General features: G+C 42.3%; 2 protein-coding genes across 2 annotated transcripts; both read right to left on the reverse strand.

The window, feature by feature from the left end:
* Positions 1 to 23,518: 23,518 nt before the first annotated feature.
* On the reverse strand, positions 23,519 to 38,281 carry LOC102794410 (muscle M-line assembly protein unc-89-like). Its single transcript, XM_006809011.3, has 10 exons — positions 38,139 to 38,281; positions 33,052 to 33,414; positions 32,851 to 32,973; positions 30,493 to 30,837; positions 29,701 to 30,045; positions 29,139 to 29,480; positions 27,733 to 28,014; positions 27,157 to 27,501; positions 26,032 to 26,098; positions 23,519 to 24,023 (listed from the first exon to the last, which is right to left on the reverse strand). Exons 1-10 carry the CDS (start codon positions 38,170 to 38,172, stop codon positions 23,975 to 23,977), a joined length of 2,295 nt encoding a protein of 764 aa, XP_006809074.2. The 5' UTR covers positions 38,173 to 38,281; the 3' UTR covers positions 23,519 to 23,974.
* Positions 38,282 to 42,205: 3,924 nt separating this feature from the next.
* Positions 42,206 to 66,878, reverse strand: LOC102794878 (uncharacterized). Its single transcript, XM_087838684.1, has 10 exons — positions 66,800 to 66,878; positions 48,101 to 48,142; positions 47,725 to 47,982; positions 47,414 to 47,650; positions 47,082 to 47,318; positions 46,284 to 46,361; positions 46,068 to 46,124; positions 44,565 to 44,630; positions 42,528 to 42,572; positions 42,206 to 42,449 (listed from the first exon to the last, which is right to left on the reverse strand). Exons 1-10 carry the CDS (start codon positions 66,852 to 66,854, stop codon positions 42,442 to 42,444), a joined length of 1,083 nt encoding a protein of 360 aa, XP_087694810.1. The 5' UTR covers positions 66,855 to 66,878; the 3' UTR covers positions 42,206 to 42,441.
* Between the last annotated feature and the right edge of the window lie 4,093 nt (positions 66,879 to 70,971).

Consider the following 70,971-nt stretch of genomic DNA (forward strand, 5'->3'; position numbering starts at 1 on the left):
ACAACTCGAAACGAAACGAATTTCAAAGCTGTTCTAACAGTCCAACACTGGTCATATTGGCTCTTCAGCTCGAGTCTCCATCAGTGGGAACATTTCCTGATTCAACTTTTCTTCTGTTCAAATCAAACTCCATGAGAATCAAAGTGTGAATCAGAGTCCTGATGATCAGATTCTATAGAAACATGGAGACTGTAGAGGATTTACACTCAATATGTTCATTTGTTCCCTTCAAAAATCAATCATTCATCAAATTAAATCAGTCGTTGATCAGTTTGATTGACAGGACAGATGATCAGAGGTGCAGAGTTTTTACCTCCATCATTAGGATTGGGACAGAAGTACGGGTGGAGTTTGTGAGTGAAGGAGCAGCCAGTAAAGGAGTAGATCAGAGCTGCAGCACCTACATCATAAAAGGAGACCAGACCCTCCTCATAATCCACAAACACCCCCACCTTCTCAGGACCAGGATGAAGACAGAGGGGGACTAGAGGGGAAGCACCAGCTATGTACTCATTTCCATTTATCAGCCCTACAGTCCAGAAACCATCCTGAGGACTCACTGTGATTATTCCCTTCCTGTTGATCGACTCTGTGGCCACTCCTAAAGTCCACTCAGTCTTTCCTTTAACCTGTCTATGTGTGTGTGTGTCTGGAAGTAAGTTGATTTTACAGCACAATACGCCGCTGAACTACTTCCATTTTATGTTTTCTTTGCAAAGGCTCACGTACTGGTGACAAAGGAGAACGGTTGAGTTTCATCTCATAAAACTGATACCGCTTCACTTTTAGAGTGAAGTCGAAGGCCGAATCAGTAAACCACTCTGAAGTCAAGCGTGCCAGTGACTGCCCAGCAAAATCTTTGAAAATGGGGAATAAACAAGTAAAATTAACACCTGATGAAGAATGGTTAGAAAAACAACAAACTGGAGCAGGTAAAATAAGTGCAAATAGGTGGAGAAATCCACGAAAAGCAAAAAACCGCAGCTGGGAAGGGAAATGCAGTCCCTCAGCTGTCACCCAGCTGAGAGCTGGCCTGAAACAAGAAATTACATTAACAAAAGACCCAAAGAAGAAATTAAAACGTAAGGAAGAGTATAGGCTTTTCCAAGTATGAGAAAATGAAACTGAAAAGAGAACTGAAAACAAAAAAAAGAAAGAGGAAAAGAAAAAAACAATTAGCAGCAGCTTTAATAACCCCTGATGATGAAACTATAAATCAGGCACGTGCTGAACAAAGGCCTCCACTGACAGACCCACATAACTCTCCTTTAAACCCCCCCGTTAAACCTTCCACACTAGCTGCAGAAAACACAACCAGAATTACACCAAAATCTCGTTTTAACCGATCTCCCATATGGAGAAGTGCAATGAAAATTAAATTTGACAATGCATATGAGGATGCACAAACAATGTTAGCCAAGCATGAAACAGATTTTCATCCAGGAAGATCTGATTATGGCTCTGAAGAAGAGTGCGACGGTCGTGGTTCACACCCAAACCAACCACCACCGCCATCTACACTAGCATGTCCATTAGTTGAAGTAGCAAACCCCAGATATGGCACACTTTTAGGTGATGGTCAGGGAGGAGGCAGGGACAACAGACCCACAATTCTTGTGTACCGCCCATGGACACATAAAGACAGACAAAATGTAATAAAAGGCATTCCATCAATACAAGAAGGGTGCGAACCATGGCAAGCTGCCATGCGTGAAGTAATCACCCAGTGGCATCTAAACGGTCACGAGGTACTGCAGTTATTCCAGGACTGCCTAAGCCTCTCCTGGGGAAGAATTAGGGGAGACTTTACCTGCTCCCTACCTGATGGTAGAGCGTTTCCCCCAGGTCATGCTGATCTCCAAGCAGCGTTAATAACTGTGTTTGATACTACCACGCATTAGGTCTCATGTAGAAAAATGTTGGGTAACACATGATACAGGCACAGTAGATGAGGCGCTTCAATACGCTAATCATGCACAAACAGTAGTGAAAAACAAAGAGAAAGCCTCAATTTTTGCCCTAGACACAGACACTGCTCTCACAGCTTTTAGTGGGAGTGGAGGCTACAGGGGAGTTTTCAGAGGTCAAAGGAGAGGGAGAGGAATGTATAGAGGAGGAGCAAGAGGCAGAGGGAGACAGAGACACACATACACCGCAGACGGTGACTCCAGTACTGCATGCTGGAAGTGTGGGAAAGAAGGTCACTTTGCACGCCATTGTAAGACACAGAGAACACTTGACACAGAATGACCAGCTGCAACCACTGTGGCTGCAACCACCCAGACAGCTGACATGGAGAGCCACATAGATGAAAAAGAAGTAAAAGCTTTAACAAACGAAGAAAACAATTTAGAACAGGATGAAGCTGAAGTATATAACGTTCATCAGCTAGTAAGTTTACTGGATGGAACACTTACGGTCTATGTAAATGGCAAAAAGTTGCAAGTGTTGTGTGACACAGGAGCTTGTAAAACAGTACTTAAGGCAGAGCCCCTACACGCAACCTTTTATAGAGAAGTAGTAATGGTGAAAACAGCGTCAGGGCATGTAAAAACCCAGCCACTAACAATGCCATTGACATTTTTGCACAAACCCAGTCAACGCTCCTGTTACATGCCATTTATAATAGACCCAACCTGCCCAGTAAACTTACTAGGAAGAGATGCAATGACAAAATTAGGGATAGGAGTCATCCCCACAGAAACAGGCATGACAGCGGAAATAATGTTAGCAGAGGGAGACCCCTATCAGAGGGAAGGAAAAGGAGAGCCAAACTACCACTGGTCATTAGATTTGCCACCGCTTATACAGCTCAAAGAAGCAGCTGAAAAACATCTCCCTGCAAGTACCGAAAAAATGAAGCCAACTGAGTATCACAACACCCTGCGCTATAAACAAACCCCAGGCCCAGACCCTCTGTATGATAAACAGGTGCACAGCCTAAAAAGCCCATATCTGACTCTGCAACACTTATATATTACAAAAAGTGGAAATGCAGTATGCTCAGTGATCCAACCAGACCCATTAAAAAAACTAAACAGGATCACAAAACCCCATGTGTCAGTTGCAAAAACAGCAGGTATACAATGGTAGCAATTAGGTGACATCCTGCAAAAGGTAGAAAATGATAAATATACACCTACAGAGGAAGAGAGTTGGGCACAGGTTAAAAGAAGAGGGTGCATGAGATATACACTGGGCTGGGTGATGAGAACTACACCCAACACTCATCTGCATGACGGCACACAAGAATGAGAAATTCTCTCGCTGGAAGAAGAGCCAGCACTTAAAAGTTTACCTTCTACACTGTGGTCGGATGGACCAACTGATGTGGGATTAATAAAAAACGCAGACACAGTAACAGTACAGACTGTTTCATCCCACAGGCCCATTAAACCACAATACCCCTTATCTAAGGAAGCAACAGAAGGGATTAAGCCAGTGATAAAAGATATGGAAAAAGCAGGAATTCTAATAAAAACTAATTCTGCTACTGCAATACTCCAATCTTCCCAGTTAAGAAAGCTAATACTGGAAAGTATCGTTTTGAACATGATCTGCGAGCAATAAATAAAATTACTGAAATGATACCACCAGTAGTAGCAAAGCCTCACACTATACTGAATCAAGTCACTCCAAAAGAACAATGGTTCTCAGTGATAGATTTATCAAACGCCTTTTTCTCAGTGCCTTTACATCCTAACTCACAATATCTGTTCAGCTTCACATTTGAGGGACAGAGATACACCTATACTAGGTTACCTCAGGGATTTCAAAACAGCCCCACTCTCTATGCTGAAGCTTTAAAGAAATCAATGATGTCCTGCCTCCTGCCAGCAGGAGGACAGTTTCTACTTTACATAGATGATATTTTAGTGACTGGCCACACAGAGGAAGGGTGTAAACAGAATACTATGGCTGTGTTACATTACCTGGCTGAGCAAGGCCACAAAGTGTCTCTGAATAAACTCCAATTATGGAGACCTGAAGTAACATACTTAGGCCACACCCTCTCAGGTGAAGGAAGAAAACTACTAAACAAAAGAAAAGAAGCCATACAAAATGCACCACAGCCACAAACTAAGCAACTGGTTTTCTTGGCTTTACACTGGCTCCTGGCTACAGGTGCTAAAAAGACCACTCATTGGAGTTGGGATATTTTTACTTTTATTTTGTGTCTTTGTAACATGTATACTGCCATGTCTAAAACTCATGATTAACCGCATAATATTGTCCACTGTTGCTGCATACATAGCCGTGACAAATGATGATGACTCCAACCTGTTGGAACATGAAGACTTTGTGTGATTAATGACGATGTGACAGAAAATGTACAACAAGATGTTACATACTGATATCTCACTAAAAGTTATACGTGACAATTTGTTTGTCCAAATCAAAGATTGATGTTAGTAGAGAAGAAGCCACCATGATAGAGCCTGTGTGTGAAAACGAGATCAGTGGATTTGATCAAAATCACATTTAAGGAGGAATTCTGTCCTCCAGTTTGTTTAAATAAGCTTTGGCATTGAACACCATCATCTATGTTTGTGTCTGATGTTTGATCCAGTTCAGCTTGAATATCACAGCTGATGTGTGGAACTCTGACATGTTTAACCCTTTAAGACCTACCATAGAACCAAGTCCGCCAGAGCTTATATTATATTTCTACATGCTGTGGAGCCATTTTTGGGAGCATTTCAAGTTGCTATACATCAATACAACCATTATAGCCCAGATTTTAATAATATGTCTGTATTAAGTGCATAGTAATTACATAAATTGCAAAAAAGTGCAATAAACTACAAAAAAATTGAAAATCGTTTTTGTTTTTTTAACATATATTTCTAGTTAGAGAAATTTAAGAGGCTTATCCCTCAAAACTGTAAATACAAAAAAGTTGCACAAAATAGTTTCCCACCACAGGAAATTTATTTTGAGTGTCTTCATAGTTTTATTTTTGAGATACACCAATTTTTATATACTGCAGGAAAAACGAAAATAAATATTATAATGCAAATTTGCAAAAAAGCAGCATATGCATCAAAATAAACTATTTCCAGCAGTGCAATATGAGTCCTAAGCATCCCAGAAACCACACAGAAAGTCATAAAGTCAAAGATAACTTTTAAAAACACCAGTATAGGCTCATTGAGGCCGGGACGATAAAAAACTACATTTCCGCGAAAATGACGTCACTTCCGGTTTCTGGCAGGTCATGGCGGACATGCGATAGTTCGCGCTGACGTCTATTCCAATGTAGGAAGTGTTACAAACAGCTGATCGGATCGGCAAAGCGTGTTTCTGGAATATTATGTTTTTGTTGCTGCAAGCGCTTTTTATGCAGTTTTTGCAAAGTTATATGTGGAAGGAAACTGTGACCGAGGACAAGCTGATGGCATAAGATGTAACTACAACTCCTCCGGTTTCATATGCAAAAAAAATTATTGCGCTAGCTCACGTGGTTGCAGAGCTACCGGGATTTAAAAATAGTTACGCAAAACAGAGCATGCTGCTCCGACCGGCTTTAAAGGGTTAAAGCCTGATTATCAGGATGATTTAAACATCTGTTTAAATAATGAGATTCATGTTTCCACACAAAGTTATAAAGTGCAGCATCGACTGTTTTCTGAATGATTTAGGAACATCTGTGACTCTTACAGGATACACTAAGTCAGATAATCTTTGTAAAATGTGTGAATGACTTTTTGAAGTACTGACCAAAATCTGCTGGTTTACAGTATCAAAGGCTTTATATCAATAAAGAATACATAGGTGTTTTCATGTCTGTAGTCCTTATGATCAATCAGATCCAGAATCAATCTAATAGGAACAGGAAGTGATGAATAACCAGGAAGTGTGGAGTCAGTCTGAAGTCCAGAGCACAGACTGAGTCCACAGTCCTGAGCAGAGCCACAGTGAGACTGAAGCAGCAGCTCGATGTTCCTACAGTGGATCTGTGGTTACATGAGCAGATTTCTATGGATCCAGTGTGACGGTGATGAGTCCTGATGAAGTGAAGAGAGTGAAGATTTGTGTAGAAACAGGAAGTGTGATCAGCTGCACTCACCACTGTTGCTGAGAGAAACCTGATGGACTCCAGTGAATCTTCTTTTAGAGACAAATAGGACTTATTATTTTATTATCATGTTGATGCAGCACATGGTTCAGTTAGCTTTGTATAAACACATGTGTTAGAAATGTTCTTCAATCAGCTCTTTTTACTCTCATTTCACAGCCAGGACTTTTTTACTTTTACTTGAGTAAAGAAGTTGAAACAGTACTTGGAGTATTTTTAACAGTAGTACTTCTACTTCAGTACACACTGTGTGTACTTTTACCACCTGTGTCTGAGACCTCCTTCAGGGTCCACCTGAAGCTCTCAGTCTGCTGTGGAAAAAGGAAATCCAGGTGAGTTTCTCCTGATCACCTGAGGCCGTCATTACTGTGTGAACCCACACACCACTCCTCACTCCTCCCACCCGCTGCACACAGTCACTGAGTACAGACCGGCTGATTCCTGTAAAGGGAGAGGCAGCAAAACCAGACAAACAGCTGCAGGAAGAGGCGGAGCAACAGCTGAAAAACAAGAAGCTCAACGTCATTTTGCAGAAGTGAAAGTGTGAGAGAGCAGCAGCAGAGCTGCGTGTGTTCCTTTCAGGAATCATATGACACACCTGGGGGGGATCTGGAGAGCCCCTGGGGTCTGAGTACCTCTCGCTAACAATCATGATCTAAAAACATTTTTCTGTAAAAAAGGATCTAATGGTGTCAATGTGGTTGTTTCCTAAAAAGTTGTGGGTTTACGATTGACATCACTGTGGGACTCAGTAGTTAGTGAAGTAAGAGTAATTTTCTAGCCTTTTGGGTCGTTAATGGAAAAATGGGTAGCTAAGACTCATATCTGGATATTGGGTGAGCAAAGCTGGGCTATACAGACTTCCTGGAATGTTGGTCCCAATACACACTCATTGATGTTAAAGACAACGAAGGGAATGATGGGCTTTGCATTCCATAACTCAGTATAACCATTATAAAAAGCTCAATATATCCATAGGTCTCCCTGAGCTTTTCAACACAGTCCTCTTTGGTGACATCTGGTGGACAAACATATGAAGAGCAGCAGCTTGAATCTACAACTTATAATGAAGGGCTTCATTATGATTGGCCGCTCTACAGAGCTGAGCTTCTGTTTCATGCTGATATGGTGCTTGTGCTTGTTTTTTGGGGGATGTTATATCTATTTTAATAATAAATCTTTTAGAGGAATAAACCTTCCTTGTTTAAACGTGGGCCATGGTGTGTTCTCCTTTTGCTGGTGACTTCTTGATGTTTTTACTAATTAGAAAAACACACTATATATGTATATGTACAACACAGTCATGTAATAGGTTGGCAGTATGCTTGTGCTGTGAGGTCTAACTCTATGTATAGTGTATTTATTATGTACATTTTTAGACAGCGTGTCCTTATACACAGTGTACACTGAAAGTGCGGGACCCGCCCTGCATGGAGGCCTCGGGGGAGGAGCTTCACATGAACGAGCTCGATGACAGAATAATGAACGTGAGCGCTTTTAACAGCAGACGACGGTTTGACTAACCCGCTACTTAGTCTGTATGAAGCCACACCCATCTCTGTTTGAGTGTGTGTTTGTGAGAGAGCACTTCGCTCTCGCTCTGCAGGCCTACTTGTTGTTCCTAGAGTATTTAAAAGTAGAATGGGAGGGAGAGCCTTCAGTTTTCAGGCCCCTCTTCTGTGGAACCAGCTTCCAGTTTGGATTCGGGAGACAGACACTATCTCTACTTTCAAGATTAGGCTTAAAACTTTCCTTTTTGCTAAAGCATATAGTTAGGGCTGGACCAGGTGACCCTGAATCCTCCCTTAGTTATGCTGCAATAGACGTAGGCTGCTGGGGGATTCCCATGATGCATTGAGCTTTTCCTTTCCAGTCACCTTTCTCACTCACTATGTATTAACAGACCTCTCTGCACTGAATCATATCTGTTATTAATCTCTGTCTCTCTTCCACAGCATGTCTTTATCCTGTCTTCCTTCTCTCACCCCAACCAATCACAGCAGATGGCCCCGCCCCTCCCTGAGCCTGGTTCTGCTGGAGGTTTCTTCCTGTTAAAAGGGAGTTTTTCCTTCCCACTGTCACCAAAGTGCTGCTCATAGGGGGTCATATGATTGTTGGGTTTTTCTCTGTATCTATGAAGCGCCTTGAGGCGACATTTGTTGTGATTTGGCGCTATATAAATAAAATTGAATTGAATTGAATTGAATTGAGTGTGAGTGTGTTTCTTACCGATGAAGAGGAGCATGATCTTCATCATCCTCTTCATCCTCTGTAACAGTCCCGTTGATCCTCACTGACAGCTGAAATCACCGACCACTCTCAGAAACAGATCCGTTACTCTGCGCACAAAAAATAAAGACTTTTTCCTCCCTGGGTCTTTCACGATAAAAGCTCTTTGCAGTGTTGAAATCAAGATAAAGATAGACATATAAATGTATATATTTATAAAGGGAAACATGGAAGCAACACAGAAAGAATAAGGTGGAGGTAAGAACAGGGGACAGGTACTCCTGTCCAAATAACATGATATAACCACACAGCCATAAAGTGAACCAAGTCATTTATTTAAATACAGCATGGGAGCCAAATCAACGAACCAGCCACTAGTTCCCACACTGACACTGAGTGTTGATTGTACTGAGCCTGTATCGACAGTTATAACGCACAAAGCTACCTGAGGCGTTGCATTCAACTCTTGTTTCTGTCTTCATGATTCCTCCTGACTGGTCTCAGCTCAGATGTTCTGCTTTGTCCTTTACATAAAAGCAGCTCATGTTGCTTATTTTTATATTTTATTTTTATTTTATATCTTATTTGTTTTATATTTTTATTAATTCGTTTTTTAGGTTTTTATTTCATTGTTCCATAGTTTATTTATATTTCTGGTTTTATTGTGATTTTTATCTGTGAAAAGTGCGACATAAACACATTATTCTTACTTACTTATGATAAACAGCTAGATGGAGCCACATGGCTGTTGTAACTCGACTGAGCCTTTACAGGACAGCCCACAGAGCCGAAACTCACAGTTAAAATAAGGACAGCTGTCCTCACATCAGCAGGAAACCACAGGAAGTGATGCAGAGGCTAAACATACTGCAGGGTTGATAAAGAGGAAGCTGATGAGGGTGTCGTAGCAGATCACTCCTGTCACCAGCATGAATGTTAATGCTAGTCGGCCTCATGTTTATTGCACCTTCACAGTGGACCTGTTGTAGAGTTAAAGACATCCTGTTCAAGGGAGGTGACTGGTGGTTGTAGCTTTTCTTAGTGTGGGAGGGGGTCAAAGATGAGCTGGACTAAAGGTGTAGGGATGTATGACGTGCTGTGAAATGTGTTTTGTTTGAGAGTGGGTATACGTGAGGGCGGTGGCCAGAGATCAGCCTGGTGTTTATAATAATAATAATAATAATAATAATAATAATAATAATAATAATAATAATACATTTTATTTGAGGGCGCCTTTCAGAAACCCAAGGTCACCTTACAAAAAACACAATTAATAAAAGGAACAATAGTCATAAAATACATCAAATAAGTTAAAATTACCAAACAGAGCGTGACAACAGATAAAATCAGCATTAAAGCGAATAAGCCAGTTTAAACAGGTGTGTTTTGAGCTGTGTCTTAAATACGGAGAGGGAGTCAATATTTCTTAGTGCAGGAGGAAGAGAGTTCCAGAGCCGAGGAGCAGAGCGACTGAAAGCTCTGCTCCCCACAGTGATGAGACTGAACAGTAAGATGAATAGCAGATGATGATCTGAGAGGGAAACAGTGGTGATATGGAGCAGGTCACACAGATATGAAGGAGCAGATTTATGGACACACTTGCATGTAAGAAGTAAGATTTTAAAGTTTATCCTGGTTTCTACGGGCAACCAGTGAAGCTGCTGAAGAACTGTTGTAATATGAGCTCTTAACAGAGTAGAGTTATGACCCAAGCTGCAGAGTTTTGGAGAAGTTGGAGTTTATGAAGGGACCTTTTAGGGAGACCAAATAGGAGGGAATTACAGTAATCAATACGGGACGTAGTAAGACTATGGATAAGGATGGCAGCAGCATGGGGAGGAAGGGGCGGAGTCAGTTAATATTACGTAAATGGAAGTAAGCAGACCGGGTTATGTAATTAATGTGAGACTGGAATGAGAGAGTATTTGGAGTTTGGAGTGTTTCTCTCCACATTGCAGTGTGTTCATTAAACCTACTTCAATCATGCTCACCGAGGTGTCTGCAGGTTATTTTAAATCTTCCACAACAAGGCTGACAAATGTTCTTAGAGACGTTTTCCACTGCAAACATCAGCTTTCTGACTCTCAGTGGAAACATGACCGTGCGTAGATCAGTGATCAGGTTCATGGTTGGACTCAGTCGGAGTGTTTAAAGAAGAAGCCGAAGATAACGAGTAAACATTTCTCCCTTACACTTTGTCACCTCTGAGTCAAAGGCAGAGGCTGAAATCTGAATATCAAGCTACAAATACACCATCATCACACAGATGTAGTCATTTATACCCACTGTTAGCATCCTACGTCATAGAATACAGCACAACCTGTCAGGTTATAAGAATTAAGAAGAGCACTTGAGCTTCAGCAAAGATTTAATAAATATTTATTTATATTTCCTATCATTTTATGTCTATTCCATCTCAAAGACAAGTATCTTAAACACATAACATCCTTATAGAATATGATGTAACACTATAGATCAACTTAGCTCAGAATATATAAAGCATATTAACAATTACAGCAATATGATGCAACAAACACAGCAGTGCTACTGATCCAAAACACTCAAAGCTTCATAGAACTGAAACAAACATTTATTTTAGCTCCATTCAGCTGCTGATACATACTTTAGGTTTCTGAATATTAAACTTGTTGCTGCCTTTCATAGTGTGTTCATATTTGAACATTACCTAATAAGACTGATTCAGAGCAGGATTCAAACACAAGTGCTGCCAGATAAATCCAAGCTGTCAAGCTATCTAGCCCGGTCACCTTCTCCCGGCCAATCAGCATTCATGCTGTGTCCCTCTTTGCATGTGTCACTGTCCTCTGAAGATGCCTTCGATCACGGTCTGAGCTGGCAGACCATGGGGAGAGAGAGCGGACCCAAATGCAGACACACAGGGGTGAGGTCAATGTTTAACCAAAGGTGAGCCTTTATTTGAATGTGAATATAAACAAGGCAGGAAGGAAATGAACAAAATATAAACACAGGAAAAGAAATGCAGGGGGAGATACTCAGGGGACAATGAAACACAGAGAATGATGATCAGTGACAATGGAGCAGAGGGAAACACACACTTGATATACACAAGCAGCACAATGAGAGGAACAGGTCAGACATGACGAGGCCAGCAGGAAGAACAACAGAATACAAGGACTTGGGACACAGACGGTCAAAGTAAAACAGGAAATACAAGAACTTAGCGATGACAAGAGGTAACAGAAACACCTAAACACTACAAATCATAACCAATGACCAGAACTTAACTAAGGCGATGAATATTAAATAATCACAAACACAAACAGAGTCACTAGACTCCGGACCATGATGCCTTTGTGCAATCGTGTTCTTGAATATAAAACTTTAGTTCCATCTCTCTGCCTTATCTTTCCTGCTTTGCTCTCATGTCCTTGTCTAGTCTCATCTACTTTCTCCTTTTACCCTGGATGAGTCTCACAGTCCGTTGTCTAAATCCAAAAAGAGGAATTATGGATTTGACCAATTAGCCTGTGATACTTGACCAACAGGCAGACACTTCCACATTGTCATCTCAATAGTGTTTTTATTTTATTTGCCCTGGATGCAGCCACTCCATCACTCCCCACATTGCTGGATTTCAGTTTAAAGACAGTTTAAATGAGGTGACAGCTGCAGGTTATTTTCGTCCTTTCAGTTTAAGACAGTAAGACGTCTTGTTCCTGTTTTTCTCTGTGGTCACTTCTCAGAGTTGAAGAGATAAAAATGTGCAAACAATGAATTTATTGACACTAAAGATAAGAAACGTGTTGTGAAGGACAGTTTGACACCTCAGCTGTGAGTGAGCTGTTTCCACATTATAAGCAGAAGTGAAGATAAGATCAGCTCAGTGTTTGTGATGTTTGTATTTATTCTGTTTGTTCCTGTTTCCATCACAGCTTATTGGTGCTTACACTCTAAGGCTGTGGCTGAGCTCAGACTGCTGTCAGCACTCTCAGGCTAACCTCATCAGCACAGAATAAACCATAATAAATAAATGATTCTCTCATCAGCCATAGTTCACACTCCTGGATCATTTCAATCCTGTTTCTGTGTCACTGATTCTCTGTGTCACTGAAGTATCTGCTGTTTTATTAAAGCATCACAGAATCAGAGGAGTCAGTTCTTACTCAGAGACTGTTTGATCCAATCACTGAGCAGTTCAGCTTTTCATTCCCACTCTCACAAAGTGCCTGGTCACACTGGGTTCTGCTGACGCTGATAGGCTTCAGGATTCAACACAGTGGCTCCTGCAGGGCCTGAACACCTCCACACGGATCCTGGACTTTCTGATGGAGACACCTCAGACAGTCCAGATACAGCAGGTGGTGAGAACAGCTGAGAAGATCATTGGAGCCTCCGATCCACAGAGATGAATCCACAGACTCACTGCTTTAACGTGAACATTAGAATATTGATTTTTCTATCTCGGCTGGAGGAAGCTGGGTTTCTGCACCATCCAATCAGAAACCAGCGTCCACCCTGAGACCCGGGTCTGTGACAGGAAGTCCATAAACAGGCAGACCCTCAGCAGCAGGCTGACCTCTGACCTCTGAGACAGAGGGAGGAGTTTGTGTCACCCGGGGGCGCTGCAGCATCGCCTGAGAGCTGTAAGAACAAGACCAATAAACAGGAAGTGAAAGTTACACTTCTGTTGGTGTGTGTAGCAGACCTCCACCCTCTGCAGGAAGCTGAGATAAGAAGCAGCCAATCACAGAGCAGAGAGCATGTGACTTCCTGTTTTGGGACAGAGAGCAGCTTTCTAAAGCAGAAAGAAACACTTGGTCCCTCCGTTGAGGGAAGATGCTGTGAATGTGCAGGTGTCATGTGACCCACCTGATCTACTGATTTAAGACTGTAAGAACAATAATAACAACATGTTTAATACATGCAGGTGCTGCTGCATCCACACAGATCCACGTGAAACACAGCTGGATCATGTTTGCTCTGCTGGAAACAGAAAAACTGATTTAAATGAACCTGAAACACTTCATGTATAAAGGCTCATGTAGCCACTGAGCCCTGCTCTCAGATTTAACTCTGTGAGGCTTTAACAAACAACAGTTTAAAATCATGTTCAGTATGGAGGGTCACACACTTTCCCGAATGTTTGAACCCTGAACTACTGGCTGTTCCATGTCAGCCTGGATATAAATACAGACCTGCCAGCTGTGATAGACCCCAGCCTCTATGGATCTTGTACTCAGAGCTTGTTCTTGTGCTGCCATGATTAGTGCCTCTGTGCTGTCTTTCAGTCCAGCTTTGTCCAGCCACTGGTAGGATTTCTGGATATCAGCCACCTCCTCTATCTGCCGGTGGTACATACCGTGCAGGGGCCTGTCCTTCCATGATGGTTCCTCGTCTCCCTCCTCTTTCTTGGGTTTCTGCTGCCTGAGGTATTCACTGAGCACGCTGTCAGTTGGGGCCATCTTCGTGATGTATTCTTGGATGTTGGTTGTCTCATCCTGGACTGTGGTGGTGACACTCACCAGTCCCCGGCCTCCCTCCTTCTCCTTTGCGTACAGCCTCAGGGTGCTGGACTTGGGGTGAAACCCTCCATGCATTCCTGGTCTTGACATCAGTGGCTTCTACCTCCTCCTTAGGCCAGCTTATTATCCCAGCAGGGTACCTGATCACAGGCAGGGTGTAGGTGTTGGTAGCCCGAATCTTGTTGTTACCGTTCAGTGGGCTCTTCTGTAGCTGGATGGGGCCGGTCCCCTCTGGTCCTGGGATCAGGACCAGCTTCAGTTAGCCATTCCAGGAGCTATCCAACACCAGGTGCTGTCATCAACCGAACATCAACCAAACTGTCAGCAGTGATTTAATGACTTTCTGATCTCTGTGAAAATGATTTCCACATCATGTATATATCTACTGCTGTATGTGTCACAGCATTCAGGGCCTTTATAAGCACAGTGTATACAGACAGTACTAAACTGAACAATTTCAGGTTCTGTTTTCCATCATGTGTCATTTATTAATATGGAAGCACTGAGAATGGATGGATGGTTATTTCATTAATAATTATATTTCATTCTCTGTATCTTCACCACACATGTGACTTGGGTACTGTAAATGCAGTGAATGCTTACATTGTACTCACTGCAACATATTCATAGTACAGACACAGTACACTGTGTTAGAGGCTGGGATGAGGTGAGCCTGGTCCATCATTTATGTCCAGTTGAGAACGACTGTGTGCACTCACATATTAAATGAACTGAAATCAGTGTGATCTCCAGTCAGAGCAGAGGCCAGTGATAAAAGAATTGGGGCTTTAATCAGCCTGTCTCAGTTGTTTTAACTCTCAGTATCACAAAGTAATGTGGTAACATCTGGACTGACGAGTTTACTGTCAGCATTTTAATGGATAGTTTAAAGGCTGTAGGCTGCAGCCGTTGCTCTAACACTGTCTAAATGTAACAGGCCTCAGTGCTGGTTCTAACAGTCTGAGCTGCTTCAGACTTTATTTGTGAAGAGCACAGCAGCTTACAGACACGCAGCTGGGCCTGGACCGCCCCAAAGGAGTGTTTGTTAAAGCCTGCAGTAAATCCACCAGCAGAATGATGGAAATGCAACACAGAAATGATGAAGATGAGCAGAGATAAAGCCAAATCAAGTCCAGTTCATACAGTTAGGTCCATAAATCAAATAAGGGAAAATAAAATGTTGGTTAGCTGCATCTGTCTGCACCCTTAAAATGCTCTGTGGTCGCTATGGTAACGCGTAAACATCAAAATAAGACACACGACTATATGTAACATATGTGTTAAATACTTTTGAATTTTACACAAAACACCTTTTTTTAATTAAATATGTCATTTTGCATCTCAATCTCCTACCTGTGTAATCTGAGTCTGTGTGTGTTCGTGTGTGTGTGTGCTGCGTGGTGAGGTAGGTGCGTACATGCAGTGTTGCCAACTTAGCGACTTTGTCGCTATATTTAGCAAGTTTTCAGACCCCCTAGCGACTTTTTTTCCAAGAAAAGTCGCTAAAAAAAAGACGTGAAAGCGCGTATCACTTTTACTCTCAACAAGCAGCGGGTGCTGTAACGCAGTCAGTTCTTCTTTTACTCTTATGCTGTTTTGTGGATCAGGTTTAAAACTACTTATAAACACACACACACACAGTAACTCCACCAGAGTGCCTATTTCGGGTCACTTTTGCCGGTCCAAGCCCGGATAAAGGAGCAGGGTTGGAATTGTGACATTAAAAAAACAACAATTGCTAAAATAAATTTAATTTGTAGTTCTAAATAAACTCTAAATGCATTTAGGACGTTTTTTACTCACTTTATGTCTCTTCCACGATGTTATTTCTCTCTCCAACAACATAGATTACAATTACATTAGCATGACCAATTATGCAAATTAGGTGATGACGTCATTTAGCGACTTCTAGCGACTTTTAGGACAGCCAATAGCGATTTTCCTTACTGAGGAGTTGGCAACACTGCGTACATGTGTGCCCGGTCACAGCTCCTTTCAGCATGGCCGGAGGTAAGTCACTGCTACGTTGCTCTCTGCTAATTAAAGTTTGTTCAGAGCCCAAGCTGCAATGTGAATACATCTGAACCGCCGTGTTTTTGTTTGTCATTAAGAGACTCATTCGGGATAAGTTTTGTGGAGGACGGAGTTCGCTAATGATGAGTTTTAGCCGAGAACGCAGCTGAAATGCTAGCATGCTAAGTTAGCCTGATCGCTAGCGGCTTGTGAGCGTATTCGCTGCAGTTCTTTTAACAGCGTGCACTCTTTTTTTCCTTCATCAGGAGAGGTGTACTGGCAGTTGCGTGACACACACAGAACAGACCCTTATTTCTGTGTTGCAGATGTGCAGTAAAGAGCCAAAGACCCAGTATTGTCTCCTGCCTCTTACTTTCACGCCAGAACAAAACGCAAGGATGGGCGTAACACATGAACGGGTTACATATAACACCGATAAAGACCCAGGGAAACAGAGTTAACGATAAAAACTCTGAAAACCATAAATTTCCCAGATAGCAAGGAAACATTGAAACAACGTTGAGTCAATATCAGGCGACGTCATTGAATCAACGTTGAAGTGTGACGTTGACCTAACGTCACTCTTGCACCCTTTTTTAATGTTGAAACAACGTCAGGTTTTGATGTTGAATCAATGTTGAAACCTGACATTGAAACAATGTCAGATTCTGATATTGAAACACTGTTGAGCTATGGTGTTGATTTTCCACCTCTTTCGCACAGTTGCTTTTTATTAAAACAACAGTTAAATCATGACTGGAAATCTACCTTTCTTTATAGGTATTTTAACCAATACTAAACTACTGCATGTTTCCATCAATACTTAAACCACCTAAACACATAATTGTACTTATTCCTCAAATTGGACACCCTTTATAAAAAAAAAAACAACAACAAATGTCTCACAATGTATCATGTCAATATTAATATCCTAAAATAAGAAAGCATTGCATGTGATGTAACAGAGAAAAAAAATAAACAAAAAAAGGTCAATAGGCATGTTTCGTTTGCTAAATACTTTATTAAAAGACAGTTTCCTATTTACATTTATATGTTTCACAGAAGTTTGTAATTTTTTACTCTGGGATGGGGATCATGATGTGCGTCCTGCACCACCCATACCCATACAATCTGGGGCGTATCGGAGCCATTTCTGCACTGCTTGTGCAAAGACAAACTTGGACATAGAGTTTGCCCCTAACTGCTGCGTCAGGCCATCTAGGAAAAAAATACACACACACAAACAAAAAAAGTGAATTAGAGCACATGAATAAGCTCTTGTTAACTGTCTTCAGCGGGGAGAAAGTATGTAAACTCCTAGGCTGATAAACATGAAAGTCACCAGGCGTGATAAGTGATAAGTCTTAGCATGGTGTGCCGTGTATCCTTTAAAACAAAATAAACATGGGGTCCTCGGGCTGTACAACTACAACTCGAGGACTAAACAAGCCAAAGACCAAAGACTCCATCTCCAGATTAACCGGACATGAAAGTCTTGTTATTAAGAAAGACAAAGTAATATAGCAAAAAAACTGTAAAACTTACCACCATATATGCATTTGCAGAGCGCTGTATCTTTAAATGCCATTTTTTGCTTTGTCTCGTCCTTGGTTTTTTTCCCTGCCCAGTTGAGTACCGAGGCCAGCTCGTTTGTAATGGCATAAGCCATTACACGGCGGACTCGCACCTCCAGTGTGGTCCCTCCAATCAAGGCAAAGCGTCTCACCTATAGACACATTTTAAGAGATGGAATTAGCGTGTCTCATGTCTTAAATGTGTATGCAAGTGCTTGTGTGTTTAATCAACAGGCCGTTGTTATGTATTTAAATCACATCTGACAGCTATTACACTTTATAGTTACAAAGTGTACATAACCTTTATATACTTACCATTGCCTTATTTGCCTCTTGTGATTGAAGAGCTGCCTCTGCATTGTTTAGCTCCTCAATGTTGTACAAGGGCAAATCCAGAGGCAGTACCCCAGCATCTACCGATTCATTGCAGCAGGGATGGCGGATGGCTCTGACCTCCTCACGGAGTTCGTTAACAGCTGTCGTCACGTCTGACAGCATAGCTAATATCTTTTGTGAGGTCGCATCTGTTTAAAAAAAACAATTCCAGAAAGATTAATGGCTTAAGCAGTGAGAGGCGAAAAACTAATAAATAAATAATAAAACGCAGTTTACGTGTGGACAAAAGGTGCAAACGCAAGGTAGGTGAGCGTGCAACGTAAAGTTACGTGAGCGTGCAACGTAAAGTTAGGTGAGCGTGCAACGTAAAGTTAGGTGAGCGTGCAACGTAAAGTTTGAATTGAGTGCGAATCGAAGCGGGTGCTCTGCAATCATTAAAAGTAACAAAGTCATTGAACACATTTATACAGTTACCTTTACGTTTATCAATCATATATCACAGATTTACAATTTTTTGTAGTACTATGCTAAAAAGCAACTACAGAGCGAAAGTCTGGGTCAAGCGCCGAGGCGACGGCAAGAACAAAGGAACCCTCGAAGCGTTAAGCTAGCTTTGTAAGGGAATATAACGGAAAAGTATGAAATGAAAATGTTTTCTTTGTTGACTTTGTTCGCAGTGCAGTTTATTTGTTGCCGGATTGTAAGATGAAAGTAGACACAATTTCGGGCTCCCACATTTTGTCCGAAACTTTACATTAACAAGTTTGTTTGTTTTTTTTACTGTTATTCAAATGCAACCGTGGAAATAACGAATAGAACAAAAGTCATTCATTCTTACCTTATATTAATCGTGGTGCAGGCCAGTGCAGTGCATGAACTGATGCCTTCTCCGGTCAATTCCGCTGAGAGTAAATCTAATGTCCCTCTCTACTGTACAAGACAATGGTTACCTGAAGGGATGTACCACTGTGAGAGGGGGGGCTATGGAATAGTCCAAGTGGTAGCAGCTGTAAGCGGTTTCATCAGTATTTCAGTGTTGTTTCAACATTGGTTTTGTGTTGACATTTCAACCCTGACGATTCTGATGGTTCAGATGGAAAATCAACATCTGTTCAATGTTTCCTTGCTATCTGGGTTCACACTAAGCCTCAACTCTCACGGACCGGTCCGTTGCCCGAGGGTTGTGAACCACTGCATTAACACATGGGTAGTTCAGGCAGCACGTCATTTTCATTGTTACTGGTAATAGTCTTTGTGAAAAGCACATTGATGTAAAAATCATGACAAAGCATTTAATTTAATTTCAACAGCTTTTCCACATGCCCCTGAGCAATGTTCCCTCTGAGCTGCGCGCATGCGCAATTGCGCACTGCTGGCACGGTCTCTGCGCAGAAAAAATCTGCGTTGCGCACAAAAAAAAATTCTAACCTAAATTGTGTTTTAGCTAGCAAAGCGTCGTGGCTGATGTGGAGTGAAGTCACATTAATGACAACGTGAACAACCATTGGAGATGTGAGCAGGACAGACGGAATAACTGACGGGAAAAGTGTGGACTTTATACCAGTTTTTAAATTGTGTTGATCGGCCAGTAAAACCAGAGTTATGATAAAAATATCTGCAATGTTTGTTTTTCTTCCTGAATACTGTCGTTGTTTATATTTACTGCGGGAAGGAACGGTAAAAACTGCGTTTTATAAGGAAAACACTCGAAATCACTCTCTGCCTGTGAGCAAAGACAAAGCCAAAACACCCCACCCTTTCCCATTGGTCGAAAAATGTACCATGTCGACCAATCAAAACATGGCATTTAGTTGTTTAGAAACGGGGGAAGTTTTAGGAGTGACGGCAGTTTTGAGATGTGAGAGATTTGAGACGTTTAGCACAAATCTTGTGTAGTTAGTGTGTAGTTTTTTGTGTGTGTCAGAACAATGAGGCGACTGCTGAATGTCACAGGTGTTACAGCAGTGACACATCTGCTGCTGTCAGGCCTGCAGGTAGAAAGTTCAAGTTATTTTAACTTCCAATAGTGTTAACATACTACACAGGTCATGAACAAGATTTTTTTTAATTTTCATTGTAAGTGGGATAAAGCAGTTAGTTAATTAAAGCAGTTAATTAAAAGTAGTCTAACATAAATGCTGTAATTTGATTACTTTAATAAACATGTAACTTGGATGGATTAGATGCTGGCGTGACCACAGTAGTGATGTTCGATTCGTGAACGAATCGTTCAATACTCGAGAATCACTTTACTGACTCGTGAATCATGATTCACAAGCCCAACTGACTCACTGACTCATCCCTGTTTCTGTTAGCAAACTAATTCGCTTAGTAGAAATATATCTAGCTTATAATTAAAATTGTGGGGGGGAAAAACAACAGCCAGTTTCTTAGCAAAAGCATTTCTGCTCTGAACTGGAAGAAAAAACCCTGAGTAGAAGCTCACATCAAGAAAATAGCTCCTCGGTTCACAGTAGCATCGCTCTGCTAACATGCTAACAGCACATTCGAGCTACTCACCCCCTCCCTTCCTGTGCTGAATCGTAAGCGTAAGCAAATCACTCAGGACTCGCTCACCCCCTCCCTCCTGTGCTGAATCATAGAGGAACGAATCACTCAGGACTCACTAACCCCCTACCTCCTGTGCTGAATCGTAAGCGTAAGCGAATCACTCAGGACTCGCTCACCCCCTCCCTCCTGTGCTGAATCATAGAGCGAGCGAACGAATCACTCACTCACCCCCTCCCTCCTGTGCTGAATCGTAAGCATAAGCGAATCACTCAGGACTCGCTCACCCCCTCCCTCCTGTGCTGAATCATAGAGCGAGCGAACGAATCACTCACTCACCCCCTACCTCCTGTGCTGAATCATAGAGCGAACGAATCACTCAGGACTCACTAACCCCCTCCCTCCTGTGCTGAATCGTAAGCGTAAGCGAATCACTCAGGACTCGCTCACCCCCTCCCTCCTGTGCTGAATCATAGAGCGAGCGAACGAATCACTCACTCACCCCCTACCTCCTGTGCTGAATCATAGAGCGAACGAATCACTCAGGACTCACTAACCCCCTCCCTCCTGTGCTGAATCATAGAGCGAGCGAACGAATCACTCACTCACCCCCTCCCTCCTGGCTCACAGCTTCTTCTTCTTCTTGGTTGGCAACCAATGTTAAGGTGCATTACCGCCCCCTGGCTCACAGCTCAGTGGACATTTAGATGAGAAAATATATATTTGACAAATAAAATACAAATAAACAAAATAAATGTTTATTAAGCAATTTTGATAGGAAATTGCTTAATTTTAGAAATGTTTTTGCTCTTTTTTGCTCTATAAAATAGTTGTTGTTTTTTTAGAATCATTCATCTTAGCAGTGGGATTTACATGAAAAGAGAAACAAATTAAGTTTGAGTGAAAATGTAAATTTTTTGCACTCTCTGGTCAACTGACTCAGTGAATCAAATGACTCAAAATATCCGATTCACTTTGGTGAGTGACTCATTAAAACTCGATTCAGTAAAAAGAATCAAATTTACCATCACTAGACCACAGTGCACACGTCTGCTGTCGCTCACAGTGGTCCAAGGGACGCTCAGGGAGTTTGTGTGTTCAGACACATGAAACATTAAAGGGAACATTGCCCCTGGGACACTGGGCAGAAACACTTTGCCCCCCCCCACACACACACACACCAGTCCTCCTATAACAAAGTCAAATTGTCAGGAAGCAGATGTGTGATCTCCACCCATGAGCACGCTCAGGGACCTCAGGATGTCTCCACTGATTTCTGCTCTCAGAGCTGATGTTTGACTCTTTATAACATCTTTAAGAACTCATATCTGAGTGAATGTTTCAGCTTTACCGAGTCCTCTGAGGGTTCACACGCTGACGGCCACTGATTGGTCCACTCAGTCACATGGGTCAGAACCAGGAAGCTGTGAGGTCACAGAGTAATGGGTGGCTCTGTCAGAGGTCATCATATAATGAATTACAGCAGTTCAGCCTAGAAGATCCCAAGACATCTGCTCACATCTGGATGAATCCAGCTGTGTACAGCCAAAGACAGTGTTGCGACTTTCATCCATAAATAAAGCCGCGGCCGGCTGAGTTGGTTGTGTCCCTGTGACGCGCCTCCAATAATCCATAATGAGTCACACTTGTTCTTTGCGCATTTATTTTAAGAACAAAACAAAACAAACTTTTGTGCTTTGAATCAAATTACAAATGGTCAACAGAAAAGTTTGCCCACAAACCCCTCACCCAACACACCTGCTGCGAACACTGAGAGCAGGTAAATAGACTGTGACCACACCCACATGCCACCACCTGAGATGCAGGGAAAGCTGTACACCTGTGCCACCATAACAAATAAACAAAACATAAACGTTGACTTTGGTCAGCTGATCACAGCCTGCCCAGGGATGTAGATGGGTTACAGTCCCTGACTGAGAGGAGTGGTGCATGGTGGGTAAGTGACGAGTGCAGTCACAGAGGTACAGACTCAGCCTCACACTGACAGACCATTCAGGATCTCTGTGGGAGGTTTGCATGATGTCCCTGCACGAGTCTCTGTGCCTTTATGTAAAACACAACAGTGATATTATTACACCGGTCATCTGAAATGAAAGGACATGTTCACACTGAAAATAAAATGGAGTACTGTGCTGTAGCTGAATGTTAGAAAGACTCTACCACACCAAACGAACACACCTGTAATCCTGAGATTAATGGTGTACAACGATGACATAGAAAATACAATAAATATGAACTGTGAACTTAGCGTCCATACCCTGAACAAAGCACTCTAAGTATCCTCGCTAGTAATAAAAACCATGTGACCTCCTACAGTTTTCTTTCTTTTTTATTTGGCTAGGCCAAGAAATGAGCAGTTAGCTTATAGCAGCAAACGTTTGGTCCTTTGAGCTCACGAACCAGTCAAGCTCCTTCTACCAGAGATGTTACATGTTTATTTTGAATGGCCATTAAACCACACAGACCAGCTGTAACAGGGAGCTGCTCTTATTGGACGGTATATTTATAACAATGCTTTGAACGTGTTATTAACTCCAACACCAAATGCAAACCTGGTCATACTTTTCACAGCTGTGGTGTTCAGTGATGGAGACTCTATGACCTCGTGACGTCTGCTGGATTCACTGACATGGTATTTATCGATCAGCCACTGTGCTGCACCACAACCCACTCACCTCACAAGCTCCACCCTCACAGCGCACGAGCACGAGGTCACTGCGAACCGTCGACCTGAGGAAGGCTGCTGGTCCTGACGGTGTCCCAGGCCGGGTGGATGGAGCCTTCAGCCAGTGTCTGTCCCACTCTGCCTGGAGTCCTCCACCATAATTAAACCCCATATTTCCAGCTTCGTCCACTCCTGACACCTCCCTCCCTGGAATAATGAAATGTCTGAGCTGCTGGTGTTTATCGGTGCTCTATAGAGCATACTGACTCACAGCTGCACCGCGGCTCACAGGAAACACCATGATGGCTGCCCTCTGCCCACAGCTCCATCAGAACATGATAAAGGACCCTCCACACCAGGTCATTCACTGTTTGAACAGGCAGCTCCATCAGACCAGGACAGCCTGATCTGAGCACAGCTTTGACCCAACAGCAGTGAACACAAAACACCAACATTAGTGTGTGTGCAGCTGCAACACAACAGCACAGTGTTTGATAACTGACACGTTTGTGGTTTCTAACCAGTGTGCACTGAATGGACTGACGTGAATAAATACTGTATATGTGACAGAGAGACACGAGACGTCATGTTAATAAGTAAAAAACATTTAATGTGGTTCATACAACACCAACATCACAACATCAGTGACCTCAGGCAGCAATCACAGGCACTGACAGGAAGTGTGGGTGTGGCCTCAGGTAGCTCTGAGATCAGAGGGGGTGTTTCATGATGTTTGATGCTTCCTGACAGTCAGTAGCTTTGACCTTTGACCCACATGAAGCTAACATGTGACACAGAGTCAGGACACTCTGTGGAGATCCATCAGAACAGCAGAAACGCGCTCGGGGTCATCATCATTATAAACTTGTAAAGTTAGACAAACAGCTGCAGAACATCTGGCTGAGGTTAGTTAGATGTTAGCTGTTAGCAGAGGAAGGCCAAAGCAAAGCTGCATCTTCATCTTCTTCAGGGCTGAATACACAACAGATACTGTATATACACACAGGCTGCTCTTCATCACCAGCTCCTCCTCCTCTGTGACCCATCAAGCTGAATGAACGTCCATCAGAGGAACGTCTTCATGGTTCGTGTTCCTGAGGACACAGAGGACAGTCAGACACTCACATGGGTCCGTGGGTTTGATGCTGGAGTCTATCCCAGCTGTGCCAGCTGATCAATATCCTACAAACAGACTGATCAGCTCTCTGATCTGTGATCGATCAGCTGGAACTAGGATGAGGCTCAGAGCCAAGAATTAAACCAGGTTCATACATTGATACCTGCACAGGCAGGTCATGTCCTCACTCACTGAGCTCTGAGCTCCTTGTTCCATTAATCAGTGTTAAATATGGAATAATCTTTATATGATGAGTCCCATGCAAGAAAAAAAACTGAATTCAAGCAAATAATTAAATTCCTCATAAAGTCGGTGCAGCACTCCAGCCAGGTGCACAGAGAAGCCAAAACCCAAAGAGGTTTCTCCTCTGCTCGAGCTGCAGCGGTGCTACACTTAATCTGCTAGCAAAGGTCATTTTAGCCTGTGCAGATCACTTTGCCTAAAGGATGCCAGGGTCCTGATGTGATTGGTCACTCTGTTGGTGTCAGAACCCTGGCCCTTCAGTGGATAGGGCAGTTCGATATAAGGCTATATATCTGATGACGATATGAAAACGCCTATTGTTTCATATTATACACGATCGTTTGTTTCATGGTGTCACAATGTAAACTGTTTACGGTTTGTTGTCATGGTTTTGATGATCACTGTAGTGGCTATATCAATTTCTTAAAGTTCTTTCTTTCTCTTATATTTAATATAACCACAGTGTGGACGGACAGACAAGCCACTGTTGTTAGGCGTTGTCGTTAGCAACAACGACGGTAAACCCAGCGTGTGGCTCCGCCGTCCGCTTGTTTATTTTCCACATAAACCTTTCACAATAAAGCTGAAGATCCTGTTGAGATTTTGTAGAATAAACTGAAATGATGACAAACAGAAAGACCAAAACAAATCCAGGACATTATTCCTAAACGAGGGGCTCGCTCTGTAGCAAGAAAAGTCTGACACGGGCCAGAAAACTGGACTCTGCAAAACCCGTCCCCACTCAAACCTCTTCTACCACCTATGCAAGAGTCACATGACAGATGGAGAGAGTTTATGGATGAGAAGCAAAGCTCTACCTACCACATCACCCTGTTCTGAAGCAGCTTCACTGGCTCCCGGTCAAATCTCACATTAATGTTAAAATACTCCTCTATTCATTGTCTCTCCCCACCATCTCTGGCTTGGTTCAGATCACCATCCCACTCCAGTGCCCCCGATCATCCTCTTCTCTTTCTTTTTCTCTTCCTTCCTCTCGTCTTGTTTCTATGGGGGGCTTTTAGCTGCTCTGACCCCCAACCTTACCTGCAGACCTCAGAAACATCACCTCATTCCCTCTTTTTAAGTCCAACCTCAAAACCCACCTGTTTAATGTTGCCTACTCCATATAACTGTTTTCACGCCTGTTTTATTTGCTGTTCCGTGTCCTTGAAAGGTGCTTTTAAATAAGCATCCTAAAAGGTTAATTGTGTTCATCTGTGTTTTCAGTGGGCACCACTGAACTGTTCATTGTTCCCTCACTGCTGCTAGTTTGGGTCATTATGCAAATGTCCTGTTTATAAGGTTGGAAACCTGCAGTCGGCTGAGACTGAATGAGTCACCTGGATGATAATGAAATGTTTCTCCCACTGAAAACGTCCAGATGAACACAATCAACCTCTGGGTTGATTCACCTCCACACTGCCAAGTCAAGTAACAGCTATAGTGATGTGAACCAGCAAAATGTCACCAGCAGATGAACTGCACGAGTGTAAAAATGCAGCACGATCACAGGAGAAACACTCGCAGCTTCTCTGTGGGCGTGGCCGCTGAGCTCTGTGCAGGTTGTTGGATTTATGCACGAGCAATTCAACTGTGCCTGTGAAACGAAATGATTTGCTCAGATTACATTTTTTCTTTTTCTTCTTCCTTCTTATGATATAAAGATCATTCCATATTTAAAGTGCAGCTCATTGACACTGGACCAGCTGCAGTTACCATGGTGACCTCACAGGTAAACATACCTCGGTTCCTGTTTTGGTGGCCTCCTCGTCCGTGGAAGCATGTCTGCCACGATTCCCTTAAAGGTTGCTGCAGAGGAGAAAACAGGAGTGAGTCTCAGTCTGTCTACATCAGACACACAAACCAGGTGACCATGTGACTGTTTCCTCTCAGCTGTGGTTTAGTCTGAGCAGTGGGAACACTGGAACAACCTTTAATGGTGATGAAAACGATCACATACATGAACTCCATAGATTGCACAGATTTGGCTTCCTACAGTTAAACGACTATGACTGAGTGATATTTAAAATGCAAACCAAGCATTCCCTAAATCAGCACCTGGTCACCTGTCTGTGTAGGCCAATCACAGCTCTCCGTGAACAGCTCAGCTGTGAGTTTAACACTACATTGAAGGACATGTATCACAAATGTTATTTTACACTCTGCACTGACACATTTACAGTTTAGTTATCTCACTGGGCTCAGTGTTGTTTGGTCCAAAGGTTTTATTCATACCCATCGCGTAGATAAAACGAACACACTTAGCTTCTATATTTGGCTTGTAAAAGATGCTCTTAAGTCCTGGTGATTATCAAGCAAGTACTTATGATTATTTTCATTTCTCTTTAATTCAGTAAATGAATGTGGATTTAACCTTGAAGCACGTTCAATCATCCAGGACTTCTTCAGTCTCAGAAGGCTGAAGAAGTCACCCTAACACTTCCATTAAGAACATCCAGATGAACACTGTCAGCTGTCTGTGGTTGCAGACATCATGTGAAGATAGTTCTGCTGTTTATCAAACTAGACTCCTTAAATATTTGTTATTAGTTGTAGTTTCACTACAGAAGCAAAGGGACGGTGCAGCTAAAGGTGTGTTCAGATCTTTATGTGACACTTTCTTTCTTATAGTCGCATCCGGTCGCAGCAGATGGCCCCGCCGTTTTTCCTTCCCACTGTCGCCAAAGTGCTGCTCATAGGGGGTCATATGATTGTTGGGTTTTTCTCTGTATCTATGAAGCGCCTTGAGGCGACTTTTGTTGTGATTTGGCGCTATATAAATAAAACTGAATTGAATTGAATAGTGTAAACTTCTTATCAATCTTTTTAGAGCATTTGTTCGATATTTACTGCACTGGTACACTCACGTCTGACTTTGAGAGTCACTACTTTCTGTAGCAGCACGCGTCCATCCTTGTTGAGAACGCTGCAGGTGTAGCTACAACTGTCATCAAGGCGGGGGTGTTTCAGGGTCAGACTGAGGTCTCCAGTTCTCAGTGGATCTTCCTCCATCTTTGTGCGACCTCTGTAACGCGGGTCCTGTTGATTTTGCTGGTTGCTGGGTTCACTCTCATACACATCGAGTATGACGGTTTTGTGTTCAGTGAGCATCCAGAACACTTTGCTAACATAATGAAGGTCAGCTGTGGTTTTAAAGGGCAGCAGGACAGACTCCTCCCCCTGTGGCACCTCCACCACTTCCATCTGGAAGTCTGAGAGCAGAACATGAACACACACAGACATGAGTTGATGGTCCATCCTGTCCTCTGTGTAACCAGCTGTTCTCAGTGTTTCTCTGACTTGGAGCTGAACTGTTGTGTGTTGATGAGTGAGGCTGCACAAACAGCTGTGCAGCTTTTATTCTCACACAGCTGCAAACAGCTGGACACACAGGTTTACACATGCAGGGATTCACACTGTGGACAAACAGCTGTTACACTCACCTCTGACACTGAGAGTTACTGATCTCTGTAGCAGAGCGTGTTCATCCTCCTTATAGGTGGTGCAGGTGTAGACTCCACTGTCAGTGAGCTGGAGGTCTTCCAGGTTCAGACTGAAGTCTACCTCACTTCCCTGATGGTTACGTATTTTCTTCATCAACTTGTATTTGGGGTATATGAGTTTCCACTCCACTGTGGAAACGTCACGGTGTTTATCTGTTTTGTTAAATTCTAACAAATAAGACTTGTCTCCATACACTGCCCCCTTTATCTTCACAAGGTCGTCTGAAAAGAGACAGACAGACACCATTGAGAGTTGTCAATGGAAAATTGTACTTATTAGTCAGTATAATCTTTAATGATATAATGATATAAGTTTGAATATGGTAGAATACTGCATGTAATCATTTGTGTTTAGAAGTATGTAGTTGGTCTCATCCTAGGAAGTCTGTAACGTTCCAGGGTGTTCTGGCGTTCACCCCCACATCCTGGGAGCATGGGAAAGGTCGTACCTTCTCTTATTGTTTTACGGTAGGATGAACGTAGTTATATCTGTTTTAGTCTAAGTGCTTTTAGATGAACTGCTGGACTTTCCAGACCAGCAGGTTTAGGGAAGTCATTTATGGGGTCACACTCTGACCCCACACACACACACACACACACACACACACACACACACACACACACACACACACACACACCTCCACATTCCAATGTAAGGAACAAACGCTCACTGAAGAGTATAACTAAAGGAGCAGGGCAGTCCTCAGGGCGGGTCTCTGAGTCTCACTCTAGGCTGCCCTTGCTAGCAAGTAAATCTGTGTGTTTCTCTTCTCTGATTCGCTGCTGAAGAAGTGTTTTAGAATATATCTCTTAACAAGAGTCCACTCCAGTGTGACAAACTTGATCCAGGTCATCTTTGGTCTTAAAGGCAGCAGCACAGACTCCTCCCGTATTTTTTGGCCACACACAAATCTTTTTTACACATACAAATCCTGATTTACAAAGTATTTTGACCACAATTTGAGCCCATACATTTATATATATATAAGATGAAGCATTCTGTTCCTTATTTACCAAAAAGTCTCATTAAAGACGCTGACCAATCAGCAGAACCCTTAAGAGTAGCAGTGCCAGCAAATGTATTCATCTGTACTGATCAGTGAATGTCTGCAGCTTCTTATTAACAACGATGATGATGATGATAGAGAGCTCAGTGAAGAACATGCTTGTATTAGATAGAAAACGCAAAATATCTCATTACACTTTCAGTTATTAAAATTCATTTTCAGCACTTTTGTGTCTCATCAGAAACATTATTTTACCGTATCAGGTTATCACAGATCCATCAGCAGCTCTTTGATTTCACTCATTCATGCTGGATTCACACAAACAGCTGTTTCACTCACCCATGGCATGGAGAGTCACTGATTTCTGCAGCAGCTTGTGTTCATCCTTGTTGCAGACAGTGCAGGTGTAGACTCCAGTGTCACTAAAGTGGGGTTGTTTCAGGGTCAGACTGAGGTCTTTAGTGCTCAGTGGATCTTCCTTCATCTCTGTGCGATCCTTGTTATCCTGGTATTGGATATATGACACACTCTTTCCACTCTCATACACGTGGACTGTCATGTCTTTGGGTTGAGTGAGTTTCCACTCCACTTTGACGTCCTGAGGAAGGTCAGCTGTGGTTTTTAAGGGCAGCTCGATGGACGCCGCTCCTTTTACCACCTGCACAATGTCTGGCAGACTCTCTGTAAAGACACACAGACATGAGTTGATGGTCCATCCTGTCCTCTGTGTAACCAGCTGTTCTCAGTGTTTCTCTGACTTGGAGCTGAACTGTTGTGTGTTGATGTGTGAGGCTGCACAAACAGCTGTGCAGCTTTTATTCTCACACAGCTGCAAACAGCTGGACACACAGGTTTACACATGCAGGGATTCACACTGTGGACAAACAGCTGTTACACTCACCTCTGACTCTGAGAGTCACTACTTTCTGTAGCAGCATGTGTCCATCCTTGTCGTAGACGGTGCAGGTGTAGACTCCACTGTCAGTGAGGTGGAGGTCTTTCAGGGTCAGACTGAGGTCTCCAGTTCTCAGTGGATCTTTATCCTTCATCTCTGTGCGACCTCTGTAACGCTGGTCCTGTTTATCTGACAGATTGTTTCCACTCTCATACACGTGGACCTTCCTCTTTGGGGGTTCAGTGACAGTCCACTCCACTGTGACGTCCTGACGAAGGCCGGCCGTGGTTGTAAAGGGCAGCAGGGCAGACTCGTCTGCATCTGTTGCATTCACCACCTCTGGCTGAGGAGCTGAGAGAAAACAGAAGAACAGACAGATAAAAAAGCTCACTGTTACTGTTCCATGATGATGAGACTCAATATTCCCACTGTGTGCACTGCTGAGACAAAAACACAGAGAAATTCAGCACTATGTGTGATCAATTCTATGCTACAAATGCTAACAAATCATGTCTTTGCATGTTCTCCTGCCAAAGCTTTGTTGGACCTGTTATTGTCGAACTGAAAACACTGGACATATTCTGAAAATGGGCCTCGAAAACAGCATTTGAGAATGAAACCAGTAATGGGGGTTACAACTATGTGTAGTAGCAAACAGATGATGATACAAATACTGTCATATCCAGACATTTAGTAAGGTTATCTTAAAAGAATAAAGAACACAGCACCAAAGAATCTGTCTGATTGGATCTTATTCATGGAGGAATTGTGATGTGGACAAACAGCTGCTACACTCACCTCTGACTTTGAGTATCACTACTTTCTGTAGCAGCATGAGTCCATCCTTGTTGCAGACGAAGCAGATGTAGAGTCCACTGTCAGTAAGGCAGAGGTCTTTCAGGGTCAGACTGAGGTCTTTAGTTCTCAGTGGATCTTTATCCTTCATCTCTGTGCGACCTCTGTAACGCTGGTGCTGTTTATCTGACAGATTGTTTCCACTCTCATACACGTGGACCATCATGTGTTTGGGTTCAGTGAGTGTCCACTCCACTGTGACGTCCTGAGGAAGGTCAGCTGTAGCTTTAAAGGGCAGCAGGACAGACTCCTCCCCCTGTGGCACCTCCACCACCTCTGGCAGCAGAGCTGAGAGGAGAACATGAGGTTTACAGACAGACATGAGTGAGGTTGATGGTCCATCCTGTCCTCTGTGTAACCAGCTGTTCTCAGTGTTTCTCTGACTTGGAGCTGAACTGTTGTGTGTTGATGTGTGAGGCTGCACAAACAGCTGCTACAGGCAGTACTAACTTTGAATTATAACAAACATGTATTTAATCTGTGAAAGTTGTGCATGTGTCAGCACTTCTTTAGAGACATGAAGGAGACTTAAACTAATTCTTGTGCTTCAGGCTGCTACTGATGGTCTGCAGAGATTCTAGCAGATATTAGTTAAAACCAGTAACACTGTAAGTAATCAATTTATTCATGAAGCGCTGTCAGACAAGTCCCAGCTGCAAACAAAGTTCTGACATGACAAACAGAAAACTTCCATCCATTCACTTCCACTTATCCTTTTCAGGGTCGTGGGGGCTGCTGGAGCCTTTCCCAGCTGTCATAGGGCGAGAGGCGGGGTACACCCTGGACAGGTCGCCAGTCTGTCGCAGGGCCAACACACAGACAGACAGACAGGCAGCCATTCGCACTCACATTCACTCACAGATTCACAACTATGGGCAATTTAGATTTTTTCAATGAACCTATCTCCACAAACTGGATGTGGACTGTGGGAGGAAGCCGGAGTACACGGGGAGAACCCACACAAACACAGGGAGAACCCACACAAACACGGGGAGAACATGCAAACTCCACACAGAAAGACCTGATGGTGGAGTTGAACTCAGGACCTTCTTGCTGTGCAGCAACAGTGCTAACCACCGTGCCCACAAAGAAAGAAGAAAACAATACACAAATAAAAAAGAGGTCAAATTAAATGGAAACAACAAAATCAGCACATTAGATCAAATTAAAGCAGTAAAATGAGAAGATGTGTTTTAAAAGTGGACAATGAAGGGGCGTCTCTAATGTGCTGGGCCAGATTGTTCCAGAGATTAGGAGCAGCAATGGAGAAGGCCCTGTCCCCTCTGAGCTGAAGATAAGATCACCTTTATTAGTCCCACATGTGGCAAATTTGTTCCTCTTGGACCTGGGTACCTCCAGGAGCAGCTAATCAGCTGACCTGAGAAACCTGGGGGTGGTTAAGGTCAGGGTGGGGCAATTTAAAAACAAACTGAATTTTAAAATGAACTCTAACATATACAGACAGCCAGGATGGGACTTGAACTGGGAGTTCCAGTTAAAAGTTGTGCAGCAGCATTTTGTCCAGCAGTCCTTTAAGGTTAGAAGAGACGCCTGAAGTTTGCCCCTCTTCCATCTGCGTTCAGCTCTACGACACTCCCTTCTCACAGCCTGCATCATGTCACTAAACCAAGGCTTGGTTTTAGCCTTGGGCTGCCTGGTTTTTAGTGGCGCCACAGAGTCCAGGATAGTTCAAGAAGATTGAAATCAATCCGACAGCGGCGAACAGGAGCGCTGGTTTGAACTGTAGTGTGTGAAAACACAGCATCAAATAATACAGCCATACGGTCACTTCCACATTAGACACAGGTGGACTGTGTGACAGGACCAGGTCTAGTGTTCGTGTGTGGGACCAGCTACAGACGGGACCAGATTAAAAGAGTCAATAAGGCTTAAAAACTCCTTCACCAGAGGTTTGTCAGGACAGCAGACATGTACATTAAATCTTAATGTACAATTAAGATGAAAATCTCCCACAATAAGAACATGATCGTAGTTGGGCCCAGCCAGGAAAAGTCATTTATGAAGTTCTTTGTATTTAAGGGGACGATAAATAACAGCAAAGTGCACAGAGTTGAATACCATAAGATACCTGAATGACTGAGCACGCATCGAGATGAATTATTGTTATTGATAAGATGAACACAACAACTGAATGACTGACTGTGTGACTGTGGTGTTACTGAGTAACAGGTGAAGGTGACGGCTGCTGCTTCCACTTCTTGGTCTGCTCTGTGGAAACGCACACACACACATTATAAAACACACACACACACATTATAAAACACACACACACACACACACCTTTGCTGTCCTTTATCCTTTTATATGCACAGCACACAAACAGACTAAAGGCAGCAGCCAGGATGATCAGAGGAAGCACAGCTGAGAGGACTATGGGCCAGACTGGAGGAGGAGGAGGAGGTTCTGTAACAAACACAGGAGACATGAACATCATCAACATGTTTGTATGAACTCACATCCATCTGACCTCGGTCCACTGACCTGTGACTTTCAGCTGTACTACAGTTTTGCTCAGATCTTCTCCAGCCCTGCGGGTGATGCAGGTGTAGCTTCCACTGTCAGAGACTGTGGGCTTCCTCAGAGTGAGGCTGAGGTCTCCAGTCTGCAGAGCGTCGACTCTCACTGATGTTCGATGTTTGTAACGATCATTCTGACGACTAAGATCATCACGCTCATCAAGATTGTCACTTTTCTGCCTACGCAGGTGAACTGTTGGGTTGCTGAGCCCATCACGGTCCCACACTGCTGCTGTGGAGCTCCTGGAAACATCAGCTGGTACCTGACAGGGCAGCAGAACAGACTCCTTCCCCTCATACACCTCCACCCCTGAGGCATGCTGGGAAACTGAAGAGAGAAACATGAAACAGGTGAGACCTGTGCTTCCAGTCACATGACCTTTCTCTCTCTCACACACACACACACACACACACACACACACACACACACACACACACTTCAGCAAAGAAACAGTGATAATGAACCATCAGCTCAGGTCTGTCACAGTGAACCTGTCCAGCTCATCAGTGTCTCCATCCAGCTCAGATCACCAACACAACACAAACACACATGTGCAGTAAAGGCTTCTGCACATGTGTCCTGCCCTCACACAGAAACCTGTACTCAGAACATCACAGAGGAAGCAGCTGAGAGAAGCTTCCTGTGAGGGTCACTCAGGTCCAGTGTGCAGTGAGAGAGACTCAGGTCAGGTGGATAAAGCTCATCTGTCTGCAGTTAATTATGATAAATGAATGTAGCCTATATGCTGTGAATAACATCAGCTGGAAGTAACTCAGGCTGTGACATCAGACAAAAGATAAAACTTTATGTTACTAACTGAATGATTTTATGCTCCTCAGCTGCAGCAGGACAAATATGTAGTATTTACACGTAGTACCATATGTAGTACATGTTTCTGCCTCTTTAGGTGGGAGTGCTTGTCTCTCTGTGTGGGTGGAGGTCTCAGCTCCATCAGCACTGAGCTAACAGCACCCTGGCTGTGTGACAGGAGGAGGGCTGGTTTACTGTTTCTACTTCCTGTTTGTGTCTGTGGCTCCTCCCCCTGCTCGCGTTTGGAGTTACATCTAAAAAGGCTCAGTGGGAACTTCCTGTAGCTGCAGTCTGAGCTCAGACACGTCAGATCATCTGTCTCACACACGCTGCTCAGTACAATAGTGCACAGCCAGGGTGTCGGTGTAGGAGACTCACAGAGCCCTGCAGGCCCGGTTTCCAGTCCTGCCTGTTAGCATCCAACCTCACTGTCTCCTGCTGTCTGTACTACACACATGTTTAAACCACTGACTGTAGAAAACATGGACGACGCGACACCGCCTCCTCCCATTGTGCAAAAATGAAGACAAAATACCCGCTTGTGGAGGCTGCCATCTTGCATTTTTGGAGCTTGTGGGCCTTTCTCAATATGCGTACTTGCGTTCTCGTGTACTCGTGATACGTCATCAGTCGGAGACCAAGTACTGTTCCAATTCGAAGTACGCATCAAGCCGAGAACGCGAAGAATTCCCGGATGTGTTCTCGCTCCGCCCGTTTTATCGAGCATGCATCGGTGGTGACTTGTGTGGACTTGGTACAGCTAAATATCCCAGAATGCATTTCGTCCAAAACTCAAACGCGGCAATGGCGGACGAGCGGGGCTAAAAAAATTTAAATATTACTCTTTCTGGGTCACAAAATAAACTTTTAAGTTCTTTTCAAGCGAGAATGTAGCTGTGTAAACTTCGAATATCTGCTCAGTTTATCAAGATATCATATATTTCCAAACGAGCTCCGACGTTTTCGGAGACGTCTGTGACCCACCAGCTCCATAGCAGACAGCGAGGTCGAGGATTATTACAGCCGGCGAGAACAGCCGACTCTCGGCACATCGTTTTCAACCCCCCCGCGGTCTTTTTGCTACTCAGGTTAAACAAACCCCAGTAGCTGTCTATTGTACTGAGTGTCCACTAAAATAAAAATAAAAGCGTTCTAACATCTCACCTGCTTGTTTTTATTAAGGTATGTACACGTATGTACATGTACACTATTTTTATTAATAGAGATTTCACTACTGAGGTTAAACATGATATAGAAGTCACTTAGATCACTTCTAAATGTTAATGTTTGGTTTATTTCAGTGTTTTATTTGTTCCTGAGTAGACCGGTTTGGCTGTGATTAAAGTTAAGCTTCATAACATATTACTCACAGTTAAATTAAGGACGGCAGTAAAAACTCCGGACCTGTGACATCATCAAGTACGCTGGTGTTCCAATTGTACAAATCGCGAGTCAGTGCTCGCGTTCTCGGCGAGTCCGTACTTCCGTGGAGTGAGTGAAGCTGACCCCCCACCCACTTGAAACGTAAAGGCAAATAGGCGGAGCAGTTAGTGCTACGTTTGTGTAGATTTGTGCAGGTAAAATGAGCGTTTGTGCTGCTACGGTTTACGAGATATTAAAAGTTATATTTTTTGCCGATGACGTCACCATCCCCCCAGACTGCTCCAAAACGGGCCAAAATGGTCTACTTTTTTAGTGCTACGTTTGTGCAGATTTGTGCAGGTAAAATGAGCGTTTGTGCTGCTACGGTTTCCGAGATATTAAACTTTATTTTATAGGTCATTCAAAGGTCACCATCCCCCCAGACTGCTCCAAAATGGGCCAAAATGGTCTACTTTTTTAGTGCTACGTTTGTGCTGATTTGTGCAGGTGAAATTAGTATTTGTGCTGCTATGATATGAGATATTCTGTTATGGTGTTACTGCTGAAAAATGTCTTTTTCAAATGACCTTTCACTTTGTGTGTTCACTTGTTCAATAAAGTTCGGTTAAAAAAACCCTCTTGTTGTATTTAATCAGCTAAATTTGTAATGAGTGTATTTTTTTTTACTTCAATTTCTTTACTTTAATCACTTTTTGTTCATAAAACCACGACGCAAATGCTTGAGTATTTATTTTTTTAGAGTGGATTAAAAAAACTTTATTGAAAACTACATTTGAACATTTTACACTCCCATGAACACTTTTTGAGAAACGAACAAGCTAGCAGTCTTTTGCATCAAATACACATTTTCTGGCAGAAAAAACTATTATTTGCCATTACTGTGTCTGAAGGATTCTTAGAACAGCATGTTACATCTGATTTCTGAACAAGGTAAGCTTACATTTAAAATACTGAGGTTTTAGTTACTGAGTTAATACATGATATAGCTAACTGTCTGGATCAAAAGGATTTTTTTCAATGTTAAACATTTTCAAAAATGTCCAAGAAAAAAGTTTCTAAAGGACTTTAAAACATGTAGCACACTGGACTAAAGTGCTGTACAGTACATGTTAATGGGTTAAATACTCAGACTCAATTTAATAAACTCACAAATTCAATAGCTCCATCTTAAAAACAATAATTCCACAAAATATGAAAGTGTAGATTGGTGGAGAACTTGGGGGAGGGGTTGCTCCTCCTTAAGGAGCAGGGTTGGAATTGTGACATTAAAAAAAACAATAATTGCTAAAAGAAATTTATTTGTAGTTCTAAATGAACTCTAAATGCATTTAGGATGTTTTTTACTCACTTTATGTCTCTTCCACGATGTTATTTCTCTTTCCAACAACATAGGTTACAATTACATTAGCATGACCAATTATGCAAATTAGGGGATGACGTCATTTAGTGACTTCTAGCGACTTTTAGGACAGCCAATAGCGATTTTCCTTACTGAGGAGTTGGCAACACTGCACATGTTGCTTTAGAGCCGCAGGTTGAAGATCCCTAGGTGCTGTGGAATATTCAGTTTTCTACACGTAGGTAACAACCTATCAAAGCAAACACTTCATTTTTTCTGAGACAGCTACATTAATAATAATGAACATATAATTCAAAACAAAATCATAGAGGCCAACTGGGTATGTAAAAAATAATAATAATTTAGGTATACGTGAATCACTTCACATGAAACTCAGTTTTGCCACAGAAAAACTTTAGCCTACCTTGTGTACGTTTCTGCACTGGTAACAAAAGAAATATTGACCTTTCCGCTGAATAAATTGTGTTACTAAAGTGTAAACTAATAAAAGTTAATATGCAGCAAGCCTAGAAAAAGTGGACAGCCTTCTATAAAAGTGCAAAACTCCACAGCTGCTGAAACTCACTGCCACAGACACTGGCGTTATACAGTGTAGGCCGTAATAATTAAAATCATTATATCTCAGATACCGTAGCAGCACAAACGCTAATTTCACCTGCACAAATCAGCACAAACGTAGCACTAAAAAAGTAGACCATTTTGGTCCGTTTTGGAGCAGTCTGTGGGGATGGTGACCTTTGAATGACCTATAAAATAAAGTTTAATATCTCAGAAACCGTAGCAGCACAAACGCTCATTTTACCTGCACAAATCTGCACAAACGTAGCACTAACCGCTCCGCCTATTTGCCTTTACGTTTCAAGTGGGTGGGGGGTCAGCTTCACTCTGCTCCGTGCGTTCTCGGCGAGTACGTACCCGCCGAGAACGCGAGTACGTACTCGCGTACTTGAGAATTGAAAAAGGGCCAGAGTCTGCGCAGTAGTGACTTGAGGTGGAGCGACTGTTTCACGCTCCCGTCCACACACCCGCTGGACACGCCCCTCTAAAACTCTTTACGTAGCCCGGCCGCTCCAATTTATCTGCTGACGGATTTGCAATGCAATCAACAGCATCGAGACTGACGGAGTGTGTTTGAGATAACCTCATAAGTGTCACAGATGACGGTTTTTTTTGCTGGTTTGTCGGTAGCAGCTCCTGAAACGCAAGTCTGCCACACATCTGTTCGACCAACGCCAGTTGATCTAAACACCAGTAGATCTGGAACACCGCACATCGCTAGCAATCATATGGCACATTTACTTCTGAGGAAATTTTAGACTCATCATCAGAAAGGTTGCCGACCTCTGGTTTAAACACACACATATGATCAGCTGATAAAACCAACTGAAAGTGCGGGATCCGCCCTGCACGGAGGCCGCGGGGACGAGCTTCATCACATGAACGAGCACGATGAACGTGAACATTTGCGGTTAAAAACACCTCTGTGTGTGTTTCTTACTGAGTAAGAGGAGCACGATCATCATCATCTTCATCCTCGGTAACAGTCCCGTTACAGCTGATCCTCACCGACCGCTCCCAGACACAGATACGTTACTCTGAACAAGATGGCGAACAAAGAAAAACCGACTTTCGATTCTACCGGAAGTCTCCTCCTCCCTGAGAACCTTCATAATAAAAGCTCTTTACAGTGTTGAATACAAGATAAACGGAAAGGGAAGAAATAAAGAGTGATGTGCAGGTGAGAAGCTGTAACACTCACAGACTGTACGAAGATTAAAGGACAATTGTGAACTTTTATTCTCAAAGCATTTCATGTGGCTTTAAAGCTGTCAAGAATGAGATTAAGTTGCTGAACCTGACCTCTGACATGCCAAAGCAGGTAGTTTAGCTAAACTTTGGTGTGTAACTGTGCAGAGTGAGGAATTTATTGACAGTGGGGTTCTGCCTGTCATAAAATGAGGAGTAAGAGCTGCCTCAGTAAGATACCCCCCAAGAGCCACATGGTGCTTGCTGTGACTGCATGTAGTGGGATCTCCCAGTGTGCATTGGTAATAAAGCTTTGATGAAAAATACTCCAGCCTCATCTGACTCTCCAGCTGGGATATCACACAGATCAGTGAGGTCAAGAAGAAGTAAACCTTCTCAGCTTGTCAAATGTACATAAATCTTTGATCCCTCGCAGTGTGACTCTGAAGTTGGTTTCATTGTATAATGTTGGGCATGTTTCTACCAAGGTTTGAACTTTGTGTATAAACAAGAGAGAAAAGTGTGAAAACACCTCGTGGCGTGCCGGGCGACCCAATTGTCTTCACCCTTCCCAGCGTGGTGAATTTTGTAGCTCTTTTTTTTTGTGTGTGAAATTGTTTTTTTTAACCATTTGACTTGAATTTGATTTAAGTAGATGCATATTCTTTGTGATATCAACACATGGAAAACAAATGATCATTTAGCCATTTATTTTTAGCTCAAAATGACAACATTAACACAATAAAACACGTCTTTCTTAAACAGAAGCCTGTCATGCTTAACTTTTGAGAATAAAATAAATCTTTCTTTAAAAGAACTCTGTCCTGCTTAACTTAAAATTATATAAATTAATAGAAAACAATAGAAAGAAAAATATTCTTGTAACAGTGCACATTTAGTGCATTTAGTGCAATTGGCTTCAGTAGAGGCATTATTTCAGCTTTTGCTCCCGTTTGTAAACCCACTTGTTCCCATGATTACGCATCATAATTAGTAATTAATAACTTTTTTAAAGTAACTTACCCAACACTGCTCATAACACATACATATAGGGCCTTGGGGGTGGACACGTTATACGGTGTCCAGAGGACGTTCTGTGTATTCAAACCCACCTCTGGCGCTGGTGCCCTACCCTCAATTTTAAATGCATATAGACACTGAGGGTTTTCGGGAGGAGCCGTGCTGCTCTCTGAGAGGAAGCAGGAACCATGCTCTCCTGTGTTTTAAATGCACTTTAGAACAGCAACACTACATATGAGCGGGTGGAATAAGGTTTGGGGTCTTCACTCACCCCGGTTCTGTTAGCCATCAGGGCTGGGGGGCTGGGAGGAGGTGCTGGCCGTCGGATTGGGGTCTGGGATGCGGGGCCTCCCTGCTACTGCAGATAAGGAGGTGGTCTGCTTTCCTTCACCCCAGAGTCTCCTCCACCCCTGTGTCTGTCTACACGTTGGGTGAGTGCTGAGTATTTGGTTGTGTATATGGGGGTGGGAATGCACGTTTGTGTCTGCGTGCGCCTGTTCGTCTGTGTCTATATGTCAGGTTGGGTCTTAGGCTCCACCTCTCTGGGAACATCTCAGGCTCTCCGACATACGGAGGCCTATCTCCCCTCACCACACTCCCTGCCGGTGGCTGATGCCTTCAGACGTTGGTGTGTTGGTCGTCTGGGGCTGGGCACTCATGTATACCGGCTCACTCCTGGTGGCCAATTGGTGGGGCCTGGTGCCTGTGGCCTGGCTGGGCCCCTTCCGGGGGGTGGGATGCCCTTCAGCCTCTGGGCCTGAGGCCCGGTCCTCTCTGGCACAGCTGGCTGCCGACAGAGCCTGTGGGCACGTCACTGCAACCCCCTCTGGCCTCTGCTCCGTGGCTGCTGGGTGACCTCTTGATTGGGGGTCTCCTCAGCTCTTCCCAGGAGGGTGTATCTCCATACAGGTGATCCTGGTGTTTTGTTTTTTTTTCTTCTTTTTTTTCCTTTTTCTTTCTTTCTTCCCCCCTTGATCACCGTCTCTTCTCCCCTCTATTTTTTTCTCTCCCTCTCTTTCTTTCATTCTTTCTCCCTGTTCTATCCCCCAGTCATGTCTGTCCTGTCTGTAACAACTGAAAATCAAATAAAATAAATACCTAATTATAATAAAGGTCAATCAAATGGACCAATATGGCAAGGCCATGATGATCCAATTGGTAAAGTAAAGCCGCTTGGCATCTTTCTTGGCCTTCAGACAACAATTCTGATGGCTAAAGATCCAAACGGGACAGGCAAAAAAACCCCAAAAACCAAACAATCAGTTTGCATAACCAAAGAATTTCTGCACAAACTGTCAGAAACCGTCTCAGGGAAGCTCATCTGCATGCTCGTAGTCCTCACTGCAGTCCGTCGTCATAACCGGCTTGAGCGGGCAAACACTCTCATTTGATGCCGTTTGGCACAGTCCTGGTTTTCACTGTTTATGGCAGACAGTGTGTGTGGCCTTGTGTGGGTGAGCGGTTTGCTGATGTCAACGTTGTGGATCGAGTGGCCCGTGGTGGCGGTGGGGTTCTGGTATGGACAGGCGTATGTTATGGACAACGAACACAGGTGCATTTTATTGATGGCATTTTGAATGCACAGAGGTACCGTGATAAGTAAATGGTAAATGGTCTGTATTTGTAAAGCACTTTTCTAGTCCCTAAGGACCCCAAAGCGCTTTACACAACCAGTCATCCACCCATTCACACACCCATTCACACACTGGTGATGGCAGCTACATTGTAGCCACAGCCACCCTGGGGCGCACTGACAGAGGCGAGGCAAGAGCCTGAGGCCCACTGTTGTGCCGTTCATCCACGACCATCACCTCATGTTGCAGCATGATAACGCACGGCCCCATATTGCAAGGATCTGTTCACAATTCCTGGAAGCTGAAAACATCCCAGTTCTTGCATGGCCAGCATACTCACCAGACATGTCACCCATTGACCATGTTTGGGATGCTCTGGATTGGCGTATATGCCCGCGTGTTCCAGTTCCTGCCCATATTCAGCAACTTCACACAGCTATTGAAGAGGACCAACATTCCATAGGTCACGATCAACAACCTGATCAACTCTATGTGACGGAGATGTGTTGCCCTGCGTGAGGCAAATGGTGGCAACACCAGATACTGACTGGTTTTCTGCCCCTCCAACCCCCCATAAAGCAAAACTGTGCACATTTCAGAGTGGTCTTTTATTGTAGGCAGTCTAAGGCACACCTGTACATTATTGATGCTGTCTAATCAGCCCCTTGATATGCCACACCTGTGAGGTGGGTAAAGAAAAAGTGCTCACTAACACAGATTTAGACAGATTTGAGAACAATATTTGAGAGTCATGGGTCTTTTGTGTATGTAGAAAAATCTTCAGATGTTTGAGTTCAGCTTGTGAAAAATGGGAGCAAAAACAAAAGTGCTGCATTTATATTTTGTTTAGTATACACACACACACACACACACACACACACATATATACATATATATATGGAGAGAGATAGATAGATAGATAGAGAGATAGATGAGGAACTGTCAGTCTGAAATTATTCACAGTATGGAGATAAAACCATGCATACCTCCATTAAACATACTAAAGTTACACTGCTGATTGTGAGTGGGTCAGGAAGTCACTGACTGTCCATTTACTACTACTAACTTTGATGTGTTTAGGACAGCAAAGTACCAACCAGCAGCTCCATTATCAATTCACCCAGGACTACAGGACTGTCTGAGACACATGAGGACCTCACAGGGACTGACTGACACAGGCTGTTAGATGTAACAAACACAGATTCAGACACATCTGGGATTCTTTTAAACAAACCTTTATTAAACACAGGTCCTTTTTAATACATGTATATGGATCCTTTAAAGTCATTCACATGTTTGTAGAAGAATGAAAACAGCAAAACTAATACTCAAAGTACAAATCTTCTCCTCCACGATCAACACTGACTAATTAAGATTCAGGAATAACTGATGATGCCCCAGCAGGCTCTGAAAGAGGAGCAGAGTGAAGGATGAAGGTCGTCCATCAGACCGAGTCTGTCCTCAGGTTCCTGTTCAGAGACAAACATCACTGATGTCAGCTGTTCACCTCTGACCTTTGTTTAAATACACCTGTGTGCAAATGTTACCTGCTCTGACTGATGAGTACACAGCACATGGATCAGCTGACTGCTCTGTAACACACACACACACACACACAGGGTTAGAGTATCACACACCTGTCTGTGTGTTTCACGTTTATTTTTTCCAGCATAGCTCAGTGGTGCTCCTCGCTCCCCCTAAAGGCCATTCATGGATACTCTGCTTCTGTTAGGCTACGTTCACACTGCAGGCGAAAGCCCATCAAATCCGATTTTTTGACCCTATGCGACCCATATCCGATCATGGTGTGACAGTGTGAACGGCACAAATCTGATATTTTCAAATCCGATCTGGGGCACTTTCGTATGTGGTACTGAATCCGATACATATCTGATGTTCTAGAAAGCGAAGTCGCATTAAATCCGTCTTTTACGTCACTGAAACAAGACAGACGCCGATTATCAGCGCCGGAGAAGACATCGTGAACGCTTCCTGGACATCCAGTGTAGATGTCAGTGAAACTGTTGGGAAGACAACGTTGGAGAAACGTGAACATTTTATTTGTATAATCTGCAGATTCTGACAGAAATCTGCAACTATCCTTTGAAGCAGCGCTCCTCTAAAACAGCAATAAGGATCATTATTAGGTTATTTACATTTTTATGTAAATAACATAATAACTTAAAGCAAAAATTGGGAAACGTAAAGTCCGAAGTCTTTATATTAAGGACCATCAGTCAAACAATACTGTTGCTCTGGGTCTAAACAGAGCGCGTTGTGTGTGACGTCTTCTTTTGCGCATGCGCCGCTTTGAGCGTTCACACTAGAGCGCGTTTGCTGTCACATTTTATTTGTAGTGTGAACGAGCAGACAAAACAATCAGATTTGATCAAAAAATCGGAATTGAGCATTAAGACCTGCAGAGTGAACGTAGCCTTAGACACACCTCTGAGTCAGTGCAGATTACTATGTATGCCAACGTAAAAGTAGCTGCTGTTCTAAACAAACACAGCCTAGAAGTAGAAGCTTTTACTCCTTCCAGGCTGGACGACTGTAATTCATTATTATCAGGAAGTCCTAAAACCTCCCAGAAAAGCCTTCAGTTAATCCAAAATGCTGCAGCAAGAGTCCTGACAGGGACTAGAAAGAGAGAGCAGATTTCTCCTGTTTTGGCTTCCTGTTAAATCCAGAATTCAAAATCCTGCTCCTCACATACAAGGTCTTAAATAATCAGGCCCCATCTTATCTTAATGACCTTGTAGTACCATATTACCCTATCAGAGCACTTCGCTCCCGCTCTGCAGGCCTACTTGTTGTTCCTAGAGTATTTAAAAGTAGAATGGGAGGCAGAGCCTTCAGTTTTCAGGCCCCTCTTCTGTGGAACCAGCTTCCAGTTTGGATTCGGGAGACAGACACTATCTCTACTTTCAAGATTAGGCTTCAAACTTTCCTTTTTGCTAAAGCATATAGTTAGGGCTGGACCAGGTGACCCTGAATCCTCCCTTAGTTATGCTGCAATAGATGTAGGCTGCCGGGGGATTCCCATGATGCATTGAGTTTTTCCTTTCCAGTCACCTTTCTCACTCACTATGTATTAACAGACCTCTCTGTATTGAATCATATCTGTTATTAATCTCTGTCTCTCTTCCACAGCATGTCTTTATCCTGTCTTCCTTCTCTCACCCCAACCAATCACAGCAGATGGCCCCGCCCCTCCCTGAGCCTGGTTCTGCTGGAGGTTTTTTCCTGTTTAAAGGGAGTTTTTCCTTCCCACTGTCACCAAAGTGCTGCTCATAGGGGGTCATATGATTGTTGGGTTATTCCTCTCTATCTATTATTGTACAATCTACTGTACAATATAAAGCACCTTCAGGTGACTGTTGTTGTGATTAGGTGCTATATAAATAACATTGAATTGAACTGAAATTGAGGGGTGTCCTGTGGGGGGTGCTCTGGGTGTCTGTCCCATTGCTTCAAACCATTCAATCCCAAAATATAAATACATCAATATCAATGTATAAATAAAATTGAATTGACTTATGGTGAGTGCCATGCTTTGTCGTTATGGTGGTTACTATGGTTACCTTTCCTCTTGCCAGCTTTCTTCTTGCTTTTGATGACCACCTGACCATAAGCGACGTCCTCAGGATCTGAAAACAGAGAGATGGATGGAGTGACTCGAGACAGAGTTCGGTCACAGCCAATATCTACAAACAAGCTGCTCTGTGAGGATTTTCAGTCCTCAAGGTCATGTTTTTTTATTTTTATTATTATTATTCTTTTAAGATTTGCATTTTTTTAAATAGTTGAATTTTTTTTGATCGGAGAAAATTTAGTAGGTTGTTCATAAAGTTTGTTTCCATATTCTTGAAGCAGGTTGTAGCTGTCACATTGAAACATAAATATTATGTGATTGCAATGTTCAAAATTAGGCGTTTAATCTGGTTCCTATGTTGTGTTGTTTCCATCTATTGGACTTGAGTATGGCGCTTGTATTTGAATTGTAATTTTATTTTGTTGATATAATATCTTTGTTTTTATTTCTTATTCAAACTCTCTCTCTCTCTCTCTCTCTATATATATATATATATATATATATATATATATATATATATATATATATATATATATATATATATATATATATATTATATATATATATTATATTTATATATATATATATATATTTATATATATAAATATATATATATATATAATTTTCATATCTCTGCTAACACACTTCAGCAGCATCAGGTAATGTTCAGATGTTGATTAATGGTTTTCTTCAGTTTTGTTTCTTTTAATGTTTCTTTGTACCTGACTTTGAGTTTAGTAAATCAGCAATAAAGCTGCTACTTTATTTCTGCTGCCTCCGATTCATGTGTTTGGGTCCTACCCATGCCTGCCACACAGCCAACCATGACATCTACAGAAACGTCTGATTTTGAGACAGCTTGATGTCTTAAAATCCATTTCTTTTTCTAATATTTCTAACAGAACACAACCTTGTACAGCTTATCTTATATAAGTACAATTCTATTGAATAAAGTTACCTGAGAAGGTAACAGGCATGTTCCTGTGTTTAATGCTCACAGTAAATATCCCTTATGAACATACCGATGACACAAAGCTAACTGTGGAAACGGACACGCCGAAGGGGAAAACTAAGAGTAACAATAACAGAATATTAGAATAGTAATAATGATAATAATAATTATAATAGAAAAACAGAACAAACATGTAAGAGAAAATCATCATCATCACCACCTGTTTTATGTTCTGTCACGATCTTTTGACCCAGCGTTTTGAGTTTGGCCTGATTACTCCCAGCTGTGCTCTCCTTCTGTGTCTCATTCTCTCGTTATCCCTCAGTGTATTTAAGCCCTGTGTTTCTCTTTGTCAGTGTTGTAGTCTCCCTCATGGCTGTGTTTCCCTGTGTGTTAGTTATCCATGTCCAAGTTTAGTTTTGTTATATTTTTCGTGCCATTCTGCAATAAAGCAGCTTTTTGAGTTTGATTCCTGTGTGGTGAATTTTGCGTTTGGGTCCTTCTCCTGCCTGCACACAGCCAAAACATGTTCATGTGTACCTGAAGTTTGAGTCCTCACATCAGAGTAGACGGCTCGTAGATCAGCAGGATATTTGTCTGGAATTTACAGATTTTACAGAATTTACAGACATTCATAGAGGCAGTAGTTTTCAGCCTTCAGTAGTACTCCTTTTAACATAGATTTAAAGAGTACAGTATGTGGCTACATAACATGCTTGTCTTATTTTGATGACAGCACACATGGTGAAAGCCTACCTCTCCTGTTGGCTCTCTGTTTGATCGTGACATCAGCATAGGTCACATCCACAGGAGGAGGAGACGGGTTTTTACTTCCTGAAAAGAGAGGAGGGGGAAACACATGAACATGATTGTGGTGACCCTCAGTATGTGTGAAATCTGTGTTTAGGACTGATCTTTGTGGTCCTTGTTTTGTTAGCTAATGTTGGGAGACATTATCTTCAAAAGTAACTTATTACTTTACAACATAATTAAACATTTATGCTAAATGTTACTTTCTGAGAAGATTAGCTAGTTAGAGTTTTTGCTTTTCCAAGACAATCATTTAGCTTGTTGACACTAACATGTTATTACAGACTGAAGCACTCTGTGCTGGATATGATGGACTCTTTGAAGAAACGTTTTTAATATAATGTACATATTCTAGGAATTAGCTGGAGCTCTTCTGCCTTGCTCTACGATAAATCCTAAAGAAGTGAAAGGTGATGAAATGTAATGTCACCAATTTATTCTTTTTACACTACATTGTGACATCTTCCACACTAAAAGAATAAACTGAGATATAATATAGATTTATGTGTAAGGGGCGGCCCCAATACACATTTTATTTTGAAAGGTCACAGAGGAAATTGAAGAATCACTGAACAGTATCACTCGAGTATTCATTCAAACCCACCATGACTGCATGTTTGCATGAGTAAAACCCACTGATCTCGACAGAGGTGACCCAGTCAGTTCATTTTTATGTAGGGTCAGAAGGTCAGCACAGTAATCAGATTACACCTGTTCATATCAGGTGAGTGAGAGCTTTCATACCTTTAAGTTTCCAGCAGAGGAACAGAAACAAACCCAGAACTAGAACCAGGAGAAGCCCAGAGACCAGACCTGCTACAACTGGGACCACGAGAGAGGGAGGAGGAGAAGGAGGAGGAGAGGGAGGACAAGTAAAAGGAGATTTTACAGGAGGAACAAAGTTTGTGGAGGTGCTTGGAGGAGGACAGTGAGGAGGAGGAGGACAGTCAGGAGGAGAAGGATGGGTGATTTTGGGAGGATCTGGAGGAGAGATGATGAAGATGGTTCAGTCAGTTTATTATCAGGTCACATTGTTACATCACTTTTTAAACAGGAAGTGATGTCAGTGTTCTGACCTCTGACCCTCAGAGAGCTGTTAGGAGACTTTCCACCCTCATCAGTAGAACATGAGTAGAGACCTTCATCAGCCTGCTGGATGTTAGTGATGATGTGCTCTGGTTTAGGACCAACAGGACTTCCTTTGATGTAGAAATAAGCTGCGACTGTGGCACCATCCCTCTGTCTGCAGCGCAGAGTGACATTACTTCCTGTCCTCACAGGAAGTGCAGGGATCTCCAGGATGACACTTTTTTCTGACCATCAGAGACAAACAGAGTTAATGAGAGCAGAGTCACACAGAGACAGAGACACAGCTGGAACATCTCACCTGGAGTGTCTGATTGGACACTGAAGGAGACGTTGTCACTCTTCTGTCCAGAGGAGTCCTCACACCAGAAGGTTTCACTGGGAGCAGAAAGATCCACAACACAGTAGGAACCAAGAAGCCTCCCACAGTCCTCAGTGACGTTTCCTCTGCTCCTCTTCACTGTCCACCCATCAGCTGTCTGTCCATCATCAACACAACTCAGATCCACTAAAGATCCTCTGAAGACCTGCTGAAGGTTTGGACCAACAGACAGAGACACTGGAGGACACACACACACACACACACACACACACACACACACACACACACACACACAGTAAATGTGTTTGTGTTCCTGTTGGAGTCTCACTGATTGTTTTCACTTCCATCTCCTCACCTGCAGAAACTGTCGGTGCAGACAGCAGCAGCATACACACACCTGTAACAGGAGGTCAGAGGTCAGTAAAGGTCAGAGGCTCCACCACCTTGTGTACCTGCACAGGTGAGGAGCGTCTTTCTCTGTGTGAATATGACCAAACAGATAAGCAGATGTTTGTGACAGTCACACTGAGGGGACTGCAGTCATTACAAAATCACATGAAAATTAGAACAGTTATGAGGGAGCTGAGTGTGAGCAGAGACAGAATGGAAATGAATGAATGTTAGCTCAGAATTGAACATGTTTTAACACTTAGATTAGACCAAAAAAAAAAAAAAATGACGGACACCTAAACACTGCATAATCATTCCCAACACCCTGGAGGACAGCTGAGAGAATTTAGATGCTCTCCAACATTAGATTAGATAAAATTTTATTAATCTCTCAGGTGAGTTCTTCTGGGAGTTTCTGTTTCGAGTAGCACAGCACCAACAGAAATTGTAAAAGAATGTAAGCAGAACTAGAAATATACCATATAAAGTGGCTTGCAAAAGTATTCGGCCCCCTTGAACTTTCCCACATTATGTCACATTACAGCCACAAACATGAATCAGTTTTATTGGAATTACAGGTGAAAGACCAACACAAAGTGGTGAACACGTGAGAAGTGGAACGAAAATCATACATGATTCCAAACATTTTTTACAAATAAATAACTGCAAAGTGGGGTGTGTGTAATTATTCAGCACCCTGAGTCAATACTTTGTAGAACCTCCTTTTGCTGCAGTTCCAGCTGCCAGTCTTTTAGGGTCTGTCTCTACCAGCTTTGCACATCTACAGACTGAAATCTTTGCCCATTCTTCTTTGAAACAGCTCCAGCTCAGTCAGATTAGATGGACAGTGTTTGTGAACAGCAGTTTTCAGATCTTGCCACAGATTCTCGATTGGATTTAGATCTGGACTTTGACTGGGCCGTTCTAAAACATGGATATGTTTTGTTTTAAACCATCAGACCTATAAAGAACACGTTTCCATGTACCGTGATGAAGCTCATGTAGCTTATAAATGTTGGGCCATGGCTGGAAGACCTAAACAAGGCCCAGAATTTAAACAGAAAAAAACTTCTTACGATGGTAGACCTACGTTACTCGTTGCTGGAACATTGAGCCACCAGCATCAGTTATTCTGTGATCAGCAAGTCTGAGCCTGTTAGTCTTCGTGCAACCTTGTATTAATTGGATTTTTCTGTGTGTGTGTAGATCTTCCATGGACCCGTCCCTGTATCTTTGAGTGAGCGAGTGAGCGAGAGGAGCGTTGGAGAAAAAGGAGTGGGATCATTGCTGAGAGAGTGGAGTGTGTTTTCGGACCCTTCCCCTCCCCCTCGGACCCTGGAGCCATGGACCCCTCTCCCAAACACTTTGTATATATTATCACCTGGGGAAATCACTAGTGATGTGCGGATCGATCCTGAAATATCGATTCCTCCGATACCAGTCATTTATGTTCTAGAATTGATTCTCACATTAAAATATCGATATTTTAGTAATTTAGGGTACATTTGTAGTTTATCATTAACAGGAACACAGTGGAAAGAAACTATAACATCCGGATTGTCTACTTTCAAAGGGGGGGGGGGGGTGGCACCAAGATGGCGGCTTGGACAGTCGTGTTTTTTCAGGAGCTCTGAAAGACCGCAAAATTTGCTAAGTAACTTTATTCTCTTTCCACTCAAATTTTAACTATGGACGCCTAAAAGGTTATTAAGAATGCAAAGCTGCAATTTGTGCCGTCAAACCCCAATGTTAAGACGTCTTCGCATGCTAAAGTCAGTGACCATGGCTATGCTAGCACTGAAGCTGCCAATGTGGGCCTAAACAAGCGAGAACGGGGAGCAGACTCGGCGCCGTCAACTCCATCAAAACAACTGCCGGAGGAGAAAAGAACAAAATCTTCAGAGAAGGAAGATGATATCTCCAATAAAACTATTTTTGAAGCCATTCAGGGACTTGAGAAGAAATTTGAAGTACAACTGGAAGATATCAAGGAACAAAACAGACAAAGTGCAGCTATGGTTGCCAGCTTGGCTAAGGCTGTGGAGTTTAATGCTGCAGAGATAGTTGATTGCAAACTGAAAGTTGTTAAGCTGGCAAATGCGAATGAACAGCTGCTTAAAGAAAACGAAGACTTGAAAAGAAAAGTGAGAGAAAAAGAGGGCTACCAAATGAGGTGGTGCTTAAAGCTGAAAGGGGTGAAGGAAGACGAAGACGAAAACATTAGAGGGAAGGTTTTGCAAACGCTTCAGAAAATTGCCCCTGACTTGAACTTAGAAGAGGCCGTTGATATTGTTCATCACTTAGGGAAACGAGTTGATGGCAGAAACAGAAACATCATTATCTTAGTCACACAAAGGCGAATCAAAGAAGAATTGTGGAGGCGCACCAAAGATTCTTCAACCTGCATGCAAGAAGGCATCAGCTTTGCAGAGATGTTGCTGCAGGAGGACATACAAGATCAGAAAAATGAAGAAAAATGACAAAAACTGAAATACTGGAAACTTGTTCGCGGTCTGAGGAGCTCAGCATTTAGTACTTTTTTTTCTCTTTCGTTTTTTTCACGTGGTGAGTGATATTCTGTCTATAGTTCATGTTGAATGTTAACATTTGTTTTGGTTCTTTAAATGTTAGGGGTTTAAGAGAATCTGTTAAAAGAAAAGCCTTATTTTTGTATTGCAAAGGTAAGAAATCAAACTGTATTTTTCTACAAGAGACTCATTCATCTGATAGTGATGTATCTTTTTGGTCAAACCAATGGGGAAGCAAAATCCTGTTCAGCCATGGCTCAACGAGGTCGGGGGTGTAGCAATTTTATTCAATAACTTTCCTGGGGATGTTGTAATACAACGGTCTGACTTGAATGGTCATTGGTTGATTGCTGTAATGAGAGTTGAAAGTTTGTTTTTCATTTTAGTCAACGTTTATGGATATAATGATGAGAGTCAGAATAAAATTATGTTAGAAGATATAACTTTAAATATTTTTGAACTTAAAGGTCGATACCCTACGGAATACATTTTAATGGGTCATGATTGGAATATGACTCTTGATGAATGGACTGATAGATGGCCCTCAAGAAAAGGTAGACCACAAAAAAATAACCTAATTATAGATTTTTTGATAAACAACAATTTGACAGATATTTGGAGAGTAAGAAATCCAGGAATTAAAAGCTTTTCCTGGTTTAAACCAAATGGAACTTGTAAATCTAGAATAGACTATTGGCTAGGAAGTGACAACATTCTTAACCACACTGTAAAAGTTGTGATGTCAAATGCACCTCTTTCTGATTATTGCTTTATTGAACTACGCTTAGAATCGGAAATTAGACAATCAAATAAAAGAACTTATTGGAAGTTCAATGCCAAACTTTTACAAAATGAAGATTACTGCAACATAGTCAAAAAAATTAGAAAAGATATTATGGCTGACCATTTAATTGTAGGATATATCAGTAAATGGGAATTCATTAAATTCAAAATTAGAGAATTTAGTATTCAATTCAGTAAAAACATAAGTTGAAAGCAAAGAGAATATGAATGTAAATTATTCCAAGAAATTACTTATTGCTTTAGTAAAGATGATCTAAATAGCCAAGAAAGGAGTAAACTTATGGAGTTGCAAACTAAATTGGATCAGCTTTACCTAAATAAAGCAGAAGGAGCTTTTGTGCGTTCACGCGCCAAGTGGATTGAGGAGGGGGAAAGAAATTCCTCATATTTTTTTAACTTAGAAAAGAGCAGAAAGAAAAGAAATTTTATATCTTCCCTGTTAATTGATGGCATTGAATGTGACGACCCTAAAATTTTGGAGAATGAAACTTATACATTCTATTCCAATTTATACTCCTCACAGTTCTCCCAAGCAGATTGTGATGTCTTTTTTGATCAAATAGATAATCTGATCCCTAAAATTGATGAATAATTTAAGGAATTTTGTGAATCTGACTTTAGAATTGAAGAGTTAGATGCATCTGTTAAGAAAATGGCGCTTAATAAATCCCCTGGTCCAGATGGGTTTACAGTTAATTTCGTCCAATTTTTTTGGGGAAGACTTAAGGGAAATTTTATTCAAAGCTATACTGGCCAGTATTGAAAAGGGAGAATTGATGTCTAGCATGAAACAAGGATTAATTACATTAATTCCTAAACCAAATAAAGATAAACGACAACTGGATAACTTAAGGCCCATAACTTTATTAAATACAGATTATAAAATTTTCTCTAGCTTAATTGCAACAAGGCTTAAACAAGGGGTTTCAAGTATAATTAGTGAGACACAATCAGGGTTTTTAAAAGACAGGATCATTCATAATAATATCAGATTGGTTTTAGACTTACTGGATTACAATGATCTAATTAGTGATGACAGTTTTATTCTTTTAAGCTTTTGATTCAGTAGAACATCCTTTTATTTTAGAAACACTAACTTGATTTGGATTTGGAGATAAATTTAGGAAGATAATAGATGTACTGTATAATGATATAAATAGCTCTGTGTCGTTAGGCTATGGCACTGGTAAAAGATTTAGCGTCAAAAGAGGAATTAGGCAAGGGTGTGGAAGCTCTCCGTTGTTATTCATAATGGTTGTGGAGATGCTCGCAATTCTAATTAAAAACAGCAGCGTTGCCGGAATTAATATTATGGATAATTTTTTAATAATTAGTCAACTTGCGGATGACACTACTCTTTTCTTAAAAAATGAACATCAGATTCCCCTGGTAAAACAAATAATCACTACATTCTCAAAAGCTTCAGGCTTAAAGTTAAATTTAAATAAATGTGAACTATTGGCGTTAAAGGAGTGTCATTCACAATTACTGTACGATATAAAGGTGAAGAAGGAGGTAAAATATTTGGGCATCACAATATCAAAAGATCATAAAGTCTTAGAAAAAGTAAATATTTCAGATAATGTTGACAAATGTAAGACAATCTTAAATAAGTGGTTACAAAGAGACATCACAATTTTTGGAAGAATATTATTAACCAAAATGGATAGTTTATCTAGATTTATATATCCAGCTTACTCTTTATCAATATCAAATAAAGTTATTTGTCACGGTCCTGGGTCGGTGACCCAGCGCTTTGAGTTTGTTATTAGTATTTTCTAGTTTATTCTGTTTTGTATTGGTGGTTGGGGTTTGGTTGTGTTTATTTTCCCTACCTGCGTCTCCCTCGGTGCTCTGTTCATGTCCCCGTGTTGTTATGTAAAACAGTCTGTGTGTTTCCTGTTTTACTTTGTAGGGTTGTGTCTCGTTATGTCCATTAGTTCCAGCTGTGTCCCCGCCTGTCTGCCATTACCCGATTACCCTGTGTGTGTGTATATATAGTGGGTGTCGGTCTGTGTTCGTTGTCGGCTCGTCTGTGTTTCATGGTGTCTGTTCCTCGTCTGTGTCTCTCTGCCCCCCACCCCATTTGTATGATCCGGTTGTTATTTAGCTCACCCAGTTTAGGTTATGTTCTGTCCTGCCCTCAGTTCTGTTATTTTGTACACTGTAAATTAAACCCTCACTCTTATCATCAAATCGGCTGTCTGCATTTTGGGTCCTCCGTTTCCTCCACACCACACGGCTCACCCCGCCAGCCGTGACATTATTAAAACAATTAATAGCTTGAATTTTAATTTTATTTGGAGGAATTAGTGCCATTATATATCTAAAGATGATTTGGTTAAACCATACATTGAAGGTGGTGGAAACGCAATTGACTTTGATATAATGAATGGTGTCTTGAAACTTAAATGGTTAAAATCCTTCCTAAATAATCCACATTCCATTTGGTGTTTTATACCAAGTAAGGTCTTTAACACATTGGAGGTGTTGTGGATAGGCGTAGCTTTGGGTCACGTGGTGTCGGTAATAGTAATAGTGATTGCTATATCAGCTGTTCAGGTCCCGAGGGAATCTTTGTGAATGAGTGGGTGATGGGGTAAGTCGACTTTTGCTGACCGCTCAAGCTTAGAATGTTTTTGATCACTGTTTTTCTACGGATTTTAAGGATTTGATAACAAATAAAGAAGTTTTTAATCTGGAACTTTGACTTACGTTTTGAACAGCGGGCGCGTCAACATTATTCCCCTATTCAGCTGCTCGGCGACTCAAAGGCTTGACAGTCGCCAACATTTGTCAGCAAAAAGTGCGACGGCAATGGAGCCTCCCGCAATCAGCGCTGAATTAACGCCAACGCGAGCCCACACACCACCGCCACTACACCCATAAAAGCGGCTAGTCTGCCAGATAAGGAGAAGACGACGGTGGTATGTAAACTGTGTTTTTGTGCTCCGTGTTGTTTGTTTGAACGCAGTTTGGATTCTGACCATACAAAGATGTTGTTGTGACACGCCCACCGCTACGTTTGCTGTTGGATTTGATGTGTGTGTGTGTGCTGTGGCTCTGCAGGCATTCAACTGAGTTTGAAGGAATTGCTGTTGCCTTTGTTTTGGATTTTGGAATGCTGCTTATGTTGGATGCTTAAAATGAGTGGATCGCAGGCTTCATCTGTTGTTGGAAAAACTGAACAGGATAAAAGATTCATTTCTCTCACTGAGAAAGCTCTTGCAAACAAAATTGAAACCATCCAAACAGATCGGAAAAGGCATGTAAACAAAATGAAAAGTGTTATTATGTCTCTTAAAGAGCTAATGAAAGATGATAAAAATCATTCACGAGTCAAATCACAGTTTGATGAGTTAACACACCTGTTTAAGGATGCCAGTGCATTGCATGAATCTCTGCTTTCTTTAATCTCATTTGATGAGAAAAATAAACAAAATGCATGGTTCTCAAGCATCGCTAAATACAATAAAGGGTTTATGGAGGATGTTAAGATATGGCTTTCTGAAACTGATAAACGTTGGGGGAGGCCATCATCTGACAAAGTACAGTCACAGGAAACTTCCCTGGGAGGAGAAATGGAGGTGCGAGAGCACACTGGAAAAGAACCTCAATCATCTCTTAATCCCCAGAATGATGTTAATGATGACCTGTTGCCATCCGACAGTGTGTCAAATCAAGGCAGTAGGTCAAGCTCAAGAGTATCATCTACTTCATCTGCACGTCTCAGGGCAGAAGCTGAAATGGCCGCCTTGCTCGCACGTCAACATATGCTGAAAGAAAAACACTCTCTTGAAGAACAAGAGGAACAATTGAGGAGAAAGAAAGAACAACTTCAGCTTGAAGCAGATATAGCTGCAACTGTTACAAAGGTGAACGTGCTGAGAACTGGATCCACTATGCGGAGCGTCGTTTCACGGAAATCTAATGGAATGGAATCATATTTTAAAACAAAAGGAAACAGCCTTGAAATTCTTATTGCCGATGCAGTGACTTTTGTTCCACAGACGCTTACAAAAGGAAATGCAATCACTGGGAATGCAGAGCTTCAAGTAAAAACAGTGCAACAGACTATGAAAAGGGAAAAGCCTGCACCCCCTCTTATGGGGCCTTCTGACACTTTTGGAACAATTCCACCTTTGCCTAAGCCACAAGCTGCTCATCCAGTAGCCAATGAAAATCTGTTGTCCATTATGGAAAAACAAAATGAATTAACTTGTATGTTGGTCCATCAGCAAAGTCTTTCTTCGCTGCCCAAAAGGGAGATTCAAACCTTTGATGGCGATCCTTTACATTTTCAGGCTTTTATGCGCTCGTTTGAACAGGTCATAGAAGCAAAGACTGGCGATGCTGGCGACTGCCTGCATTATCTTGCACAGTACACCAAGGGGCAGCCCAATGAACTTGTTAAAAGCTGTCAACATATGTCTGAAAGTGCTGGATATGTAAAGGCAAAGACTCTGCTGTATGAGCACTTTGGGAATGGACATGTGATTGCGTCTGCTTATTTGAAAAAAGTTCACTCATGGCCACTGATTAGATCGGAAGATGGAAAAGCTCTTCAGGCATATTGTTTGTTCTTACGTGGATGCTCTAATGATCTCTCTGAATTAAATACACCTGCCAATATGCTTGCTGTGATTAGAAGACTGCCATATAAGTTAAAAGACAAATGGCGAACAGTAACATGTGACATTCAGGAGAGGCAACATCGCAGAGCCGCATTCATTGACATTGTTTCCTTCCTTGAGCGTCAAGTTAAAATTGCTACAGATCCCATCTTTGGAAATCTGTGTGACGTTCCAGCAACACATCTAGCAGCCAAGGGCAGCAATGGAGGGGAACGTTCTCCACATCTAAGAGCTAAAGGAAGTAGCTTTGCCACAACAGTCTCTGATGTCGAGAGACAGAATCAAACAGGGCCTCAAGATCGTCACAGCACTGTGAAGGCTTGTTTTTTCTGCAAAGGCGGACACACACTGGAGTCATGTGCTCTGCTTGATAAGAAACCCCATAATGAGAAGATTTATTTTCTTAAAAAGAACAGCATGTGTTTTGGCTGTTTGTGTACTGGGCACATAAGCAAAGAATGCAGAAAACACCTTTCATGTAAATATGTGGTCTCAGACATGCAAGTATACTCCATATCCACCAAATAGAGAAGAATGAAGTCAAACCTGATAATGACGCAGATAACATTCCTGTTACAATCCAGACTAGTGGTCTTACTGGGGCCGGTGAAGAAGACTGTAAGCTTGCCATTGTGTCAGTTAAAGTAAAATCAAAGAGAGGTCAAAGAATAGTGGAAACGTATGCCTTTCTGGACCAAGGGAGTATTGCTGGGAGGAGGACAAAGATTCTCCTGCGCACCATGGGACAGGAGAAAGTGGTGGACAGTTTCATTGTACCTTAACTTGAAGTTGCTGGATTGGACAGTGACATGTATTGTGATATGCCTAACCTCTTCACTCAGCATAAAATGCCTGTAGATATTGGTAACATCCCAAATCAACAGGACCTGGATGACTGGCCACATTTGAAGCATGTTCATTTGCCAGAAATTAAGGCCAATGTGGAGCTTTTGATTGGCATGAATATGCCCAGAGCTCTAGAACCTTTGGAGGTCATCCGGAGTGTAGGTGATGGACCTTTTGCCATTAGGACTGTGCTTGGCTGGACAGTGAATGGGCCACTTAATAGAGAATGCTGTGGAAGGCCAGGATGTTTGGCAACAGTTACTGCCAACAGAGTTTCTGCTGTCACACTGGACAAGCTATGGAAACAGCAGTTCAAGATGGACTTTCCTGAGAGCAGCGATGATGAACAGATGGGGCTGTCAAAGGAAGACTTGAAGTTCCTGGAATTGGCCAGCAAGACGGTGACTTTGGGGGATGGGCACTACAGCATTGCCCTGCCACTGAAAGACCGAGACATAAGAATGCCTGACAACCGTGCAATTGCTGAGCAACGAGCCTTAGGTTTGAAGAAAAGGTTCATCAGAGATAAAGACTTTCACAAAGACTACACTGCCTTCATGACAGATCTCATATCTAGAGGATATGCAAAGAGAGTGCCAGTCGCAGAATTAGAGCGTAGTGATGGGAAGCTTTGGTATATCCCTCACCATGGGGTTTACCATCCTACCAAGGGGAAGATGCGGGTCGTCTTTGACTGTGCATCATTCCAGGGTGTCTCTCTTAATGCGCGGCTCCTGAGTGGTCCTGACTTAACAAACGGTTTGGTTGGCGTACTGACAAGGTTCAGAAAAGAGCCTATTGTTTTGATGTCTGACATCGAGGCTATGTTTGAGCAGGTGCATGTGCCAGAGGAAGATGCTGACCTTTTGAGGTTTCTTTGGTGGCCCGGTGGTGACTTCAATCAGAGCATGCAGGACTACAGGATGGGTGTTCATTTGTTTGGGGCAACGTCCTCTCCAAGCTGTGCTAACTATGCCCTGCGTAAATGCGCAGAGGACAACAAAGCATACTTCAGCCAGCAGGTGATTGACACCATTCTGTATAGTTTTTATGTGGATGACTGCCTTGCTTCAATATGCTCTGAAGAAGAAGCCATCAATCTTTACTCAGACCTCAGAGACATTTGCGCCAAGGGTGGTTTCCACTTAACAAAGTGGATCAGCAATAGCCGCAGCATTCTGGCAGTTATACCTGAGGAGGAAAGAGCAAATGAAGTTAAGGACCTAGACCTGGATTGTGACCTTTTACCTGTTGAGCGGGCATTGGGAGTGAGGTGGTGCCTACAGTCAGATGCATTTAAGTTCTGCATATCCATCCCAAACAGGCCATTGACTCGGAGAGGGATCCTATCCACAGTAAGCTCCTTCTATGACCCTCTGGGGTTCCTTGCTCCTGTTATCTTCACAGCCAAGAGGATCCTTCAAGATCTGTGCCAGAGGGGGATAGGATGGGATGATGCTATACCATCAGCAGTTGCTGAAGAGTGGAAAAGCTGGGTAGAAGAATTGCATCTGTTGAACAACATCAGCATCGGACGATGTTTAAAACCTCCTGATTTTGTAGAGACGACCACTGCTCAGTTGCACCACTTTGCAGATGCGAGTGAAAAGAGCTATGGGGCTGTTACCTACCTGTTGCTGCACAACAGTTGTTCACAGACGCACAGTTCCTTCATAATGGGAAAATCCAGGGTGGCACCTTTAAAACCAGTCACAATCCCTCGCATGGAATTGACGGCAGCAGTGGTAGCAGTTCGCATGGATAGAATGTGGAGGAGGGAGTTGAGACTACCTCTCCTAAACTCTGTCTTTTGGACAGACAGCACCGCAGTGTTGAAATATATAAACAATGAGACTTCCAGGTTCTGTGTTTTTGTGGCAAACTGAGTGTCAGAAATCCTCAAGGCTTCTAGTGTCTCCCAATGGAGGTATGTGAGCACCACACATAACCCTGCGGACTTTGCCTCCAGAGGTATGAAGGCAGAGACCTTTTCACGTGACACTGAGTGGATATCTGGTCCTGCATTTCTTACACAGCCAGAGAACAATTGGCCTGTGAACCCAGAAAACTTGCAAGAACTTTCACATGAAGATCCTGAAGTTAAGGTGTCTGCTGCCATCAACGTCTCACAAGTACACGATGATGATCATCCTCTGACCCTTTTAATCCATCGTGCCTCATCCTGGACTCGTCTCATCAGGGTGATGGGTTGGATTTTGAGATTCAAGACATTGCTATTGCATCGCAGGAAGATACATTTCCAGTCTGCATCTTATACAATTCAGTCTGAAGATGCTCAAAATAAGGTTGAGTTCCGGGATGGCTTTCTTTCATTGGGAGAGATTGAGGATGCTGAGATGCAAATAATTAAGTTCTGTCAGAGGAAGAGTTACGCCGAAGAAATTTCTTGTCTCCAAAGGGGAGAGTCTGTGAAACGAAGCAGCTACATATATAAGTTGAATCCTGTTTTGGAGGATGATGTGCTGCGGGTTGGCGGACGTCTCAGTAGGGCTGTCATGTCAGAAGATTCCAAGCATCCTGTCATAATCGCTAAAGAGCTTCACATTTCTAATCTCATTCTACAGCATATTCATAAAGAGGTGGGTCATGGTGGAAGGAACCACATACTCCCAAAGCTGCATCAAAAATACTGGATTCCTGGTGCTGGTACTTTGATTCGAAGCATCATGTCGAGGTGTGTGACCTGCAGAAGGTTTCATGGAGCTGCAGGCCAGCAGCAGATTGCTGAGTTGCCTGAAAGCAGAGTGACCCCTGAGAAACCCCCATTTAGTTTTGTTGGAGTGGACTATTTTGGTCCATTTGAAGTGAAGCGTGGGAGAAGTCTTGTGAAGCGGTATGGTGTTATTTTTACTTGTTTGGCAATTAGAGCAGTACATATTGAGGTTGCCTCATCTCTTGACAGTGACTCTTTCATTAACGCCTTACGACGTTTCATTGCAAGACGAGGTCAGGTACAAGAACTGCGCTCCGACAATGGGACTAACTTTGTGGGCGCAGAGCGCGAGCTGAGACTAGCTATGGAAGAGTGGAATCAGGAAAAGATCTCTGATGCTCTGTCTCTGAAGGGAGTGAAATGGATCTTTAATCCTCCAACTGGATCACATCATGGCAGAGCATGGGAGCGGTTGATTCGTTCTGTCAGAAAGGTCCTTAATTCCACTCTCCAAACACAGCATTTGGACGAGGAAGGGCTCCAAACTGCTCTTTGTGAAGTGGAGTCAATCCTCAACAGTAGACCCATTACGCTGGAATCCACCGATCCAAATGATTTGGAAGCCTTAACACCAAACCATCTCCTTCTTCTCAAGTCCAACCCATCTTTACCACCTGGCCTGTTCCGGAGGGACGATCTCTACGCACGTAAACGATGGAGGCAAGTTCAAAATATATCTGACCTGTTTTGGAAAAGATGGACTAAAGAGTACTTGCCACAACTTCAGCAGCGCCAAAAATGGGGAAGGATTAAACGCAACTTTGTTCCTGGAGATGTGGTCCTTATAGTGGATGATTCTGCACCTCGTGGTTCCTGGATCATTGGGAGAGTCACCGGAGCTGCACCAGATGAAAAGGGGCTTGTGCGTCAGGTCTGGATTAAGACCCCAACCAGCCATGTGTGCAGACCCGTCACAAAGATATGCCTTCTTCAGGAGGCCTCTGACCCATGACGATGACATTTTTGACACAGTGTGACATAACTAACTTTGAATTGACTTTGTTGTTATGAGATGTACATCACAGACTGACTATATTTAGGCTAAGTGCTGGTAACCTCTGGCCTATGACTGACTGATCATGTGTAGACAGAAGAAAAGAAGAGAAGATAAATGGTAAATGGTAAATGGCCTGTATTTGTACAGCGCTTTTACTAGTCCCGCCGAGGGATCCCAAAGCGCTTTACACGTCCAGTCATCCACCCATTCACTCTCACATTCACACACTGGTGGAGGCAAGCTACAGTTGTAGCCACAGCTGCCCTGGGGCAGACTGAAGAAGAAATGAGAAAATAAGTTTGGTGGACTTTTGAGTATGTTATGTTGTCTCACTGGGTGTCTGTGATGTGATGAAGTGTGTGTCGTGAGTTATGGTGTCGGATGTGTAATTATTACTGTGAGAATGTAATAATTAGGGGCCGGAATGTTGTGGATAGGCGTAGCTTTAGGTCACGTGGTGTCGGTAATAGTAATAGTGATTGCTATATCAGCTGTTCAGGTCCCGAGGGAATTTTTGTGAATGAGTGGGCGATGGGGGAAGTCGACTTTTGCTGACTGCTCAAGCTTAGAATGTTTTTGATCACTGTTTTTTTTTTACGGATTTTAAGGATTTGATAACAAATAAAGAAGTTTTTAATCTGGAACTTTGACTTATTTTTTGAACAGCGGGCGCGTCAACATTATTCCCCTATTCAGCTGCTCGGCGACTCTCTTACCTCCCCATGATTTACAACCTGGATAGGTGATAAAGCGATAGATCTTTCAGCCCAATTCTACTTTTACTACTTTTACTGCATAATCCATCATACAAAATGTAATCAAATGGAAAAGTCTCTTTTTAAAACTTTAAACTTTATGCATGAAGCAAAAACTTAATTATATGCAACATTCTCTGACTGGAAGAAATTTGTTTAACATTTAAACCTATTTTCTGCACATTCCAGCACATAAAATATTTTTTGTGTTTACACTCACTCTTTCAAATAGATGCAAGTAAAACACAGCAGAAAATAAATAAAATCAAAGACTAGCGGTCCTGTTGCTCTATTTTCACCTGTAAAGCAGGAGTGGGGTAGGCGAAGGTTTACCGTGGTGCAGGTGTGCCGCAGCGGTCAGTGGAAGAATCCGCGAGTTTCTCTGTGAGTTTCCCATTACATTGTAGCGCACTCGGTGCTTGCTTGGAAGTTTAGGGGTTTTTTTTGCTGTAAAAATAAGTTTTCTTCCCACGCACAACGGACACTAATGTTTTTGTCACGTTTTATGGAATCAAACTCAAAGTAAGGTCAGTACTTCCACGCTTTAAACGCTGCACGCTCATACTCTCTCCGCACTCGATATATGATCCATTGTTGATCTGCACACAGCTGTTGTCACGAACGTCGCACTCGCTTACGTCACTGTCATGAGACATTCTCTCAAAAAATCACGGTTTTAGTAACGCAGTAACGCAGCGTTCCTACAGGAAAGTAACGGTAATCTAATTACCGATTTTTGGAATAGTAATCCCTTACTTTACTCATTACTTGAAAAAAGTAATCAGATTACAGTAACGCGTTACTTGAAAAAAGTAATCAGATTACAGTAACGCGTTACTTGAAAAAAGTAATCAGATTACAGTAACGCGTTACAAGTTACAAGTAACGCGTTACTGCCCATCTCTGGCGGGAAGGGGAGGGGCCTTCTTGTTGTTATTGTCCGGGCCTGAAGAGAGTGTGTTGTAGGAGTCTCCCTTGCTAGATTAGCAGCTAGCATACGCAATGTGTTGGAGGCTTGTTGCTAGCTAGTTAGCGGTGCTACACACCTAATACTCTAATAGTCTGTGTTATTGAAGGATTCAGCTCTTCTTATGTTTTTTATCCATTTTTAGATAGGGATGAGATCAGCTGCACACTCTACAGAGGCCCAGAGTTACTGTTAATATCAAAAATATAATGCTGTCCTTTGAGATTTTAACATAAGACTGAGAGTGTAATGGATCTAAAACTGTTTAAATCTTCAGAGCCCTCTACAGCCTGGTAACATGGAGACTTTAAAAACAGCAGCATGAGGTTTCAGTAGTGTAGTCTAATTTGTTCTTTTCATTTAATAATAGAGTCCATATTATATCAACAGCTACAGAGAAACTATTGAGGGAGACCATCAGGACCAAGCTGGGAAAGTTATATATTTAAAAATATATGATCCTCTCTGGTTACTCTGGTATGAATAACTCTGAATCACTTTATGGTAAATAACACACTATCTGCAAAAAACTGTAACAGAATTCCAGGTGACAAGTTTGTAGTTCAACATACAATTGACGACCTTTGACCTTCATCAGGTTTTATTTAATTGTGTTAGAGAAAATCTCATATGCTCTTCATGCAGCTGAGTACATCAAGTGTTTAAAACAGAAGCTGTGCAGGTCTGAGATCAGCAGCTTTGTGAAACACCAAACTGAGGTCTTGTTAATGCTGACATATAGTGACAAAGTTACATGAGTGATTAATCCTTTTGTTTTTTTGTCTTTAACTTTATCAATAAAACAGCTGCAGCTTTCACTACAGCACATGTGGTACTTTAACCTTTGTACTGTTTTCATCAGTTCATTTTGCAGTTAACATGTGAACATGTTGGATGATCTGTCTGCTGTCACTGGGTGGTGCTGAGGTCTGAATCTGAGGGCAGCTCCTGTAATCACAAAGACAACAGAACCATCAAACTCAGATATAAATTGTATCCCTCAAAATTAAAATAAAGCTGATTCTTCTGTCCTCACACACTCAGGATCTGAAGTTCTTCTCTTACATTTTTTTCAGTATTACAGTACACTACAGTACACTAATCCATAGTTCCTGATTAATGATGAGTTACTGAAGTACAAGCTTTAAAAAAAATTGTTACTGTCTTTACAGATGTGGCAAGAGACTGAAAACATGCTGTTGTTTGCACATATTTAATATTCAGCTCTGCACAGGAGCTGAAGCAGGGTGCAGCCTGTTGCTTTTACAGTATAATACTTGTAATACAAGTACAGTAACAGTAATTAGTGACTGAGCAGCCCGGGGCATTTCTCTTGATTTCTTTAGTAAATTCATTCACCTGCACAGATTAGCTAAACGAACCCTGACAGCCGAGTGCTCATTATAGCTAGCTAGGTCTCAGGAGCTAGCTAAGAACGGTAGTTGCGGATTAGCTTACAAACACGTTTAACTTACCGAAAAAGTGCAGCGGGGCCTCGGGTCCTTCTGTCGGGTAGTCCAGTTTACTGAAGAACACCTCAGGCTGTCAGGTTAAAACACTCGGTCGTGTTTTCGTAGCGTAAACGCTCCTCTCAGAGCCTGCAGTGAAGCTGCAGGATGAACGCTAACTTTTTCCACTGGATAAAAGTTAACGTGAAGGTTCCTGATGGTTAGAGACAAATGCAATCGCATGGCAGGATGATGTAAACAGACCAAACTTCAGTCAGGAGAACAACTGAGATAATTCATCCACAATACGAGGTTAGTCATTAATATACTGCTGCATGGGCTGGGCTGTAGTTAGATCGGAAGGTTTTAAAAATAAATAGTGGTGATAAAAACCGAGACAGGCCAGCAGTGACTGTATTTGGGGGAGGGGGGATGAGATTAAATAGAACAAGATACGAAGCATTAAAACATGTTAAAAACACAAAAGCCATATTAAACGTAGGATACTTTGGGCCCAGAAGCAGGAATCATCATGTCATCACTTAAAGACCGGATTACTTAAACTGCAGGAATGTCTTAAAGACATAAAGACCTGGATGGCCGCTAACTTTCTGCTTCTTAATTCAGATCAAACTGAGGTCATTGTACTCGGTGCTGAAAAGCTTAGAAATATGGTATCTAAGCAGATTCTTACTCTGGATGGCATTACCTTGGCCTCCAGTAACACTGTGAGGAACCTTGGAGTCATTCTTGACCAGGACATGTCCTTCAACGCACATATTAAACAAATACAGTGGGGCAAAAAAGTATTTAGTCAGCCACCGATTGTGCAAGTTCCCCCACTTAAAATGATGACAGAGGTCAGTAATTTGCACCAGAGGTAGACTTCAACTGTGAGAGACAGAATGTGAAAACAAAATCCATGAATTCACATGGTAGGATTTGTAAAGAATTTATTCGTAAATCAGGGTGGAAAATAAGTATTTGGTCACCTCAAACAAGGAAAATCCCTGGCTCTCACAGACCTGTAACGTCTTCTGTAAGAAGCTTTTCTGTCCCCCACTTGTTACCTGTATGAATGGCACCTGTTTGACCTCATCATCTGTATAAAAGACACCTGTCCACAGCCTCAACCAGTCAGACTCCAAACTCCGCCATGGCCAAGACCAAAGAGCTTTCGAAGGACACCAGGAAAAGAATTGTAGACCTGCACCAGACTGGGAAGAGTGAATCTACAATAGGCAAGCAGCTTGGTGTGAAAAAATCAACTGTGGGAGCAATCATCAGAAAATGGAAGACATACAAGACCACTGATAATCTCCCTCGATCTGGGGCTCCACGCAAGATCTCATCCCGTGGGGTCAAAATGATCATGAGAACGGTGAGCAAAGATCCCAGAACCACACGGGGGGACCTGGTGAATGACCTGCAGAGAGCTGGGACCAAAGTAACAAAGGTCACCATCAGTAACACACTACAATGGCAGGGAATCAAATCCCGCAGTGCCAGACGTGTTCCGCTGCTGAAGCCAGTGCATGTCCAGGCCCGTCTGAAGTTTGCCAGAGAGCACATGGATGATACAGCAGAGGATTGGGAGAATGTCATGTGGTCAGATGAAACCAAAGTAGAACTTTTTGGTATAAACTCAACTCGTCGTGTTTGGAGGAAGAAGAATACTGAGTTGCATCCCAAGAACACCATACCTACTGTGAAGCATGGGGGTGGAAACATCATGCTATGGGGCTGTTTTTCTGCCAAGGGGACAGGACGACTGATCCGTGTTAAGGACAGAATGAATGGGGCCAAGTATCGTGAGATTTTGAGCCAAAACCTCCTTCCATCAGTGAGAACTTTGAAGATGAAACGAGGCTGGGTCTTCCAACATGACAATGATCCAAAACACACCGCCCGGGCAACAAAGGAGTGGCTCCGTAAGAAGCATTTGAAAGTCCTGGAGTGGCCTAGCCAGTCTCCAGACCTCAACCCCATAGAAAATCTGTGGCGGGAGTTGAAAGTCCGTGTTGCTCGGCGACAGCCCCAAAACATCACTGCTCTTGAGAAGATCTGCATGGAGGAATGGGCCAAAATACCAGCTACTGTGTGTGCAAACCTGGTAAAGACCTATAGTAAACGTTTGACCTCTGTTATTGCCAACAAAGGTTATGTTACAAAGTATTGAGTTGTATTTTTGTTATTGACCAAATACTTATTTTCCACCCTGATTTACGAATAAATTCTTTACAAATCCTACCATGTGAATTCATGGATTTTTTTTTCACATTCTGTCTCTCACAGTTGAAGTGTACCTCTGGTGCAAATTACTGACCTCTGTCATCATTTTAAGTGGGGGAACTTGAACAATCGGTGGCTGACTAAATACTTTTTTGCCCCACTGTATGTAAGACTGCGTTCTTCCATTTGCGCAACATCTCTAAAGTTAGAAATATCCTGTCTCAGAGTGACGCTGAAAAACTAGTTCATGCATTTCTTACTTCCAGGCTGGACTACTGCAATTCATTATTATCAGGACGTCCTAAAAACTCGCTGAAAAGCCTTCAGCTAATCCAAAATGCTGCAGCAAGAGTCCTGACAGGGACTAGAAAGAGAGCAGATTTCCCCTGTTTTGGCTTCCTGTTAAATCCAGAATTCAAAATCCTGCTCCTCACATACAAGGTCTTAAATAATCAGGCCCCATCTTATCTTAATGACCTTGTAGTACCATATCACCCTATTAGAGCACTTCGCTCTCGCTCTGCAGGCCTACTTGTTGTTCCTAGAGTATTTAAAAGTAGAACGGCTCAATCCAGTTTAATGAAAATTTGGTTCCATTTTTATCTCCAGCTTTGCGAGTCAGGAAGAGCTTCCTGTTATTTCTTTGTTCAGTGCAGTGAATCTCTATTAAATGGATAATAAATGAATGAAAGAGCATAGGATCTCTGAGTTTGACTCACCGAGGAGCAGAGAGACACACGGAGTCTTCATTATGCCTGGATGACGACTGAACATCAGTCTGAGAAGCACGGAGACGCCTTCAGCTTCATCACTTCCCCTTTAACACATGCAGTCTCACTAAATGTCGCCACACTGAGGGGTTGGTGAGGGCGGGGCTTGCTTTAATGAGCCGCAGCCTGTAGTTTTCATTTACAAAGATTAAAATCATCATGTTACCATATGATCTGTCCCACCACCTGATACAGGTGCTCTCGACGTTTCCATTCATCCCTTTTCTCAACCATTTATCCAGTTCACCGCTGTAGAGTGGGCTGAAGCCTGTCCTGTCATATGATGAGAGATGGGGTGGTAGAGGCTGGCAGTCCACCTTTACAAACAAAGCTTCATTCTTGTGTTTCTTCAGGTAAAATTTGCCTTCACCAACGTCCTTATATCACAAATTTAAAGTTTGTGGTTGGCTCAGGTTGAACATCAAACACTATTTCCTTGCCAAGAGTGAAGATAAATCCTGCAGCAGTGAACTCTCAGTCAGACATTATAAAGTGTGTGATCAGCAGTATGAGCTCCATCCCAAGGTGTAATTTTAGACTAATAACATACTTTGTTCAACTCATATTTCATATTCAGATAAATATTTGTTTGTGAGTAATGGCACTTCTCCATCTTTGTCTTCATCCATTAAATGCAAAAAGAAAAGAGCAGCTGCTGAAAAGCTGTAACACCACAAATTCACCACCTGATATGTAACTTTGTTTTGAAATATTGAGTATCAAATGACACAGAAAGACATCTGGAACATGTAAATCACCCTGCTTTGTGACTGAAAGTGTTTTATCTGAGTGCATCTGAACTGAAAAGGAGGCTTACAAGCATCACATGACAAATTGATTTAAAGTGGTAAGAACATGAAAACAGGAACAAAAGAGAAAAGGAGGAAGCAGCACAACAAAAATAGACAGAAGTTACTGAGAAAGGAAACAACACAGAGCTGAATGATGGTGTTAGATACATTCTTCTTCTTCTTTTTTTTGTGCCTGTCCTCCCCAGCATCAGAATTATTGTTTGAAGGCCAAGAAAAATACCCAACATTTTGACCCTTTACTACGCTGGTCCACTTGAATTTTGTAGTTTATTAGATTTCTACTAGGATTTTTTTATTATTTTGAATTATTTTTTATTTTCCGTTACTACAATCAGAACGGACAGGACCAGAGAATGGGAAAGAGAAAGACAGAAACAATGCATGGACATCCCAACAAAGATAGACAGAAGTTACTGAGAAAGGAAACAACACAGAGCTGAATGATGGTGTTAGATACATTCTTCTTCTTCTTTTTTTTTTTTGCCTGTCATCCCCAGCATCAGAATTATTGTTTGAAGGCCAAGAAAAATACCCAACATTTTGACCCTTTACTACGCTGGTCCACTTGAATTTTGTAGTTTATTAGATTTCTACTAGGATTTTTTTATTATTTTGAATTATTTTTTATTTTCCGTTACTACAATCAGAACGGACAGGACCAGAGAATGGGAAAGAGAAAGACAGAAACAATGCATGGACATCCCAACAAAGATAGTTTGTGCCTGTGAACACCTGTGTGTGTGAGCGCGCTTGTACTCAAAGGTTTCTCCATGTTACTGTTTAATAGTAGGTGTGGGGAGTCATAGCCCTGCCTTCCAGGTTAGGAAGCAGGCACGGAGGAGAACCAGGCCCCGGACATCTACAGGCCCCCAAAGCACTTGTAAGCGCCCAAGGAGGACCACTGGAGGGACAGTTGCGCCACCCACCTAGAAAAGAGCTGCCGGGCTATCCTCGGATGGCTACTCCAGAGCAAACCGAGCCCCAGACCAAAGACCTGAGATCCAAGGGAAGGCTGCCGTTTAAAAATTTTAAATGCTTCAAAAAAACCATTCTAACTAAAGTCCAACGTACAGCACTCCGTGGTTAGTCAAAGAGCCGAAATAGTCTAAACATTTAAATATTTTATCGTCTCATTTAATTTTCACTCAAAAACAGAGTGTACTTTATGTAAACAAGGTCTGGTGGCGTTATATTGCAAAATGAAGGGTAATTTTGTGGTAATGTGTTAATCTTAAGTAAAACTAAGGTGTAACACTGAATTGATTGACAATTTATACTTTGTACTTTAAAAAACACTCAAAAGAAGTGAGGATATTTTTGACTCCTGAGGACCACAGGTGAATGGCAAATGGGAAGACATTATGAGGGTTAAGAACAACCCTCCTGCTGATGGAGAGAACAGTGTTTGAGTCTGTCCACAGTGAAAAACACCAGCTGACCTCTGATGTTGGACAGAAGCACAGGAGTAGAGGAGAAATCCTCACAGACACTTTGTTTATGGTGTTTACACTGCACGTTTGTGAAGCTCTGTCAAATATTAACTATAGATTCCTGATAACCTTTTGTTTATAAATGAAGGAGCTTCAGTGTGTTTAAGTTTAGCTCTCTGTGGCTCCAACCACTCAGTGTTCCTTCTTTCTTAAAGCCCTCTTACACACTTAGACGGTCCTGCTTACACATCAGTATTCTGCAAACATTAAAGGAGTCATGTTTGCTTCTGCCATGAGTTGTTGTGTGAAGCAGGCAGGACTGGACCCAAACGCAGACTCATGGATGCAAAAATAAGCTCAAAACTCAACGAACGGAGAATACAAAACTAGACTGGGGAACATAAGAAGCTAAACCAACAAACACAGCACACAGCCAGGTATGAGGGAGATACCTGGACAGAGGGAAACACAGCACTTACACAAGGAATAGCAAGGCTAGAGAAACAACAGGGAAACACAGCTAATCAGACACAATGAGACAGAGGAAGCAAAACCGAACATAACACACATTACAAAGTAAGACAGGAAGTGACATATACAGTGAGAACCAGACAAACACACACGAGCTTGAAAATAGTACACGCAGACATGAAAACATATGACTGACATGAGACTGGGGAGATGAGACGGAACACAGGGAGACAAACACAACACCAGGTAAGAGAGACACACAGAGACACACCTAAGAGGGCGAGGGAGAGGGGGGAGAGATGACGGGCTGCGGAGACAGGGAATGAAACACAAGAAAGAGGACATAGAAACAGAAAAGGGACACACACAAACACAGAGAGGGACACAGTGGACAGACACACAACTGGAACCTAAATGAAGAAGGAACTAAAACATAGGAGACTAGTATATTAACCTTAAATAATAATACATAACAGACACCAAAATACAAGAAAACACAAAACGCTCTGTCAAATGATCAGAATCATGACAGCTTCATCTAATATCTCTATGTTGTGTCTTACTTTGTGTCTGTTTTCTGCTTCTCTTGTAGCTGAGACTTGTTTGAGTCTCCAAGGCCTGCTGACCTTCCGTTTCATTAATAAATACTTTGTTAGGTACAGATGAATGAATGCTACAGTTTAAATACTGAACGATTAATTGAATTAATCATGAGTTGCAATACGACAGTTGTATTTATAAAACCCTTATTAACACACAAAGCTCATTTTATGATCTGTATATGTATAAACGTTCATGTAAATACTTTATTAATCACTCACACAGACTTTATAAATGACTCCATAAATCATTAAGTTTCTAAATAAGCAGATTGTGTTTGATTGTTAATCAGCTAAACATTTATATCCAACATTGACAATGTGAAAGTATATAAAGCCACAAGAGGAGGGAGTCCAAAACCCTCACAAGTGTATGATCCACAAACAGATTTAAACATGTGTGAAATCATTTGTCAACAAATTGAAACAATTTTATAAACACACACGCATCACAACCTGAGTAAATATGAGTCATTTATGAGCTTTAACTTTTTTTGACTTTAACATCAGCGGTCCCCAACCTTTTTTGCACCATGAACTGGTTTATGTCCACCAATATTTTCACAGATCGGCCTTTAAGGTATCGCGGATAAATACAATAAAATAAAACGAGTACTGATACAAAAAAAAAGAGAGGAAAAGATAATTTATTCATAACACACGGGAAAATACCCAGGGAAACTGAGTTAAGGATGAAAATCCTGAAAACCATAAATTTCACACCTGAGCCTCAACTCTGGCGGCCCGGTACCAAACGACTCACGGCTCGGTACTGGTCCATGGCCCGGGGTTTGGGCACCGCTGATTAA

This window comes from Neolamprologus brichardi, chromosome 3 (assembly GCF_056152115.1).
Source record: "Neolamprologus brichardi isolate AB-2024 chromosome 3, ASM5615211v1, whole genome shotgun sequence".
Classification (NCBI taxonomy): Eukaryota; Metazoa; Chordata; class Actinopteri; order Cichliformes; family Cichlidae; genus Neolamprologus; species Neolamprologus brichardi.

Excerpts from the sequence above, each read along its gene's own strand:
- LOC102794878 (XM_087838684.1), bottom strand. The coding sequence starts at position 66,854 with ATGTTCAGTCGTCATCCAGGCATAATGAAGACTCCGTGTGTCTCTCTG. Across the intron at positions 46,362-47,081 it reads CCTCTGCTGGAAACTTAAAG|GAAGTAAAAACCCGTCTCCT; the intron begins GTATGAAAGCTC and ends CTCTCTTTTCAG. Across the intron at positions 42,573-44,564 it reads GAAAGCTGGCAAGAGGAAAG|AGCAGTCAGCTGATCCATGT; the intron begins GTAACCATAGTA and ends TGTGTGTTACAG.
- LOC102794410 (XM_006809011.3), bottom strand. The coding sequence starts at position 38,172 with ATGAAGATGATGATGATCGTGCTCCTCTTACTCA. Across the intron at positions 33,415-38,138 it reads GATCGTGCTCCTCTTACTCA|TTTCCCAGCATGCCTCAGGG; the intron begins GTAAGAAACACA and ends TTCTCTCTTCAG. Across the intron at positions 29,481-29,700 it reads AGTGACTCTCAGAGTCAGAG|AGAGTCTGCCAGACATTGTG; the intron begins GTGAGTGTAACA and ends GTGTCTTTACAG.